The 71607-nt window shown below is 45.4% G+C and overlaps 1 protein-coding gene across 1 annotated transcript; it reads left to right on the top strand.

Moving 5' to 3' along the window:
- Nucleotides 1–29780: 29780 nt before the first annotated feature.
- On the top strand, nucleotides 29781–65926 carry PRKCQ (protein kinase C theta; the record flags this gene model as incomplete). The annotated part of the gene is made up of 18 exons (XM_084206134.1): nucleotides 29781–29871; nucleotides 31025–31150; nucleotides 35405–35604; nucleotides 36801–36861; nucleotides 38459–38621; nucleotides 39263–39294; nucleotides 39391–39476; nucleotides 40567–40696; nucleotides 41943–42052; nucleotides 42186–42303; nucleotides 43323–43498; nucleotides 46553–46726; nucleotides 56395–56486; nucleotides 57885–57947; nucleotides 61524–61662; nucleotides 64302–64490; nucleotides 65024–65152; nucleotides 65771–65926. The coding sequence occupies exons 2-18, from the start codon at nucleotides 31033–31035 to the stop codon at nucleotides 65924–65926; spliced, it is 2136 nt and encodes a 711-aa protein (XP_084062260.1). The 5' UTR covers nucleotides 29781–29871; nucleotides 31025–31032.
- Nucleotides 65927–71607: the final 5681 nt, after the last annotated feature.

Genomic DNA, 71607 nt, shown 5'->3' with positions numbered 1-71607 from the left:
CTTCAGCCCCACCTGTGTCATCATCTTCTGCCTGTTGCACTGCCCAGTGATCAGTTCCCCTTCCTCCCAAAAGCTCTTGCTGGTGAGCTCAGTACAGCATCCTGTTGAAAAGCAGGCGAACAAACCTGTGCAATAATCAAAGGGATGCCCCAGGGTTTGGGCTGGAGGAGGGAGGTCACATCCAGGCTGTGGCTGCTGAAAGGTGTGGCAGGGTAAGTCAGTGTCACAGCTCCTCCAGTGTGCAGGTGACAGCCCTCTCTTCAGTCAGCTGGAGGGACACTGCCACCTCTGCTGCAGGGAACCCAGAGAGCAGAGTGTGGAACAGAACTGCAGAGGGACTTTTGACAGGGGCTTGTAGTGATAGAACAGGGCACAATGGCTTCAAACTGAAAAAGGAGATATTTAGATTAGATATTAGGAAGAAATTCTTTCCTGTGAGGGTGGTGAGGCCCTGGAAAAGGGTGCCCAGAGAAGCTGGGGCTGCCCCTGGATCCCTGAAGTGTCCAAGGCCAGGATGGATGGGGCTTGGAGCACCCTGGGACAGTGGAAGGTGTCCCTGCCCATGGCAAGGGATTGGAACAGAATGGTGTTTAAGGTCCCTTCCAACCTAAACCATTCTATGTTTGGGGACACTTGGCCTGGTTAGACAGGAGTGGCCACCTTCCCCACAGCCCCACAGCCCTCAGCAGGAACAGCAAAAGCAAAATTACATCGCCCCTGTTCAAGTGGGAAGGAAATAGCTCTGCAACTCCAGCCTGGAATAGAGCCATAGTAGTTGATCCTCTTCACCTCCTGCTCCACATCTTCTAGGTTATCTCCTCAAAATCAGACTGTCACCTTCTGAAATGCCTCCTACATCGTCTCTAGCAGCACACAGCTGTGCCCATCTCTGCATTGTTTCTCATTTTCCCTTGTGTCCATCAGACTCCTCAGCTGAGGGACTGCAGCTGACTCAGAGCTGAGGCACTGGAGCAAGGACTGCAGGTTCAAGCACGGAAGAGTCAGTCCATCCACTTCCACAATTCTTTCATGTTAGAGAGGGGAAAATGTCTGCACGGGAATGAGAGCCTGGAACAGCTGCCCTGGCTCTGTGTCACTGCCAGGGCACAGCACATCCCCCCTGGCTTCCAATATCTGGGCAAATGCATCCAGAACATTTGCAAAATTAATAGTGAGACTGGTGGGGAATACAAATAAACACATGCATAAATACTCCCATGGGCAGATAGGACACAAGGCTGTTCTGTTCCTGTGATTCTCTTCTATCATCTGGGCATCTCTAACTTGTTGTCACCTCCTGCTTGCCCTGCTACTGCAGGTGACAAGGCTCTCTCCTTGGTTTGAGGTGTGGTCCTACCCTGAGGTGTCTGGGGGTGTACATCTGTATATTCTGTGTAGATTATGCCCCTGCTACATCCCTGGATGTAAACATTTCTGCAGAGTGCATATGGATGTGGCTTGGCAGTGTTAGGGTTACAGCTGGGCTTGATGATGATTTAAAAAGTGTTTCCCCAACCTAAGTGACTCCATGTATGAATATGGATTTGCATGCATAAATACCTTGGGGTTTGTTACTTGCATGCCTCCAGATTAATGCACAATGGTTTCAGCATTCAGTTTTCTGGCTTTTAAAAAGCATGTTTTTTACTCTTAAATTAAGCTCTTGACCTTAACTCTTAAATTAAGATCTCACTCTTGAATTAAGCTCTTAACTTGCTCTTCCAGCTCCTCAAATACAAACCAGTCCATGTAACTTTTTGTTTCAGCACATTCCTTCTGTCCCCAGACCGAAACACAGCAAACCCTTCCAGTGACACTGAAGTAAACTCATACAAGTATTCCTCTTGATCCAGACTTCTAAAATGATTGGAGATATTCATGCTGTGGTTTAAATGAGCACAAACCTCCCCATGTCAATGAACTTTTCCTGATTTGCTGCCTCTTTGACTTCACCTTCTTGACAAAATCAATCTGAATCTGACTGGCACTTCTTCATGGAAGGGAAATTCTACATGAATTTCAGAAGGAAAAGACATAATTCCTGGAGGGAACACATACTGCCTTAGCATCACAGTTATTATTTAGCATTTGTATTTCACCAGCACCTTAGTTAACCCTCCTGCTAGGGTGAGTCCAGACCTGTAGAAGTGAAAATTGCTGCCCCAAGGAGCTCAGAGATCCAAATTGAAAGAACTGGGTGAAGAAAGGCACACCACTGGAATGAAATTCCAAAAACAGATGCAGAGTCTTCATACCCAGTGCTAAGTGTAGTGACATTACCAGAAGTCAAGGCCCTGTGCACCTCATGACCTTCCAATTGCAGCACAGAGCTGATTCCCCATTACTGAACGTGCAAGGGCACAAGAAATAACAGGAATTAGGAGTTTGTGCAGTGACATTTTTAAACATTCACTGACTTTTAGGGAAAGCCCTCGATGAATATTAAACAAGCCCCTGCCTTTCCTAGGGCTGGTGGGTAAGACCTGACTTTCTCAGTTATGTGAGGTGACCTTTCAAAATCATTTTTGTCGCTGCACCATTCCCCTGTTCCCCTGGTTCTGCAGCCTTATACACTCGGGGACTTCAAAGAATTAAGTCTCTTTTGCTGTTAATAAATGGAGCCCTGCATTCCCTCACCTGGAAAAGGACTTTTGACAAATGCTACTGTGCACAGAAGAGTGCTCACAAATTATAAAAGCATTTGAGTAGAAAGCAGAGGTACCAATATAGAGAATTGCTGGTTTCAGGTGTTACATTTAGTGCTACAGCACCTTGATGCCTTACACAACACCCAGATTAAGTCCAAATCTGCCAGGCTGTACTGGAAGATAAAACACAAAGCCTTCTTATCACCAAAGTCCCACTTGAGCCTTCAAAATAGATTTCAGGTACAACTGGAGTGCTGCACTCAGCTCCTGTGTGGGGGACCCTCTATAATGCAGTCATTAAATTTCAGGGCATGTTTGAGCTTTTTCTTATGCATCCTGAAGGAAATCATAGGGTCAACCACTTGGGATCAGAAAGCAAGAAACAGATTGTAGTTTTGTTTTTGCTCTCCATCTTTTGTTTCTCCTCTCATTAGCAGGCATTGCCAAGCAGCCTTCCAGCCACCTAATCCTCTCTGAGAGCTCTCTCTAAGAATCAGACAAAGCTGGGGGTAAAAAATGATTCATACACGGATGTGTTTGTCATTGTCTGGAAAGCAAAATGTTCAAATCCACCAGAGACAAAACAGCCTGAGCTGACACTGTGATGACCTACTTTTAATAACAAATTAAAGCTTAGGACTTTGTGTTTGGGGTAAATGTGTGAGGCCCCTAGAGCCCAGCTAAGAGAGATCCTACAGGAAGGATGCTCTGGGATATTTTCACCCCTCAGGTCCCAACCTTCTCCAGAAAGAGAAGATAATGCAGCAATACCTTGGCTTTCACTTGTTACCAACACACAGCAGGAGCACTGAGGGACAGAGAATCATTAAACACCTCCAAGACCATCGAGCCCAACTCTCAGTGAAGCAGCCCAGGATTTGTTTCATGCCAGGGGTCCAGAGTCCCTGAAGCCAATTGTTAGGTTATCCCAAAGTTGCTTTTTCATGATTTTCATGGCTGTGGTGTCAAGGACAATACACAAAGATTGTGATGCAATGCACAGATACCAGTGATCACCCAGCCCTTCCTCCCCATCTGTGGTGTCACACAGCAGCTCCCTGAGCTGGTTTCAGCTGAGCTCAGGGATTTCTGCACTGCACTGAGGGCAGCAGCACGGGCATCCCCGAAACCACCCTGAGTGAGGTGACATCCTCTGTGTTCACAGTGTCCCCTGTGTGCTGCCCCAAACCCTCACCTCCTGACAGCAGCCCTGCCTGTGCCTCCCTCACAGCTCTCTGCTCTTCCCATGGCTTACACACGGTGCTGGAGGTCACCTACAGCAATAATCTCTCTTTAATTTCTTCCCCCTTTTTCTCCCCCTGGTCTCCTAGCAGGAGTGTGGAGGTTTCAGTGCTTCTGTTCCCCCTTGGCTACAGGGGACATGAGTGTCACACCAGGCTAGGTTTCAAAGGGATTGATGGAGTGGCCTTCAGCCATTTGTAGGAAAATAGCAACAGTGAGCACCACAGCCATTAAATGCCTGGAGACCTCCAGGTAATTTATTTTTACCTTTGCCAAAATCCCATTTTTACTGCAGTTAGCAATGCTGCAGACACTTGGGCACCCAGGTGGGTTGCAGTCTGCTGTGGACAGTGACAGAGTGAGAGGATCATGGCTTACTTTAACTACAGGTACCTTCCTAAAGCTGGAATTGCTCAGGACATTGCCCAGGTGTCTCCTCCTGAGCCTAACTGAGAACTCTGGAGCATCTACCCCTGAGGGCCAGCTCACCTGGCTGCCAGAGCTGGTCAGAGGGCACTTGGCTTTCAGAGGGAAGGTGACAACATTTGACACCATCTTATTTTGTTCTTTTCCATACTGCTGAAAATTGAGTCTGTGTTGTCTCTTTCTCCTGAGATCATTGATGGAAAAAGCATCCTGGACACCCAGTGTCTCCCAGGGAACTGAGGTTACTGTGGCAAGTCATCCTTTGGGGAATTTTATGGACATAATAGAAAGGATCACAGAATCACAGAATCACAGAACCACAGAACCACTTCGGTTGCAAAAGAACTCTGAGATCATCAAGTCCAACCTATGACCACCAGTCACCACTTGTCGGCAAAGAATCCCAGAAATAATTAATGCAGGGTCACAGAATCAATTAAAATGTGTGCCAACGATGTGACAACGGCTCCCTCAACCATTGTTCCCTGATGTGTTTCCACCAGCCAGCCCTGATGGTAAATGCTCTCACATCAGAAATTGTCACAGCACCGAGAAAACGTTTTGACCTTTCACCTTAACCACTAAGAAAAAGCAAGCCAGCAAACCCACTCCTCACCCAAAACATTCACCACACAGAGGTCAGGTCTGAAATGTTCCCGTCAGCAGCCTCTGCTCACCCTGACTTACATCAACCCTGCGGCAGAGGGGGAGGATTTCTGGGAAACTCAGGAGGAGCCTGCAGACAGCAGCACCCAGCTGAATAACTCATCATTAGCACGAGTTCACTGGCAAACAACAGTCTGGCAGCACCTTTGTTTCTCGTGAACAGGGCGCTTCACAAGAATGAATAAGTGAGCTCACATGAGAAACCAGAGAGGATTCGGAGAAATGGAAGGAGCACTCTCAGCTGCCCGTGGTGGGTCACAGAGGAGAGGTGAAGCTCACAGGAAGGGCTGGGCTGTGGCTGGCTGGTCCTAGCTGAGGGTGGCACTGGCCAAGCGAGCAGAGGGGACAGATCAAAGCTCATTTTGCAGCACACAGAGGGGGAGAGGGGTGGGAATGGAGTGAGGGGCTGCCCAGCAGCCTGTGCTGGGCTGGGGGAGCCAGAATGGGCTGAGTCAGGGTTAGCACCTTCCAAAGTCTGCATCAGCTCCAAGGACCCATTTCCTGAACTACTGATGACTTGTCTCAAAGCCTTTCTTGGAAGAAGCACTAGTGAGAGTGTGAAGGCCTCTAAAGCACCTGATGCCATTTTGGTGAAAGGGTCAGTTTGGTGCTGACATCTTCATCAGTGCTCTGTGCACAGCTACCACCTTCTGATGCATCTCCTCAAGCTTTTCCCTTGCTAAACCAGCTCTTCCTTTGCCTAAATATTCACCATCTGCAGCAGTTTCCATCATTCTTTAAGCAGAGGGTGGTGAGGCTCTGGAACAGGGTGCCCAGAGAAGCTGTGGCTGCCCCATCCCTGGAAGTGTCCAAGGCCAGGTAGGACAGGGCTTGGAGCAACCTGGGACAGTGGAAGGTGTCCCTGTCCATGGCAGAGGGGTTGGAAAGATCTTTAAGGTCCTTTCCAACCCAAACCATTCTGGGATTCTGTCATTAATTTATACCACACCTCAGAAAAGACTCTCCAGTGGGACCAGTCTGCACCTTTCTCCTGTCAGCCTGACTGTCAGTCCTCACCACGAGCCTTACAGATGTGTCCAAGTGCAAAAGACACCTGGAAATGAAATTTAGCAATATACAGCAAAAAATTCAGTGAAGTGTGGACAGAAGCACTGAAACCTCCATGCTCCTGTTAGGAGACCAGAGGGAGAAAAAAAGGAAAGAAAATAAGGACAGATTATTGTTGTATTTTTGCTAATTTTTTTTTTCCTGTATATTGCTAAATTTTATTTCCAGGTGTCTTTTGCATTTGGACACGTCTGTAAGGCATGTGGTGAGAACTGACAGTCAGGCTGACAGGAGAAAGGTGCAGACTGGTCCCACTGGAGAGTCTTTCCTGAGGTGTGGCATAAATTAATGACAGAATCCCAGAATGGTTTGGGTTGGAAAGGACCTTAAAGATCTTTCCAACCCCTCTGCCATGGACAGGGACACCTTCCACTGTCCCAGGGTGCTCCAAGCCCTGTCCCACCTGACCTTGGACACTTCCAGGGATGGGGCAGCTTCTCTGAGAGCTTGTGCCAGAGCCTCAGCACCCTCTGCTTAAAGAATGAGGGAAACTGCTGCAGATGGTGGAGATTTAGGCAAAAGAAGAGCTGATTTAGCAAGGGAAGAGCTTGGGGAGATGTATCAGGAGGTGGTAGCTGTGCACAGAGCACTGATGAAGATGTAAGCACCAAAGTGACCTCTTCACCAAATTGTGCTGTCAGTTCTCACCACAGGCTTTACAGATGTGTCCAAGTGCAAAAGACACCTGGAAATAAAAAGTCCTGGGATTTTTATGTAGTGTGCCTGATTACCCAAGAGCCAGACATTGCCCTTCTGTGTCCCAAGGCTTTGATCCCTTGACTAGAAAGGAGGGAAGGCTGATCCTTTTCAGGACCAGTGAGGATAAATGCATTAAAAACTAGGAGATAGTAATATAGTGCATGTGAAAGCTTTTGGTCCTGCCTTAAACATCTTTGTCTTTCTGGCTTTCCCCATCCAGATTATTTGTTGTTAGAAGCAAACAGCAACAGCAACAAAAATGTTCCTTTTAGGACCCAGCACAGGAGGTTTCTGTATTGGACATTCAGCATTTCCCAATTATGAGTGATAAACTGCTTTGATTTACTACAGTGCATAGCCCAGAATCAAAGTTATCAGGGAAAGCCTCCCACCTCCTCACCATTACATGAGGTGGGCAGGCATCTAAGATCCAAATTTGGTGTCTTACTGCTCTTTCTGGCAAACTATTTCATCCATGTGTCTGCTAAAATAGTAAAGGTTAAAAAAAAAAAATTGGATTCCTGGGAGGAGTTTTCAAGCCTGCTGTGAATGCACACTCATTACACCAAATGCAAGAGCCCTTAGTTTGAAGGAGGTGACTCCAAAAACCTCTGTCCCACCTCTGCAAGCATCAGCAGCCCCTTCCAACCATGATGTTCATTTCAGATTCCACTTATGCTGCAGATTCAATCTTGATACAGACCTCAGACAGGGGAGGACACAGTGGTGTGAGCTGTTGGCAGAAAGGAACAAAATTCAGACACCCAAATCTAAAACTGAAACATAAAAAAAAAAAAAAAACATCAGCCTCACAGTCATCTTGCCTTTAGAGTACCCTCTAGAGGGGTAAAAAGGATAACAAAGATAAATGCAAGCATACTGGAAATCTTGCTGATCTCAACCTCTGTGACCTCCCTGGGCAATGCCTTCTACTGATTCCAAACGAAACCAACCAAAAGGTCTTTTAATTGGCAAGACAGGGGATGTATAAATACACAACAAAAAGATCCCAATGTCATTCCAATGGATTCTCCATCCTTGGAAGCATTCAGAAGCTCCCTGGACATGGTCCTGGGCAGTCAGGTCTCTGTGGCCCTGCTTGAGCTGAGAGGTTGGACAAGGTGACTTCCAGAGGTGCCTTCCCAGCTCAGACATTCTGTGTCTCTGTGATTTCCCAGCTGATTTTTGGCTGTTGATTTTGCTCCAGGTTTCCCTGTGTTAGTAGCTAATGTCACCAAAAGAGACAGGAGTGGTCCTGCAGCCCTCCAGGACCCGGCACTCTGTCTCCAGTTGGGGTCAGGAATAATGCTTGGAGTGGCTTTCCATGGGGAATTGTTAGGGGTGGTGTCTCTGCAGGAGTCAGAGGGGGGATATTGTTGTCACACAAATCCTGGGACACTGTTCTCCAGGACAGGAGAGGAGCTCCCAATCACAAGTGAATCTGCATTTTTCCAGCAGCTCCCCTCTCATGCTGTGTCACCTGGAGTGCATGCTCACACACCATGAACCTTTTGTGGAGGTCTTCACCCACTCCCACCCCTCCACCTCTTTCCCCCCATCACTCTGGTTACTCAGTCCTTCACGTGGCCATTTCCTGTGAAAAGGATGCCTCTTACAGGCAAAGGGCAACCCTATTTTTTTGTTTGTTTTCTTTTCATTTGTTGGGTTGGGGTTTTTTTTTCTTTTCAGTTTTGCTTTGCTTGTGTTTCTTACATCCAGGCCGTTGTGCTGCTCTGGCTGAGAGCACTGAGGTGATGGGTTGAGTCAGCAGAGTGAGGAAACCATAGCCTGGAGGGGCAGGAGACAGGCAGAGTGTGGAAACCAGCAGGTGAAGGCGGGCAGAGGCTTTGCCTCCCTCAACCTGTGCTCTAAAAATGCATTTTATCCACCTCCTTAAATTGATTACCTTGAGTGTTGCTGACAAACCAGAGTACTGAGCCCAAAATGACAGATAAAAAGCTTTGAAACTTTATAAAATCAGAGATGAGCAAACCTGATGGGCTGGGAACACATTGAGCACCATAAGCTCAGCTGATCCTCGCAGGGAGACTTACAACCCGAAGGATTTTTAAGACCACAGTTGATTTATTTCTCTCTTTATAGCTTGAAAGGGACAACACATATCTCCAGTCAAGGAGTTCCAAGGAAGTCAAGTCAGGCTGGACCCTGTGGAAAGATTTACTCAACGTTTCCTGGTGCAGCCTGGCAGATGGGCATCGTCACACAGCATTTTGCAAGCGGTTTGATTTGCTCACTGCATTTCCTGTCCTCTTTGGGCAGCCCAGGGAACTCCCCAGCTGGAATTGTGTAACCTCTCATGGGAACAGGGGGTTTGGGAAGTGCTGCACCAGCTGTATGGTAAAAGGGATGAAGTGACCTCTATGCTCCTTTCTAAGCTAGAAGAGACTGAAATGTAAATTAAACTTCATGGTAACATGCAGTGCACTCTTGTGGAAGAAGTAGAAACCTTCGAGGGTGAAAAGAAAAAAAACCAAAAATATAAAAAACTCTGAAAATAACTTGACCTGCTATATCTTTTTCTTTATTTTTCAAGCACATTACTACATTCATTTCAATTAATTCAAAGCACAGACCAAGAAGAATATTATATCTGCTTTCACAGCAGTTATTAAATATGTTCCCTTGATATTTCCCCCCCCTCCTCCTCTAAATTAACAATAAATTACAAACTACTACCCTTAAAAAACAAACAACAGAGACCAAATATTTTGAGAATTAAACTCTTCAGAAAGGCCCACTGCCCAGATGAAACACTCAATCAGTTCTGGATACTTTTTTTTTTTTTCTTACTGAAAATGTGGGTGGTTTTCAAATACAGGAAAGAAAACACGATGCCTGTGGTGATATTTTCCACCAGAAAGATGCAGCTTTAAGGGCTTTTGGTTTCCAGATACCTCCACCCACAGGAGTGGCCTCGTCTGCCGTAGAAGGCGACACCTGATTAGTTGTAGAGTGGAGTTAAATGGCAATAACAATGCTCAGCAGTCGTTTGTGTGTTTCAGTGGAAGCTCTGTGTCAGCTAGGTAATTATCCTGAGTCTGGGTAATTAATATGGCAGCTGCCTCCCAGACCACAGAGCTTTTAAATCTGATAAAAACCTGCTGTGGAAGAAAAAAAAAAAAAGAAGTGGAAAGAAGTGGAGGATCTGTTCTCTCTCTGGTGGACAGGATGGAGTTGAAGATGTCCCTGCTGAATGATAAGTGGATTATCTGTTCTCTGATGGACAGGATGGAGTTGAAGATGTCCCTGCTTGTTGCAGGGGGTGTGGAGTTGACAGCCCTAAAAGATCCTTTCCAGTCCAACCCATGCTCTGGTTCTGTGATCCCATAACGAGAAATGGGCTTAAACCCCAGCAAGGAAGGTTTAGGTTACACATGAAGGGCAGTGAAGGACAGCTTTGGGACAGGCTGTGGCAGGCAGGTGTGGACCTCACCAGAGGTCTGGAGTGAAAAGATGGGTGAATGTCCCTTCAGAAAGGGCTCAAGTTGATTTATTTTCCCTTGCAGCAGGCATTGGAAACCTTGGCTTGTCTTGCCAACAATTTTCCCTGATCTGAGTGAGATCTTGTTGTTGCACAGTCAGATGTTTTGCTGGGGGAGGATGCAGGCTCAAACCTTCTGCCAGACTGGAGGTGAGTGGCCTGTCTTGTGTGTGATACATGGACAGTAACCCTGACCCTAAATATTTGCACATCTGCCAAGTTCCTCTAGGCAAAATGACCCTCACGGAGCCACCTGCTGTGCCATGCTCTGACCCCCAGATCACAGAATCCCAGGATGGTTTGGCTTGGAAAGGACCTTAAAAATCATCTCATTCCAACCCCCTGCCATGGTCAGGAACACCTTTCACTAGACCAGGTTATTCAGAGCCCCCTCCAACGTGGTCCTCAGCACTCCAGGGATGGGATGTGACCTATGTGAGTGAAGCAATGGGGTCAGGGAATGGGGGACAGACCATGGGGCTGCATCCCAGCTGGGGATGTGCCAGTACACACCCAAAGCTTGCCCCCAGCCCAAGTGCACGTAGATATGGCCCTCTAAACATCAGATTCCTGTGCAAATTTCAGCAACAGCATCAGCAACCAATAGAGCTGAAAACTGAAGCTTGGGATGGGAATATGAGGAGTTTTGCTTGTCTACAGCTCACCTTCAGCTGGGGTGAAAGAACCTATTCTGTATAGTTTTGGTATCAACAGCCCAGTGTAATGGACTCTGATGCAGACAAGAAGGAGGATGTGTAAGTTAATGGGGTGGGAGCAATTAAAATGCAAAATCATCTGCCTCGCTAAATACCTTTTCTCTCCTGCCAATGACAGGAATAGGCATTACAGACTAATTGTCTCAGAAAATGGGAAAGAACCACTCTCTGAAAACAACTGATTTCCAAAATCCCAGCAGCTTTTCCCTTTGCCTCCCTTTTCTTTATTTTAATGCAAAATTTACATTTCAGAGACCAGCATCAAGGGCAAAATAATCACAACAGTATTCAAAGGGCCATCCCAGCCCGCTTGAAGTGAACACTTACAGCCCCTAAAATTTCTTAGCACCTCATTTGGGAGATCTCAAACAAAACACCTTTCACAGAGCTGGCAGGCGTGGTGTTCTGTACATTGGCCTTTTAGACAAACACTATTTGAGATTCTTCACTGGAGCCTTTGGAGCCACAGAAGGTTGCTGAACGTGGTCTCAATTTCTGTAGGTACACCAGGGAGCTGAAGGATATCTTTAGGTCTCCTTGCTATAGCTGTGATCACGTTGATTTGTCTGCCAGCAAAGCCCACAGGTCTCACAGAGCTGGTGTGGCCCTGGAGGATGGGGGAATTTCCCACTGTCTCCTCCAGAATCCCTTGCCACCACATTTCTGGGCTTTCCTCACCTTCCCGTGGCTCCTCTGCCATGTTCCTGGGCCAGTTACCTGCTCCAGAGCCACCCATCCATGACAGCCAGCATCCCACCTTTGCCGACAGCACAGGAGGAAACCATGATTCCTGTGGAGCTGAGAAGGTCTCCTAGGGAACACCAAAACTCACTTTTGACACCCTCAGCCTCTGAAAGGGATGCACCAAACAGGTACCACCCAACAACCCGGTCTGAGGTTCCTAACATCTGTGTCCAAGCACATAACACAGTGGGAGAGATGAATGAGGAAAGGACTCCTCTGCAGACACTCCCTCTGCACCCCTGTGAAAAATGCCAATCGCTTGTTTTTAAAATTTTCTAATAGTAATAAAATGGTTATAAAAATAGCAATACAATCAGAGTAATAATAATTTGGACAATTTGAAATAGGACAATATGAGACAATAAAAACAAAGAGTTATGGACGTCTGGGTACCTTTTCTGGGCAGCACAAGCCGGAAAAAGGACCCACGTTAACAGAGATTAACCCTCAAAAACAACAGCCTGTTGCATATTTACCTCATCCATGATGCATAAACTCCATTCAAACTCAGGATTCTGGCTGAGCAGTGTCAGCTTCTTCCTCTGAATCCTGATGCCATCATCCTGCCCAAGTGAGATGGGAAGAAGTTTGTTTCTTCCTGATAATGGGGCAATAAATTCTCTTTCTCTGAAAGATTCAGGTGTCCTGTGGCTGCTCTCAGTGCGAGTCCTTTCTTTAGGAAAAAAAAAGTACCTTACCTAGCATAGTTTCTATTTTAACCTTATGTTATAACCTAAAACTATATTTACCACACTACTTAAGAGAATTAATACAGCATCACTTTCTAACACAACACATATAATATTCATTTTAATACTGCAAAAAGCCAAACATAAAATACACATTTTTCACAACCCCTCAGCCATGACATGCCACAACCTCACAACCTGCCAGCCACGACAACAACGCTTTGCAGCCTGAAGAAATAAGTCAGGTTGTCCTGTTTGATTATTCTGGGAGAGAGTTTCACTGCAGCCAGTTTCCCCTTCGGCAACAGGGACCCCAGCCCTGAGGCTCCTGGGCAGGACGGACGCGATGCTCCGCTCCCAGCACCGCCAGCCCCGGCTGGGATGTGCGGGGCAAACGGAGAGGACACCCGGGGGCGGGGAGGGGGTGGTGCCGAGGAGGAGGACGACGAGGAGGAGGAGGAGGAAAAAGAAGAAGAAGAAGAAGAAGGGCGGCGAGGGCAGCCCCGGTGGTGGCTGCGGACGGCCCGGAGAGCGCTGCTTCCTTGTGGGGGCGGCGGGAGCGCTGAGCCGGGCTGGGCTGGGCTGTGCCGGGCGGAGCTCAGCAGAGCCGGGCTGGGCTGTGCCCTGCCGAGCCGGGCCGTGCCGGGCGGAGCTCAGCATAGCTGAGTTTGTCTGTGCCGGGCTGTGGCGGGCAGGACTGGGCTCAAGCCAAGCCAAGCCAAGCCGAGCTGATCCGAGCCGAACAGGACTGATCCGAGCCGAGCCGCGCTGCGCGGGCAGCAGGTACCGCCGGCGGAGCGGAGCGGGATGCGCGGGGGATGCTGCGGGGATGCTGCGGGGATGCTGCGGGCAGGGCGGGCAGGGTGTCCCGCTGCAGGACGATGTGCCAGGGGCGAGTGGAACCTCCGAGGGAGAACCTGTGCAGCAGCACCGGGAAAGCTGAGGGCACCGCTCGGTGCATTTCAGTGTCACTTGCTCGGCCGCAGCCATCGGCGCTGCTGTTGCGGGGTTTTAAAGGTGATAACTTGGCATTTGTCCGGAGAGTTGTGTTTTATTTATCTTTTTAGCCTTAAATAAGAGTCTAAATTGCTTTCAGCTTCTCCACCTGATGTCTCTTGCGAGTGTTTGTGGTTTCGCCATCACATTTTCCTGCCTTTTAAAAGAGAACGTTGTTTTCTCCCGTGAATCTTCGTGTAACAGAGAAAAGGGGAAAGTGAGAAACATAATGAAACAACTACAATGAAACACCGGCTACAAACAGTTTTAGTCAACAGAGTGAACAAACTAGGGAAGATCTAGAGGGAAAACCCTTTCTCCTGCTGGGCTCTGTGATGATTTGTAGGTGTTTCATGGTTACAGCCGTGTGTGATAGGACAGACAGACGGAAAAGTAGTTTTAGAGGCTTTGCTGAATCTCAGCGGCTGGGTATGTATCACTTTGGGGTCGAGTTTGTAATGTTCTAGAAGGAAGAGCTGCGATAAGTTTGAGAGCAGATTTGGGCAGTTGAAGAGGAATGAACCCTCCATCCCTCCTCCGCTCCGTTTCCTTTCGGAGGAGGGGACTGAAACCCCGGCCCGGCTGAATTCTCTGCTGCACGTTGAACTCGAACACATTTAAACTCTTGGGTGTAATCAGATCCTTTCTACCAGGCAAGTAACCAACTTCTCAGCTGCACTTTAATCTCCAGGAGCGCGATATTTTCAGAGAGGAAGGCTTTTAACAAGTTGGTTTTGTTTTTTTTTTTTTTTTTTATTTGCACCGATGAAAGAACAGTAGCAAAAAAAAAATCGACTTCAGCGGCTGAAAGCCACTTAATTGAGTCATGCTAACAGCAGATTATTTAGTAGGGTTACTAGGGCAGGAAGAGATAAAGTTTCACTGAACTTGTTATTAAAAAAAAAACAAAGGCGGGGGGAGCAGCAGAACTATTTGCAGTGAAAAGGGCAATGTTCAAACTTTTGTATTCTTGAACAGCCAAGTCCTTGAGGCCCTGCACGTGTGGGGTTTTTTTTGTAGTTCTCTTTTTATCCTTCTTTTTTAATTGAAGAAAGGACTTCACATCCCTGTTGAGGCCACCAGGCATTGTGAGTTTCTGGGGAATGAGCTTTAGGAGCGGAGTTGAGGGACCAGCGAGGAGCAGCTGCTCCAAGGAGGTTCTTGTCCCACCTGGATGTGGTGGAGCAGGACTGCATCCAGCTGGAAGTACCAGACACCTCCTGGGATGCTGCTTTCCTGGAGTTCAGCAGGGAGCTGCCCTTGCCTGAACTCCTGACATCAGAATTGAATCTGAATCCCAGCGTTGTTGCCTCTGTCTCTTTTTTGCTGTCTCGGCTGGACATGAGATTTTGGTGTCTGCCAAGGCTCCCTCAGCCCTGCTGGACCCCTCATTTTCCTCACATGGCTCTTTAGCCAAGCCCTGTGTGGATATGAGGTGAATTAAGCAGGTGATGCTCAGCCTGTGCAGAAGTTTTGGCCTGGAAAGAATCCCTGCCCTAAGATGATGCCACAGTTGCACTGGCACAGGCAATGCAGAGGTTAGTTAGACTTTTCCCTCACTTTTACACGTATTTTATCATTTGTTTTTTAAGGCCCTACTGAAGATTCAGAGCTCCCTGCTGAACCTGTACCCTGCAGCTCAGGAGCCCCCTGTGCCCAGGCTGGTTTTGTGCTCATGTTGCTACACTGGAGAAACCTTTTCATTTTTTTTTCCACCCCAAGGAGAGCTGTGAGGGTGATTACACTGCCAGGGTGGAGCTAACTAAGCTCTTTTTCTCCTGCCTCAAGTGTGTTTCCTTTCAAAGAAAGTTACTTGGTTGACTCGCAGAGCTTCTCACAGAAGCAACATGTGCCTCAATATCCCATCAGAGGTGGAGACCTCAAAGGAAACAGGGAGAAGGAGGCATGGAGGGAACAAGAGAAGCAGCTTAGCTTTCCCAGCATGCCAAATTGTTATTTTCTTCCTTGGCATCTTTTGCAGGTTAGTCTCTGTTTCCACGTTGCTCTGGAGGAAGTGATGTGTGAATATAACTTCTGATGGCAACGTTTTGGTTTCTTCTCTTATTACCTGAGTTAAATTGCAGAGAGCTCTGCAGCAGCCTGGGAGGGAGGTGAAGTAGGAAGCACCTTCCAGGGCTCTGCCAGGAGAGCTGTTCTGCTCTTGGCTTTTTTAATGCATGTGTTTGTGGATCCAAGTGAAAACACTTGGCTGCAACTTCTGCTGTTGCTTCCCATTTTGCTGAAGCCAGGATTTGTGTAAACAGAGTGTTGTTCTTTGCCTAAGCTTTGAGAAAGTGACTCTTAAAATAGAAAAGGAAGAGAAAGTCAATACAGGAGTATGAACATCCAAAACCTGTGTGTGTGAAACCATGGAAAGGATTAATCAGAGCCTTGAGCCTGCAGTCACAGGTACCAGGAGCTTTGCACAGCTCCCTCCCAGGGTTGCTCATGTGCCTGTTCTCACACAGAAACCTTCCCCAGATCACTCTGCTGATTGACATTGGAAGCAGCCTGCAAACACTCACTGACAGTTTGTTTCCATCCCGTGCTGTTGTTCTCTCTTTGCCTCCTTGCCTTGCACCCAGCTCCTGGTTGGGAGGAAAACATTGGCAAAGGCAGCCCAAACTGCAAACCCTTCTCTGTAGCCAATTCTCTGTAGCACAGTGTTTCTGTTGTATCATGGCTTTTTTGTGTCAATTTTGTGATTTATCTGCATCGTTGCTTCCTTGTGTTAATATTGTTATTTATTGGGCCTGTTGGAGATTTTTCTTCTCTCACCACCAGCCAGATCTCACCCAGCAGCATTTATTATTTATTAACTGTGATGGTGAGAGTGGAAGGGACCCAAATTACTCTTCAAATCCCACCCAGCTGTCTTAGCAATGGATAATTCCTCTGGTTGCTCCCATACCTTTTAGTAACACCATTGCTTCTGAGTGGTTTTCTGGGGCAGAGTGGTGACATCCCTTTTGGGGGTATTCTTATTTCCACCTCTGCATAAGAACACGTGCTGTGTTTGCTCCTTTGGGGCAGAAATGCTGAGTGGAGTAAGTGTAGAGTTTTAAAGGATGTACCCAGGGTGAGATGAAAAGAAGCTGGTGCAGCCTTCACTAAACTGTGCCCATCTCTGTCACCACAGTGCCACAAGGGCTCAATTATCTCTCAAGTGAATTTCCTGATATTTATCTGAGCTGTAAAGACCCATGAGGTGTCCAGGGGATGATCTCAACATGATATCTTTCTGTTTTGTTTCTTTTTTAAATGGTCATTTCCACCTCACATTTGACCCATTTTGGGCTGGATTGTTTCTCAGTAATCAGCTACCTCAATTGTTACAGCATTTAATTTGCTGGGCATTCATTGTGAAGCAGTGCATCCTCCTTTCCTGATCATCCCACTTATCTGCAGGAAATAAAAATAGCCAGAGCATTTGCATAGGAAATACCAATGCTAAAAGCCAAAAAAGTTTCTGGGTGATAAACAAGTGAGGAGAGGGAGGTGATGAATCTTGGGCCCATCCATGGATGATATTCAGCCTGATTCTGTTGAATCATAGATCATAGAATGGTTTGGGTCAGAAGGGACCTTAAAGATCATCCAGTTCCACCCCCTGCCATGGGCAGGGATACCTCCCACCAGACCAGGTTGTTCCAAGCCCTGCTCAACCTGGCCTCAGACATTTCTGGGGTTCTTAATGAGAAATCTGCATTCATTTACCAAAATATCACCTCCTGACATAGACAGGGAACCCACAGTCATGAAAAAGATCTGTTTTCATCCAAGGTTACCTGACCATGGAGAGTTAAAAGAAAGTGTTTGATGTGATATCTAGAGGAGAAAGTTAGAACATCTTCTGTGATACTTAAAGAAATCCAAAAACGGCATTAAAAAGTTTTTTGTACTTATCACATGATAATTATCAACAAATTTGTCAGTGGGAGGACTGTTCCCATAATTAAAACTGCCCTGACAAGAGAGGGGGATGAGACTGCCCATGAATCCATGAAAATAATTAATTCTATATACATATTTATTCTTACCTACAATGTGTATGAGTGAAAGCAAACTTAGCACAGTAGCACAGATAATGGTACATAAGGAAGTAGAAAATGTGAAAGAAGGAGATGGGAACAAGGGGGAGGTGCTGCAGCCTTGTGTGCAGCCAAATTCCAGCTCTTCCTGAGCACACTGACCAGCTCACTGGTGGAATGTTACAGCAGCAGGATCTAAGCTGGAAGCATCAGGGTTTACAGACTCAGATGGCTTTGGAGAACAAGAGAAATGGAGGAGTTTTCCTTTCCAAAACACAGAAACACAGAAGATGGTCAGTTTTGGTTTGTTTTTTTAAGTTTTTTAATTGAAAATATTTTGGTCCACAACAAAGTTTTGATTCTGAACTGTTATTGTGTCTTGTAGGAATTTAGTTAAAGATGATCCATGCATTTCTATTCAGTTGTTTCCTTCCAAAGTGCAACATGACGTCTTCATGGGGTGCAGAGAGGTGTTGGCTCTGTCTCCAGTGTCCATGGCAATAGTGACCAGGGAAGATGTGGATCTGTGGATAAATCTGGTTGGCAGAAAGAATGAGGATATGTGGGAACCTTATGGATGAGTCATTATGATTAATTTCCTTTATCAAAATATTTCAGACCCTACAGCAAAACCCATCACTTTGCTTCAGAAAATACCCATATTATTTAGTTGGAAAAAAGGGGTTCTTTATGCTAACCAGAATTTTCTGTGGCAACAAAAAGCACTTCTCACCACCTGTTTCCCATGGGTTTCACCATTTAGAAAGGCAGGAAAATGATGTTTGAGACTGGTTTGAAAAGGTGATCCCAGACATTGATAGTAACATGAGAGAGGGTGAGTGTGCCTGCAGAAGTGGACCCTGAGCTGAGGAGGTGGGCTAGACCTCAAACTCATCAAACTCATCAGGACTGCAATCTGAGGCAGGAAAACACCTGAGTGGTAAAAAAAAAACAATAAAAAAGAGAAAAAGATGCTGGTCAGAAGGTGGGTATAAGATAAGTCTGTGGTGAGAGGAGTGTGTGGGGCTGGAACACCTCATGCAGGCCTCCCTCCTGCAGAAGGAGGAAGGTTTAAGGTACAGATTCAGCTGTGTTTAGGTCTGGCACGTGTGACTGAAGGGCTTTGGTGGTGAAGGTGTGGCTGATGAAGCAGTGGGGGATCAGTGCAATGAACAGGAGCAGCCTGCTCCAGTTCAAAGTGTCCCTGCCCATGGCAAGTGATCTTCAAGACTTTTTCCAACCCAAACTATTCAGTGATTCTGTGATGTATGAAGCATTTGGGAGATTCAGGAAGAGTACAGCAGATGGCTTAAACCCTGAAGAACAGCTCTAAGTCAAGCCCAGATTCCTCCTCTGTCATCACACTGGGGTGTTTTATTGCAGAGCAGCCACCCACCCAGGCCAGGAAGTGCAATTCCTGCCTCAAATGTCATTGCACCACATAATTCTGGACAAGCAAATAAGGCCAGTCCATCCCAGCAAGCAGCAGGGCTGTCCCACCACTGTGAATGCACCCATCTGCTGAGAGTGAGGATTTGGTGTAGCTCATCTCAGGGATGCAGGGATGGAGCATGGAAGAGGATTCTCAAAGCAGGCTGGCCCTAGGGCTCTGGCTGAGCTGTTTTGTGAAGTTATTCTGAGTTTTTTTTGTGAGTAAGGAACCCTTCTGACAAATGTACTCCCAGCTCTGGGCTGACAGCAAGGTTTTTCTTGGGTTTAGCAGGGGGATGTTTTATCTCTGTCTGTCCTCATTGATGCAATAACTCATCACTTTGTACCCAGTTCTTTCCTTGGGATCAAACACACAACAGCAGCTGCCTCACTTGGGCTAAATGACTGTTGGAGAGGCACTAATCTCTACAAACTACCCAGATGTGTGGCCTTAATTTTATTTTTTAACCCCCCAAAAAAACCCTTGAAAAAGTTAAAACAGAGAGAACTACCAGAGGGTGGAAGCAGAATTGTGTAGAACCATTGAGTCACAGACTGGTGTGGGTGGGTAGGCTTCTTAAAGACTGCTCCAACCTCCTGCCATGGTCAAGGACACCTTCCACTGGAGCAGGCTGCTCAGATCCTGGCCTGGAACCCCTCCAGGGATGGGGAAGGAGATCACACTCTCACACAGAGCTGGAGGGACATTCCTGGACCATGCAGCTGTGTCACAGCTTTGCCTTGGTACAGGTGAAGCCCTGATTCAGCTGGGTCCTTTAATGACCTTTTTCATGATTTTGTAAACAGCAGGTAGCAATCCCCAGGGATACTCAGGGACAGCAGCAGGATGGCTGTCACCTTCCCATTGGGGCCAAAATTTGGGATCACCCAGTGCCAAAAATCCCAGGAACCTGACTCCAGATAGTGCTGGGAGCAGAAGCTTAATTTTTACTTCTACTATTTCACTTGGATCTGAACATTTTCTTCCTAGGAGGTTTTTGATGTGGCCATTTCACTTTGCTGTGCAGTCTGTGTGTGCTGGTGAAGCTGCTCCTCTTTCTCACCTAAATCAGCAGCAAAATCAGGGGCAGCTGAGGGGGGAGGAGAGCCTGAGTGAGAGGGGAGGCATTTTGGGGCTGATATGTCAGGAACAGAAAGAGCAGCTGAGGCTTGTGGAGATCTGCTCTGACTTGTGAAGGGGATTTGGAAAAGGTTATCCACGGAAAACAGGGAGATAAACAAAGTTGTGGGAGTCACTGCTGCTTGTCTTGAAGGACTGTGCATGTGCTGAGGGCTGAATTTACCCAGGTTTTCCCCTCCCACCCTTACAGTAATACTTGCTATTTATGTTTTGATTTACAACATGGGTGAAATAGTTTAAAAAGTGCATCCTCCAGCTTCCCTTTTCAGCTCCCCTGTCCCTCCTCCCCCTCACACCAGGGGAGGGTGTCAGGACAACTACAGACAATGTTATTTAAACAATTCAAACATTGGTTAAGTAAATAAAAACTCCTGAGAACAGCCCTTTTTCTCCCTGTCCCCCCACCCCCATTAAAATGAGGTGATTCTCTGCAGTGTATCTTGTAGTGAAATTGGAAAGGATGGTGCTTTTACCAAATATCTTCATGAGAAAATTCAATTATACAGCTTCTGTCAGTTTTCCCAGTTCCTAGCCATTAGCATTGTCCTCTGCCTTATTTATAGACCAGATTCAAACCCCATGGAAAGCAAATAAAGGTTTCAGTGCGTTTTGACTCAGTCTGTTGCACTTAGGGAGAGCTGCAAACCATCAAACCATCCTGTCCTCAGCTTCTTTTTTTTTTTGTCTCTGCAATACCCCTGTTAGCTCCTGGGGGTTTCAGTGCAGAAAAAACACCCATGAGCTGATCTCTGCATTAACTGAGCTCCTGGCAGGTGAGAGCCACCCCCTCTGGTGTCAGAAGCAGGTGAGGACACACACCTCCACCTGGACCAGGCATCCCTCGGCCCTGGGGGAAGGAGGCATTCGAGGTCACCAGGCATTTGACCCATTTCAGTCAGCGAGATGGAGAGAATGGAAACTGAAAACCCAGCAGATCTCTTTCTTTCTGCTCTTTGTGAAGGGGCCTGGGGTGAGCAGTCCACATGCCAATGGGTATGGAGGAGGCAGGGGAGTGACTGTCCAAAGCTGGGGGTCAGGAATTGGTTGGTTTGGGTGAAGAAGGAAGGGGCCTTCAGTGTGTCCCAGTTTGGGATTTTGTGAGTGTGAAAAATGTGTATTTTATGATTGGCTTTTTGCAATATTAAAATGAATATTATATGTGTTGTGTTGTGTTGTGTTGTGTTAGAAAGTGATGCTGTATTAATTCTCTTAAGTGATGTTAAATATAGCTTTAGGTTATAATAAAATGTTGAAATAGAAACTATGATGTGTAGGATACTTTTTTAAAGAAAGGACTTGCCCTGAGATAGCACCACAGGACACCTGAATCTTTCAGAGAAAGAGAATTTATTGCCCCATTATCAGAAGAAACGAACTGTCAGGATTCAGAGGAAGAGGCTGACACTGCCCAGCCAGAATCCTGAGTTTGAATGGAATTTATGCATCATGGATGAGGTGTATGAATATGCAACAGGCTGTTGTTTTTAAGGGTTAATCCTCTGTTAACATGGGTGCTTTTTCAGGCTTGTGCTGCCCAGAAAAGGTACCTGGACATCCCTAACTCTTTGTTTCTATTGTCTCATATTGTCTTAATTCAAAATGTCCAAATTATTATTACTCTAATGGTATCACTATTTTTATAACCATTTTATTACTATTAAACCTTTAAAATTTTAAAAACAAGTGACTGGCATTTTTCACAGTGAGTGCACCTGGATGTCTGGGTCTGTGACTGAGCTTTTCTGTGGCCAGTGGTCAGTGAGGAGGAGCAGCAGATTCCCTGTGCTCTGCACTGCTCAGGTGAAGCAGATATTGTCTGCATGTTCATGATTTCCCTCTTCTCACAGTGTGAAGATGAACTCATGAAGGTTTGCTTAAGCAGCCATATGGTGATATAAAAAAAACAAAACAAAAACCCCAGAAACTAAATTAGAAACTAAAACAACAACAAAAAAACATCCCAAAAACCTGATTCTCACCACTTTGGTCTAAAATTAATTTTCTCTGTGTTTTCTATTTCATTCTTCATCCCACTGTGTGTGCTATATCCCTCCCAGTCAGGGAGATAGCTAAGGGCAGAAGCAGAGAAAGAAACTGGTGGAGAAATGATAAAGTTGATGTGAGTTAAATGGTGAGTGGGGTGGGAAGATATGGAGAGCTGGAAAGTCTCCCAGGAACTGATCTGGAGCTCTGACACTGAGAACAGGACACCAGACTATAAATGGGAAGAGGACTTTCAGCATAACTGGAGCCAGAGCTTCTTTATTTAAGTAGAAGTGCAGTTTTAAATTTAAATTGAGTTTGGCTAAAGAAGAGGAAATGATATATCAGGCTTTATTTAAGGGGGTGGCTGGAGTCCAGAGGCTTTGGGAGTGGGAAGGACACAGAAGGTGGAGTTGAGATGGCACAGATGTGGCACCTGAAACTGATGGCAGCAACAACCACAACCACAAATTAGGGGTGATTGAGGTGAAGCCATGGCAGCAACAATTGATGGAGCAGAGAATGAAGGCAGAAACTGCAGATCTGCCAACGTCTGCTGTGCAAAAGAAAGATTTCTGATTCTGATATATATTTATTTAATTATATTTAGCAGGACAAACATGAAGTTTCAAAGGTGTGGAAAAGGCTGGATTACCTGGGTCACCCCTGGTGCTGTTTGTTGTAAAATGTGAGCTGTGCCAGGGGCTCACAGGAGCAGAGGCCACTGCAGACTTCCTGGGAGGATTTCAGGCAAGGGCAGGCAGCTGAGGGCTGGGGACCAGAGCTGGGCACCAGAGTTGGGGTGCCTAAAATGAATTATCTGGATGGTCTTTTGGTCTTTTTGCAGTTCCTATCTGCTGAGCTTGATAAAAAAAACATCCAGTGCTGCAGAGGAGTGAGGAGGAAACAGTGATTCTCTTTAAATAATGGTGAAAGCTCTGGAGAAAGATGGGACAATCCTAGATCAAAATTAGTTTCCTAAAATACATACAATCATAGAATGGTTTGGGTTGGGAGGGACTTTAAAGATCATCTCATTCCAAGCCATGGGCAAGGACACCTTCCACCATCCCAGGGTGCTCCAAGCCCCATCCAGCCTGGCCTACATCTCCAAATTCCATTTTGTCACACAGAAATCAGGTGTGCATGGTGGACTCCAGTTAAGATCTGAGTCTCCTGTGACAAATTTGCCCATGTTTTGAGGAGTGTGTGGTGACACCAAGCCCAGGGGAAGCTCCACTGCTGACAGATGGCCAGACAGATACCTCGAGGATGAGGTAGATCCAGTCTGCTGGGGGGCAGAGGGGGGAGTGAAATGCTCTTTTCCCACCCAACATTTCTGTAATCCAGGGTCCAAATACCCTGAGCAGATTTCTGGATTAAACAAAGACTTTAAATACCCCCATTTCTGAGTTAGGTTCATCACAGCATGAAACTGTGCCTGCACAAGGAAGGATGTTCATAAGTCTGTACCCCTCTTTGGGATTTTTTTTCTTTTCTTTTAAGAGAAAGAAAATAAAAAATAGGTGCAGATGCTGGCACTGGCAGGAAGTCAGTGCATTAAAAAACATCCTGGTACAAGATGGTGAAGTATTTAAGGAACACTCCACCTGTGTCATTAAAAAAAGCACCAAAAAAAAAAAACCAAAAGGCCAGAGCAAGAAATCTGTGAACCAGTACCAAAATCATGCAGAAATAGAGAAATTGCTGTGCTAATGAACAAGAGGAGCAAAAGGAAAGGACATATTGTAGCTACATCTCAGTTTGGGATGTTTTTATTTCCCTCATTACATTGAAAAGCTCTTGAAAGAATTTTGTGTTCAGTGTTTTTTAAACAGTGCTCTGTCACTTCTGGTTTGGTCAGTGTTTGTTATCAGACAACTAAAACCTGAAAATATAGTATTAAAAAATATAGATACGTACAATAGGGATCATAACTTTGAAAACATTTCTTTTGAGCTTGTGTGGTCCAGGTGTTGCAGAAATGAAGTGATACAGGAAAATAAATTAGCCATAAGTTTTCCAGGAAAATAAGAGCAACTTGTCAATTTTGCTTCCTTAATACACTGGACCCCAAAAATGCACCAAAAAAAAGAGAATAGTTTTACAAAGGAGAGTAAACTGAATGGTTGGGCGTTTTTCCAACAGTACAAGTGAGAAAGATTGCTTTGTTTCAGGACCACATGTGACAAAAATTCATTAAATGTGAAGAAAAAAAAGAGATCTGACCTGGCTTGAGGGACAGGACCTGGAGGGATTTAATCCAAATAAAGATTTGGTGGGTCTGCTCTGCTTCTCTTTCCAAATTGCACAAATAACAAGAGTTTCAGCTTTAAAAACCCTGCCAAGGCAGACAAATTCACATTGTCTGCTGGAAAACAACAGGCATGTCTGAGAGAGGTTCTCCTGGTGTAAGAATTTGTATCCTCTATGAGCAAATTAAAAAGTGCTGAGGGCTGTTCCTGTGCATTGAACTCTTTTCCCATTTCTAAGCACGTTGCAGAGTGGATGGTTTTGGTGTGGGGTCCTCCCCCAGATGTTTTTCACTGTCTCTCCAAGCTGTCAGACAGGAATGCATCTGCTCCTGCAGCAAACCCTAAAATCTGGGTCCTGTTTCACTGGGCAGCTGAACACCAGTGCTGGGACTGACCTTGGCCATCTTTGTGTAATCATGGGGCAGAAACAGCAGCTCCAGGATGGGCTTGGCTTTGTTTGAAATACCCTCTTTAGGAGGGCAAGATGCACCCCTCCAGAGGTTTATATCTCTGTCCTGGGTGCTCTGGGAGCTGGGCTGGCAGCCCATGTGTGCAGTGCAGTTGTCTCTGTACAACCTTGTGAATCCACCCTTAATCTCTTCACAGGCAGCCAAATGTTGCTGCACACCATCCCCCCACACATCATCATCATCATCATCATCATCATCATCATCACCACTCCTGCTTAGGACAGGCTCCACATCCCTGCAGGGTCAGTCAGAACAGGGAGTGGATGCAGCTGCACACTTGCTGGTCAAGCAGAGAAAAGAGAGGTTACTTTCAGAGAAATCTGCTCTAAGGAGACCTCAGGCTGTGCTGGAGGAGACTGGGGAGCTGCAGCATGACAGGGGGGTAAAAAGCTGAGCAAAATCCTTGGGCACAGCCTGTGTTTAGGTCAGGCTGAAGGAATTGTTTTGTGGAGACCCAAGGGGGTAGCAAAGCACAAATTCCCTGGTTTTAAGGCCCAGCTATACATGTGTCCCTAGAAAGGTTGAGGATTCCATCCTAGAGTCCATGGGTGAATGCAGTGACCACTGGCATTCCTGCAATTCCCCAGTGGGACTGACACCAAGCCTTCTACAGCTGTAAATCTGTTCACACATGTTAACTCCACTGTGGTTTCATCATGCTTGAGATCTGAAGATAGACTTGAGGTTCCATTCTTGCCTTCTGCACCACAAATGCAACAAAAGAAAACCCCTGAGCTCAGCAGACTGCAGACAGAATTTGTAGGGTTTATACAGGAGATAGATCCTGTTACCAGTACACACCACTCCCTCCAAACACAGCTCCACAAGGCATCCCAGAGGGTTTTTAGGAGAAATGTCCTTCCCTGTGCCTGCTCCTAGAAAAGCCTGCAAGCTTCATTTCCAGAGGGGAAGGAAATGTTCTGCCCAGGTCTTCTGCATCTGCAAGTGATGGGAGAGGGTTTGTGTGGGGAGCATCACCTCTGTTTTGAAATCAAGCGGTTCCAGGAAGTTTTGGGAAGTTTGGGAGTCTGATATTGTGCCAGTCCCATCAGAGACTGCTGGTCCTGGCTTGCCTCACTCTCTCCCTCCTCTGCCTTTGTGAGATGTTGAAGATGGGGTGGCTGAGAACAGAGAGAGGGAAAATCAAAGGGCTCTGCAGCTTTCCCTCCTTTCCCTCCTCTGATCCACATCCTTGTCAAAGGAAAGTGTGAGAAATGTTGGATGGGGTTCTGAACTTCCTCCTTCATGAGCAGGCTGGTGTTATCTCCTTTGAAATTACAGCTGATAGGGGCACCCAAAATGAGTCACCAAGGGGAGTTTTTTAGATCCCCATTCCCTCCTGTTTGGTCTGTGGGATATGAGGAGTCAGGGGATGGAGAAAGGGACTTCAGCCATCCCTGCTGGTGTTCAGGGTCGCTCTTGAAATCTGCAGGAAGGCCTTGAGGTGTGTAATGCTCATGTGCAGGTCTCCACCAGCCTTACACACAGATCTCTGCAGGGTCAGGACCTGCCTTTGTTGCTGGGAGATGCCTTGGAAAGGGGGTGAAAGAAAGTTCATACCCTCCAGCTATAGCTCCTGGATCCTTTCCCTCACAGTGATGCTGATCTGGAGATTATGAACTCATTTTGCAAGCAGTTTTGCCTCAAAAAAAAAAAAGCAGAGAGAGCTGGAAAAGTTCCCTCTGACCTTGAGAAATGAGAGTTTGATGACATTAGGAAAGCAGCATCTCAAATCCAGAAATATTTCCCTTTTCAGTTGGCCCTTGTTGAGTAAATTGCCATCCTTACTGTGTCATACATGCATCCATTTTCAGTCAGTGAAAGGCAAAAGCACAAATCCCATCACAGGCAGCTGTCCTCCATCCAGATCTGCTGTGTGGGAGCAGGAACTCATTTCTTCCTCTCTACTTAGCCACCATTTATTAAGGATATTAAGGAGTTTATTGCTTCCTAATATCATCTGGGAATGGTTTCCATATGTTGCATTATTCTCCAGAGCGGGCAGAGCTCCCCTGTGCCAGCAAGGTGGGGTGCAGCACTGCTGAACCCCAATTTCTGGGGTTTCACTGTAGGGGAGGTTGCAGGTGGCCTCTTACAGAAAGCTGCATTCCATCCTTGCTTTCCAGCTACCTCACAGCATCCTTTCCACTGGGAAATTAAGCAGACACTCTCCATATCCAGTGCAGCTGTTTGTGGTGTTAAATTAAACTGCTGCTGTTACAGCGAGCCGTGCTGGAGCTGTGCTGTTGATAATTATTTATGGCCATGGATGCCAGCCAAGCAGCAGTCCTGTAGTGGCAAACACTGGAAATCTGACCTGGAAAACAGATGTTTGGGCCAAAGCCAAGGTGGTTTCAGGAAAGACAGTGGGAGAGAAGAGAGAAAAGCAGGAAACCAGTTATCTGTCTGATTTATTGGGCAGGGTAAAGAAATCCACCCCGAGCAGAGTGCTCACACGAGGCTGGTACAGCAGTAAACTCTGGTTTTAGCAAGCTTGAGCCAGCCTTTGCAAGGCTTGGGAGGGCAGCTGTTGGTTTATCAGGGCTGACTCTTGCTGTGCCAAACCCACTGTTTGCTTTGCAGCTGGTGGAAAGTTCTCACCTGTTTGCTGGAGGCTGCAGAGCATCTCCTGCAATAAACTGGTTTATGTGGAGTCCCAGAACAAGTCTCCCAGGTTTGATACATTGAAGGGATCCGTTGAAATTTTAGTGGTTTGAGGAATCTGATCAACTCCACATCTTGCAGTGAAGGTGCTTCATGTGAACAAATCATCCCCAGGTATTCACACTTGCTCTCAAGGGAGGGAAATCTCACACTGGTGGTTCCAGCTCAGGTCTGAGGGTGCCAATTTCCCCCTGTTCCTCTCTCAGCAGCCCAGCCTGACATGGGGCTGCAGACAGCTGGGTCTTGGTGAGATCTATCCCCCTGTGGCTTCACAGAACCACAGGCTGTTTGGGTTTTGAAGTGACCTCTTCTTGTCCCCCTCTCCTGCCCAAGCAGGGACACTCGGAGCTGCTCTGGATCATGGCCAGATGGCTTTTGAATATTTCAAGAGTGAAGATTCCACAACATCTTTGGGATACCTGATCAGGAGGTGCTTGATTGCACAGAGCCAAAATGAAGAGTTGCACTGGAGGGGAGGGAGGGAACATCCAGCATTTTAGATGAAGGAGAGTTTTAAATGCCACTGCTCAGGGAGCTGATCCACAGACCTGAGCAGGTGTCTTGTAGCACATCCAAGCAGTGATTTTTGGAGCAGTGACAGGAGCATTTAGCAGGACAAGAGCTTTCACAGTTCTACCTATGTTGTGAATACATTGATTTAATTGAAGTGTGATGAATTACAGCTCAGAAGTTCAGTCCTAATTTTATTTCTTTAGCACCTGAGTCAATAGTGTCACCACATTTTATTGCTGAGGAGCCATCAAAAGATCTTTGGATTCCTGTTCTTAGATGCCCAACACACTGACTAATAATTCTGACTGCCACCCTGGGCTTTTAAAGGGGAATTTGGAAAGTCCTGGTAAGGGAATCTTCAACCCCTTGCACTTCCTCCTGCTCCTGCTTGTGGAACAACAGGTTCCTAAAGCCAGAGGTGTAGGAATTAGTGATTTGGAAGAGGACCATAATTTTTCTTGCCCAGGAGTGACCAGAATTGGTGGAGTGTGGTAGAGGCAGAGAGGACATTTCTGTTCACACACAGAGGTTCAGTGAGGATATTTGGGCTGTTGGTTTTAGACTTTGGCCATCTTTAGCTTTCCACACTGTTGTACAGAATTTACAGCTCCTTGGATTTCACCTCTGCTGCCAGAGACCCTTTGATTTGCTTTTCCTTCTGTCTTTAGACTTCATAGGCTTCTTGTTTTTTGAAACAGAGGAAATGTCTAAATAATAAAAAAATGTCTGCATCGCACAGAGAAGGGAAAATATGTATATATTAAATATATATATATATCTATTTCTTTCCACTGAAGAGATTTTTTTCCTTCTTAATTTGATCAGGTTTTTTTGCTTTTGACAGTTGAGGCAGAACTTTTAGCCTTTTCTTGCCAGGGAGCACTCAAAAGCACTCACTGTACTTCTCTGCAGTGCCACAGGTCTGGCTGTGCTTGAGGATCTACCTAAATGCAAGTGCCACTCCAAAGCAGTTTCATCAGGCACTTGGCTAATGTGAAACCTCCTTCAGAGGTGCTGCCCTCATCCAGAGGAGAACAGGATTGTCCTGATTGCCTGTGTCCAGCCCCACCTGGTGTTTTGCCTTTCCCACCAGCTTCTGGGACTTTGCAGAAGCTCTGATGTTTTCCTAGTCCAGGGCAATGCCACGTGCAGAGATCCATGACCTCTGCATTCCTAGAGATGCACAACAGACGGGAGTCACAGGACATTTTTCTCTTTCTCTGCCCCATTCTCTCTTCCCTAGACACCTGATGGTTTTCTTCTCTCTTAAGTGCAGTATCCAGGAGAGTTTGTGACTTTTTTGCTGTTTTCCTGAAAACTCAGCCTGCTTGTTGGCTAACACAGCCAGGAGCTCAAATGGGAACGAGAGTCTTCAGATGCTGTTTATTGTATAAATTGGCCTGATGTAGAGTAGTAAATTTAGGGAAACCTTCTGGGAAGGCAAATTCTTTGTCAGAGAGCAGGGACAGTTGGCTTCATGAGCCATCTGTGTCGGGAAAATGTTGGAATGCGAGTGCTCAGTGCTTGTGAACACTCAGCCAGAAGATTTGGTGTTCCAGTCCCAGCAATAACTGCAGCAGTTTGTCTTTGTTTTATAAAACAGGAGGAAGATCTCATGAGATCCAGGATACAAGTGGAGTAACAACCTGCAACCTTGCCATGTGCTGACGAAAAGTTGTTCTGGGTTTTGTAGCAGCCCCAGACTTTTGTACGAGGGGCTGATGGAAACTCATCATTCCACACTGCTGGGGAAGAGGGAAGACACTCAAGCAAAGGGCTACATCTTGGTTCCTCAAGTTCTCCTCTCTCCTTGATGGTCTTGCCTCCTGTGTCCTTGAACAGAGAGGCAGGTTTTGAAGTCAGCCTGGCCAGAGAAGCAGATATTCATTCAGCTGGAAAAAACCTTTCCATGTTGTCCACAACAGTGATGAAAAGAGAAGCCCCTCTCAGAGACTGAACTTGTCTGTCAGGAAAATACCATTTGCAGGTAAGAAACTGCTATTCCCAGCAAAAAAACCTGGAACTTCTTCCATGTGGGGCTAGAGAAGCTTCCCTTCAGAAAGATCATTTTTGTGTGTAAAATGCAGAAGAGACTTGGCTGCATCCCACACCACGAGTCATTCATCCTTTTGCTGTTGTGCTTGAACAATGTGTCCTTGTCAATATATTTGACAGATAACAGCTGCTGATAGCTCTGATGGCTTTTAACTCTGGTGGTCCAAGACAGACATCTGCAGCTGAGCTCAAAGTGCCTCTGGCTCCCCATTGACTGGAAGGGAAGCCAGGAATGACAAGCTCAGATGATGAGACAAAAGTTGGGTGGTAAATCCCAGTTTGGGGCCCAGATGGTAAAATGATGGGCACTGGCTACAGCAGTTAATAATTTCTGGTTTCACTAAATCTTCTCTCTGAAGGCTTTGAAAGACCTTGCAGAGAAAGTTTTGTAGTGTTCCAACCCAAAGGTTTGGTAGTGTTTCCTGGCACCTTGATTGTATTTGTTTCTGTTTTCAGCTGCTTAAAATAAATCCTGAGGTGCTGTTTTTTTCTGGTGGTGTATTTTGTTTCACTGTCTATACAGTGTGGTTCATATGAGCTGAACTTTCTCTTTATAGCTTCACTTGTGAATACAGTTCAGCACCCAGGAATGCCTGAGCTCCTTCCCATGCCATATATAAATAGTGCACAGCTATTTCACAGTTTCACATTCAGCTTGCAGGCTTCCAACAGAGTACTCCCAAACCCCTCTCTGTTCCCATAGCATTCAGGTTCTTGATGTGACTCAACATCAATTACAGCAGAGGTTCATCCCAGGCCAAGCAAGCTCTGATTTGTGACTCCTGCGCGTTGTCATCCTCATTCCCGGCGGTCGGCGTGAAGTCAGCAGTGCTCCGGGCTGCTCCTGTGGGTTTTCCCAGCCCTGTGATGAGTTCAGCTCTGTGGTTAAGCCAAGAGCTGAGTTCCAGTACCTTGGGCACGTCCAGCAGTGCTGGCTCAGTCCGTGGAAGGAAGTCAGAGAGGCTCCAGCTGGATGGATAACTAGCGGCCGGCATCCCACTGCCCAACGGAGATAAGGGGCTGGTCAAAACCAGGGGAAGTTTTCGACTCTCTCCCAAGTGCTGCCTGTCTCTTGTTTGGCACAGGACTTGTCATGTCTCCCTTCCTGAGGATTGGTTTGTCCAACTATGACAGTGGCCCTTACCTGCCGTCCCAGGGGGAGGTGATTAACCCCTACTGCGCCGTGATGGTTAAAGAAGCCGTGGAGTCAGGTAAGTGGGGAGGGGTTGAGCGTGGATGGGGGCTTCTCTAAGTCGTGTCTGTGCTTTTCCTGTGTGTGGGTAACTAGAATGACCCATAAAATAGGTTACCTCAAAGATCATCCATTTCCAGCCTCACTTTATAAAGATTTGTGAAGCCCTTTGTGTGTCCCAGCACAGCTCAAGTTTGGGTTTGGCACGGTCTGCAAGGCAATCTGATTTTAAAGTGGTGCCAAACAAATCTGTATCTCCAATTTGAGGATATTATCAGCTGCACTACAAGCCCCAGCATGTGACAGAGCAGATGAGCTGAGCTGTATTTGGTTTCACCCTTCCAAGACCAGTTGTTGGTTTGTCAGTGGGACTCCAGACAGGTGAAATCTGAGCAACATAAAATATTCTGGCAGTTAATGACTTTTTTGGGAGAAACTGACAGAGCCAGCCACTTCCATAATTAAAAAAAAAAAAAAAAATAAAAAAGGTACTCAAACAGCCCAGTCTCTGCAGAAACAGTTAACTTATCTGTGTAATTGCTGTGCTGTGTAAAATGTTTGAAAATTAAACCTCCCAAGAAGCTATTTCCTGTGTCTGGATCTATGGATTGTTGCACATTTATCCTGATTGAACAACACCGATGAGTCCTCCTTCATAAAACATTCATTATATATCTTATGCATGAAAATAATTCCAGTAAAAGGATGAAAAGTTCTCCACTTGTGCTTTCCAAGGATCATGAAGAGCAAGACCTTCAGTGTTAGGCAGTTACTCATATTGGCTGATATTTAGCTTAAATCTTTGATAAATTTCTAATTTGACTGCTGTGATTATTTGAAAAATAAAATCCACTCAGAAATCCCTGTTTATTGAGAATCCCCAAGACTGTAAGGTCCAGAGGATGTTAAAGTAGTTTAAAAAAAATAGAATTTTAAAATAGTTCAGTATTTCTCTGGGGTTCATTTTTTGTTTAAGAGTCAGCATTTATCACATTGAACTTTGTCTTGCCTTCACTGATACTTGAAATAATAATGGAAGATTTGGTGAATAGTAAATTCAAAAGGAAAGAAAATACTGCATGACAAGATATCCCTAAGATCTCACTTTTATCAGAAAATGAATTCTATTTTAGCTCTGTGCAGAGCTTGGCTGTTTGCTTTAATGAGGCTTTTGAAAGCCATAACTCAAATTGAAATCTGTGTCAGTTCAAAAGTGAATAAAATTAACTTGGTCAGAACAGTCCTGTATTTATTTGTCTAACACAGAGCTGAAAGTGTTTTCTGGTGTCCAACAAACACAAAAGTATCTTCTAAGGGACATAATTTTAATGCTCCTCAGAGTCAGTAATCATTATACTAATTATATTTATTTTTCATTATTATTGTAATAATTATAATTTTATTATTATTATAATAAATTCTCTACCAACAAGAAGTAAAAAATTGTGTTTGAGGGAACTTTTCTCCATCAGTGAGGGCTGAGCATAGGAAAGTGACTTTCTGCTATTAGGAGATTTCTGTTTGCCGGGATGAAATTTCATCTGGTGATGGCTCAGAGCATGGTGTGACAGCCAGAGGCACTCATCTCCTCTGGGAACCTCCTGGGGCTGATCCACCTCACACTCCCCTCCTGGGAGAGGGGCTGAAGCACCTGTGGGAGGTGCTCATCTGCTGGAGGGTGTTTAAATGTGTGGATGGACACCTTTGCCTTAGGGGCACTGAGGAAAGTGAGCCCACCACAGAATCCATCCACCCTGTAATTCCAGGTACTGATGTGTGAGCAATCCCAGCCTGAGGAACACATCCATGAGGAGTGTGGTGATTCACACCCTGGAAAAGCTCCCCCTGACCAGACAGACCACTCAGAGGTCTCTGGCTGACGTGCAGGGAGCTGAGCCTGACTCCAAATTCCAGGAATGCTCTCCGTCACCATCCCAAGGAGCTGTCATGCTCTAACAGGCTTCAAGAAGGCAAAAGGTCTCCAGACAACCATTAGCCAAATATATTTGAGGTAGAATCATGGAATCATTTAGATTGGGAAAGACCTCCAATAACGTCAAGTCCAGCTGTTAATCCAAGGCTACCAGTTCCACCACTAAACTGTGTCTTATCCCTGCTTCATGATCATTTTTCTTTTGGTCATAATTTGCTCTCCAGCTCCCTGGTTTAACAAAGCAATTGTGACTCAGTTGTAATAGGTTAAAAAAAAATATATATATATATACACATACATATATATATATACATATATATATATATATATATATATATATATGCCTGATATACAAATTTTGGCTAAAATTTTGGCTTGACCAAGGAGTAGGAGTGGACCAGCTGCACAGCTGGTGAGAGATGCAAATCATCCTGGCCTTGTGCACTGATACTTGGCCATGAAGAAGTTTTTCAGAGCAGAAATGACAGCTGAGCAGGGCAGGACGTGCCTACGTGTTCAAGGTTGGACATGATTTGGAGCAACCTGGTCTAGTGGAAGTTGTCCCTGCCCATGGCAGGGGGATGGAACTGGGTGATTTTTAAGGTCCCTTCCAACCTAAACCATTCTGTGGTTCTATGTTTAGCACTGGCAAAGTGTGGGGTTTTTTGGTTTTGTTTTTGTTTGGTTGGTTGGCTGGGTTTTTGCAAACAGAACAGTGGTAGATGATAAGTGTGTTTCCAAAATCAGGGAGTTTGACTTTGGGTTCATGCCAAAGGCTGTCCCTTGTCAACCAGCCAGAACAAAAAGGTCATTGGTCCCCAGGGATCTGGGAGTGATGAACATCCTCTGGGACACAGGGATGTCACAGCAAGACCACAGTGAAAAATTTCAGAAGTTCTGGATAGATCTTGGGCAGCCTTTTACATTCTTCCACTTGCTTATTTTGTAAAAGGAACCTTGTCACATTATAATGCAACCTGAAAAAAAAACCAAAAACAAAAACCAACAGCCAAAGAAAACCTGAAAACCAAACCACACCTCCGTACAGTTGGAGGTGTTACAGCAATTTATAACTGATGACAAAATATTTCAGAAATTATATGTGCTCTGAGATATAAAAAGAGTCTGCCCTTTCAAAGTGGCTTCTGTCTTCACAAGCCACCTGGCCGGGTGCCATTTTGCCACCTGCCTTGGTGACATTTGCTTCATGAAGGCTCCTGCTCCGTGTTTGAACTCAGCAAATCCTCCAGGAAAAGCTCTCCCAGACACAGTGGAAGCTGCTCCCCGGGAAAGACAGTTGCAATTTCATTTTTCAGGAGCCTGGGGTTAGATTAATCCCTGGCAGAATTCCACAGCCGTCAGCAGGACGCACCAGGGGTGACTGTCTGATCCCGTATATTGGGCAGTTCATTCACATTCCAGGGCTTGTTTATTTAAGCCTGGTGTCCTGGAGTGCAACACAAATGAAAGCACTTGTTTTGCAAGTGCTGTGTTTCACATCTGTGGCTTTTTCACTGATGCAGCAAAGAAATGATGGTCCTTTACTGAGATTTCTCTTTTCCGGGATGCTGGAAAGTTTATGTCTCATTTTTGTCTTGGATTTTTTGTGAATTAGTCCTCTCATTTAGGGAAAAATTTTCATCAGCAGGTGTTATCTTCCAGCTGCATGTTCTTTTCCATCTAGGATTACTGGAAAGAGCAGCAGGGCCTTTACACAGGGGTCACAGTCTGCTGCTTTTTTTCTCTTATTCCTTCAGTTTCAGCATTTGATGGGTTGAACGTTTGTGAAGGGTAATTGTGATATAGAATTTACCTTGTGTAAGCATCCAAGACTTTTACAGGGCTGTATGAAGTAAAACTGTTTCTGAGAGAAATAAATCTGCGATTCTTTTCAGAGAGACCCAGTTAGAGAGAAACCTCTGCAAACCTCAGAGATGTCTGTATTTTTACCCATCATCATATTAAGATGCTGTGAAGGAAGAGGAATTAAAGCATTGGGGAAAGTTTGTTTCATTGAAAACTCCAATCCCTGTGGGATAGTTACAGGTTCATGTTTTAACATCCCTTAGTTGGCTGCTTGTCTGGACATTAATCCCAAGGTGCACCCAGCTTTTGGGGGTTTGAAGCAAACCTGTCTCATTTTGTAGTTTCTTGGGACAGATGATAAACAAGGTAGTTGTGTGGGATAGGATTAGAAATGGGTATTTATGGTGCTGAAGCCAGCATTAGAGATCTCCTCAACAGAACTTGGAGTGAAAATTACCTTTTTTAGGGTAGAAATCTGCTTTTGGTCTCATAAACTGCCCTCACTGCACAGATTTGTGTTTTCTCTCTCAACAGAGAATGGCCAAGTGTATGTGCAGAAGAAGCCCACCATGTACCCACCCTGGAACAGCACTTTTGATGCCCACATCAACAATGGCCGGGTCATGCACATTGTGGTCAAGGACAAAAGTGCTGAAATGGTCTCAGAGACCACAGTGGAGCTGAAGGTGCTGGCAGAGAGGTGCAAAAAGAGCAATGGGAAGACAGAGATATGGGTGAGCATCACTCCCTTTTGCAGGATGTGCTGGGGAGGTGCTCCAGGGTCAGGGGGTGTCCTTGTGTCCATGCCAGGCTGTGGCTGTCACCAGCAGCACAGTGGGGACTGGCTGGAATAATGTTTTGAGACTATTTGGGGGTGACTTGAGGGAGAGACTTGTCAAAAGAGAAGAGCTTGGCACTTTTATTTTAATTGAAACCTGTCCTGTGCTAGTGAGGATCCTGCTTCAGATGAGCTGTGCTGAGGAAACCCACAGGGAACAAATGTTAGTATGACTGGCTGAACATGAGTTATTTTATGTTCTCTGGGGAAACAGCTTTAAAAATTTTATCTGATATCAAGTAGCTGATTCACAGCTGCCTGAGTTCAGAGTTATGTCAGAGCAACTCCTTAAAAATCACTGAAGTTATGGTGGCGTAAATTTGAACAGTCTTCACAAGAATGCTGAATGTAAGGTTGTGTTCCCTGCTAGTCCAAGCAAGAAAGATCCTGGCAGAAATCTTTAAAATGCCATATCCAGCTTACACATGGTCCAGTGGATTCAGAGTTCCAAAGGCACTTATGGATGATGAGTTAGGTTGGTGGGAATTGCCAAGTCCAGAGGGGAGGCCCCAAAAAATGCCTGAATCCCACAAAATTACTGGGTTGGAAGAGACCTTCAGGATCATTGAGTTCAACCCAGCCCCAACACCTCACCTGGACCATGGCACTACAATAATAAATTTGCAACATCCCTAAGGTTGACTGTAAAAAAGTTAGACTTGCAGAACTGAGTGCCCAAAAGATTTCAGCATCACCTGTCTGAAGCTGGCTGGGTTTTTTGAACTGCTTCCACTTTCTCCTTGCAGGATCCATTGGGAACAAGTTTTCTCTATAGATAGTGGTGCTCCTAATTTGGTGTCTAAAAAACTGCCTACATCTACAGGCAGGTGGATCTGTGGTTTAATCTCATTCATGTCTCCTGTCATGCTGCTGAGTGTTTGATATGTGATCAACCCTCCTCTCTCTGTAGTTGCTCCTACCCTATCTTGTTGCCTCACATGGGTATGAGCAACCTGAAAATTAGCATTCATTGCTATTCATCAGTTCCCACTGGGAGAAGGAGATGGCTTGAAAATCATCTGAAAAGATTTTCCCTTCTCTGAATGACTGTTTAATGGACTTCTTGTCTTGTTTTTCACTTATCTCAACCAGCTAGAACTGAAGCCTCAAGGGCGAATGCTGATGAATGCAAGATACTTCCTGGAAATTAGTGGCAAGTGATTCTGTTTTTTAATTTATAGCTGTGATTTCTGGGCTGTGGGGCAGGCATGGTGTCTTCACTAAAAGCAGTGCCTATGTTATTACTGGCTGATCCATAACAACAAACATAACTGCTTGAAATGAAACCTCCAGAAAAGTGATTTTTATTGTGTGGTGACTATTCTTCTGTGATTTGCAAGGCAGATTTTTTGGCTGTTTTACCACTAAATGGCAGATATTGCCATTATGCTAAACAAGACAGAACAGATACATAAGGAGGCAGCTCCCTCTGAAATAATTCTGCTTTTTGTACTGCAAGAAATTCATGGAGGGGCTGGAGCATGTCCGGAGAAGGGAATGGAGCTGAGGAAAGGTGTGGAGCACCAGGAGGGCTGAGGGAGCTGGGGAAGGGGCTCAGCCTGGAGAAAAGGAGGCTCAGGGGGGACTTTGTGGCTCTGCACAACTCCCTGCCAGGAGGGGACAGCCAGGGAGGTTGGGCTCTGCTCCAGGACAGGAGGAGAGGGAACAGCCTCAGGGAACAGCCTCAGGTTGGCTATTAGGGAAAATTTCTTGTAGAAAGGGCTGCATTCTGCTTTGTTGAAGGAAATGGGTTTGATTCAAATGCTTGGTCTTATTCTCCCATCTTTGTTGCCAGAGTTCTCATATCCTCAGGTGTAGGATGTAGCTGTGAGGTGCAGATATCTGGAAGGTTCTTCCATTTATAGAAGCAGAGAAGCACTGAAAGCAGCCACAGCCATACTGATATTTTCTTAACCATCCCTACCTTTAAGGTAGACTGGACTGCTGTTTGTGTGTTAAAAGGTGTTAGGGAGGCCAAAGAAGAGAAAATGTGAGTTGTGCTTCTATAACAAATATCAAGATCAGCATCAGATCACACAGGGAGCCAGTTCCTACAGGTTACCTGAGTGACTCTGTTTAGTGAAACTAAACAGAGATCGATTTTCTCTCTGAATGTAAGATTTGTAGGCACAAGCACATGTAGAAGAACACGTGAAGTCAGAATTGTTTTGTTTGCTGTCCCAAAAAGTTTAAATAACTGTGAGTAACAGCAAGGGCACAGCAAACAGCAAGGCAAGTGCTTTGGCATGGAAAAAATAACAAGAATATCCTGGGACATAAATATCTGCTTACTGACACATGTATATGCACACAGAAAGGATTCTGTGAAATACCCATAAATATATATACACACACACATACACATGTGTGTTTGTGTCCATATATCAGTAATTATGAATTTTTATGTAATTTCATCCTTTTTAGGGTGGGCTTCTTCAGTGCCATACAAAGTCAGAATTTTATGTTTAAATTACCTCTCCTTGGGAATTTTTGTTCTAGGTTTCAAGAGCAATGTTATGAATAGTGAAGAGAGCTCAGTGTCCCAAGTCTAAAGTAATTTTTTGGTAGGAATGGTGGATAAAAACCATCCAAATGAGACTTTTCATAAAATGGGTTTCATCAAATGGTATTTCTTTGATTTACCATGAGTAAATCATCAGCTTCAGTCATGTAGTATTTGGGCAATTTGCATTTTCTGAAGGCACCTGACCAGGACAGGGTACACTTAAATACCTTTCCTCTCCTCCCAGATGCAAAGGACCTGGCTGACTGTGAGACTGAAAGCTTCTTCTCCTTGCACCAGCGCAGGGGAGCCATCAAACAGGCCAAAATCCACAATGTCAAGTGCCACGAGTTCACAGCCACCTTCTTTCCCCAGCCCACCTTCTGCTCTGTGTGCCACGAGTTTGTATGGTAAATGGAAAAGCATCTGGGCTTCTTCTCCTTTTCACCCCAGGAGCCAGTTCTGGGGTCACTGTGGCACTTGGGAACGTGGCTTGGTGTTGGACATGGAAATTTGGGTCAATTTGGGAAACATGGGCGAGATCTGGATTCATGGTTGGACTGGGTGATTTTAAAGGTCTTTTCTGGATGATTTTAAAGGCCTTTCCCAACCTAAAAGGTTCCATGATTCCCTGTTAAATATTTGTGCCCCTCCTGTAAGACCCTTGGCCTCTCATGTGTAGAGTTATTGCATCACATTAAGGATGTGGTTTGCAGTTGTAATTCCAACTGTGAAAAATTCCCCTTACTTTTTAATTTATTTTTTACAAATATTTTGGGTTTGGCGAGATGCACAGGTATTTCTCATCGGTCCAGTTTGCTGTTGGGCCATCATGAAATTCAGGATGTGAATGTGTGCTGAAAAGGCTGTGAGAACCACAGAGAATCACTCCACCATTAGATTAAATGAGGATAAGGAAATTAAATAATCTCTACAAAGAGTGATAAAAAGCAAAGCCATTTTGTTCTCCTTCTTTGATAATTATTGCTCTCCTTTCTTCTACTGAGGCTTTCAGACAACTCAGGATTAACCACTGCTCTGTTCATTTCAGGGGTCTGAATAAACAAGGCTATCAATGCAGACGTAAGAAACTTTCTTTTGTTTTCTTATTGTCATTATTTACTTAATCTTTTCTTAAGGAATTTCTTTATTAACACCATGACACCTTTGCTGTTGCAGAATGTAACGCTGCCATTCATAAGAAGTGCATTGATAAAGTGATAGCCAAGTGTACAGGATCAGCAATCAATAGCAGAGAAACAATGGTAGGTTGTATTACTATTATTATTGTTGTTGTTGCTGTTGTTATTATTTTATTTTATTTTATTTTATTTTATTTTATTTTATTTTATTTTATTTTTCTGATTCCCTTTAAAATATCTTGAGATCTCTCCTAAACCACTGCAAAGCAACTTCTGATGAAGCAAAAGGACCTACTGAGCTAAGGACTCTGTGACCTGATCTGTGCCCTTTGCTTTTTATGTTCCCAGTGATTTCATCACCTCTTACTTAAGATTTACTCAAATGCAGCTGCAGGATAAGCAGTTGCTGAATCAAAACTGACATTTTTCTAATGCATAAAGTAAAACTCAGAGGGAAGTCATGGACACGAGGTAGAGATTTCCTGGAGAAAGCTCTTCACTATCCACTGTTACGCTGGACATGAGGGTGAATTTTCAGATTTGTGCCTGAGCAAATCTGTGCTTGTGTTATCTGAAACAGTCAGTGGGAGATCTGATATCTCCACTGTTATTTGCTTTATTTTTCTCATGTCAGTCAATTCTAAAATTTTCTTTTTGGTAGGCAAAAAACAGATCTTAAACTCCTGATAGGACTATTCCCTTCACCTTATGTCCTACAACTTATGTTTACTCTCAGTCCCACCCTGGCTCCTGTTGTCCTTCTACAATTTTTATAGATGAGATTGCTCTCCCTTCTCTCCTGACACCTCCAGGGTAGATGTAACCAACTTTGTCATCACCTTTCATACTAAAAGAATTACAACAGGCTCTTCCAAGGAGTGATTCATGGCAACAAATGTAGGCATCCATTGCAGAATGAGGTCAATGATTTTTAAAAGTACCAGTGTTTTCCCACTGAGCATCAGGGGCGCCTGGGTATGTTAATGAGCCACAAGCTGTCCTTTGGTCAAGGCCAGGGATGGAATGACCCAATTCCCTCTGAATTGCAGTCACTATGTATCAAAATTTGGGTTCATGTGCCTGATAATTTCTGCTTGGCAGTCAAGGATACTCAAGGATAAAAGAACAGTAGAGAAGCCAACTTCCGTGGCACACGTTTGGCTTTCCACACCGAGCCGAGGAGTGGATTTTCAGCCTGGCTTTTGTCTTGCAGTTCCACAAGGAGAGGTTCAAGATCGACATGCCCCACCGCTTCAAGGTGTACAACTACAAGAGCCCCACCTTCTGTGAGCACTGTGGCACCCTCCTCTGGGGGCTGGCACGGCAGGGGCTGAAGTGTGACGGTGAGTCTGGCCCGGGTGGCACCAGCTGAGCATGGGAGGGGTCGTGGTCTTTGGAGGGTGGCAATGTGAAAATCCAAATCTCATTTATCGCCCTTCTCTGCAAAAGCAGTACGAGGTGGCACCAGGAGGGTTTCTGTGGGGGAGATGACCCCAAGGTATTAAAAGTCTTTTTTCCCAGCCTTGCGGCCAAAGAAGAAGCCGATATTCGTCAGTTCTGCATTTCAAGGTTGTTTATTTTCTCTTATCTGTTCCATTCTTTCTCTGACCCACTGAGGTCTGTCCAGCAGGTTGGGTTGTGGCACAGTCCCTGCCCTTGGGTTGGTGTTGGCTTTTTATACTGACAACTATATGTGCTTTATTTACAATAATTTTCCAGTACCCATCACCTATGTTAGACAGTCTGGCTCTAAACCAATCCAGAAGTGTCACCATCCCAGCAGAAGATGGAGGACAAGACGAAGAAGGACAGAACACACCCTGATTCCTCCATCTTGCCTCTTGAACTCCCATTCTAAATCCCCAAAATTCTGCTTTTTCACCCTGTGACATATTCATTATCATTCTACTCAAACCCTTGTGGTTTGTAACTCTTCACACAAAGTTGGTAATTGTTTCCATGGCTAAAATCAAAGGCACAGGTGTTTGTGACTCCCTGCCAAGGTCTCTGAGCCCCCTGCCAGGGTCTCAAGTCCTCCAGGGCAGCCAGAGCAATGTCCTGGGTCCTGACAGCACCCAGGAGAGTGAAGGAGTGGTCAACAGGACTGTCCTTCAAGGAGGATCTTTCTTCAAGAATGAGGACAACTGTCCATGTGCTGAGACATATTTGATCCAGAAGGATGATGAGTTTCTTCCCAAAGGGACAAAGAACATCACAGTGACACTGATCTTCTCCCCAAATCACCCCCACTATGAACTTGCAAGCTCAAGTTCCACTGTAGACCCAAGACATTTCACTGTCTTCATCATTCCAAACCAATGGGAGGATTCTCTTCTGTGATTACAGTTTATCTCTGAGAAAATGGCTCGTAGTTTTAGTAGCTTGTACCTGCAGAGGCTGATGGGTGTGGAAATGCAACCTCTGGCCAGAAGAAAATACAAAAAATAGTCTCCATAGGGAACCAAAAAACTAGCTGAGGGCCATCTCAAGAACTCTTCAGGTGGCAGATCTCTGCTCCTGCCCAACACTTGCTCCTGCCCAACCCTTTACAGACTTCATTGTCCTGACACCTCGTGTTCTCTCTTTCAGCATGTGGCATGAACGTGCACCACAAGTGCCAGGCAAAAGTAGCAAATCTTTGTGGAGTGAACCAGAAACTGATGGCTGAAGCTCTGGCAATGATAGAGAGCACTCAGCAGGTAAATAGTTTAAGCATTTTTAGATGCTCTTCTAGATTTTGGCTTTTGTGAGTCACTCTCAAGAAGTCACAGTGTTGTTCGTAAGCTTGGCACGTGATTTTGTCTCAAAAATTTGCTGGTTTCTGTGTCCCAGGCTCGCTGCCAGCGGGACAGTGAACAGATCTCCAGGGATGGACCTCTGGAAATCGGCTTCCCTGTTCCTGTGAAGGATGTGACACCACTTCAGGCCTTGCCAGCATCAGGAAAAAAAGGTAATTCCTCCTGATGACACAGGGGAGAGCTTTGTTGTTTTTGGTTGGTACCTGGTGAGTTGGAGGTGACACGAGTGGGGAATTTATTGCCAAGCTCTAAACAGGATATTTGGAATCCTTCTGATCACCATGGCCAATTTTCTTTCTGATTTCATATTTTTGGGTGGAGGTTGAATTCCAGTAGCTTTGAAAACCACTGATAGACCTCACTTCACTCACTAGGAGCTGATCTAGGTGTCACAGCTCTCTGTGGTACAAGAGCAGATGTTTGGGAGGGTAAATGAGAGACTGTGCCCTTTGGACCCCAAGGAGAAATAAATGATGTCCCCATCTGTGTTTATTTGTGTTCTGTTCTACAAGTAGAACTGGCTGTGCTGATGTGAAACAGTAAAGCCTCAGGTGGTTTCACATCTGTTTCACATGTGGGTCAGTTTTTCTGCTGAGTAGTGTTCAGCATTTTAGAGCAGTTGCAGCAACAGGATAAATCCAGTGAGGGACAAAATCTCTTACAAGTTTTTATAAATCCAGGTTAGTGGAGTATTGAAAAAACTCAGAGTGATTCCTCTCCAGGCTGGCTGGAATGGCTCATCTGGAATGCTTCACATCCAGAGCAGGAGCACAGTATGAAAATGCCATCCCACCTTTTCACCTAGCTTTGCCTAGGGTTTTGAAAATACCTTGAAAAATGAAGCTGCATCATAATGGCAAGCAGCACAATGGAGCAGACAGGTGGTCAGAAATTAAGGATTTGGTGCCATAAAACAGAAAGACAGATGAAGGAGTTTGTAAAGTAGTTTGTAAATTTAAAAAAAAGCAAATGAACAAGAAGCAGTTTCCACTGGAGTAAAGTTTCCTCTGGAAACAGAGTGGGAGAAGAGCCAATCTACTCAGAGATGGCCACCACACTTCCATTAGTCTAAAATACCCTTTTAAGCCTCTAAGCAGAATACCTGTGAGCATTCTGGGGATTTTCTGTTCCTGTCCAGGGGTTTATTTGAATGCTTTGGTGTGTGTTGCAGAGCCACAAGGCATCTCCTGGGAGACTCCAGTGGAGGGCACAGTGAAAGGGGAGCCTCTCATAGAGTCAGACTTGGGAGAGCAGTCCCAGGAACAGCAGGAGCACCAAGTGCAGTTAAAACTGACCATTGAAGATTTTGTCCTGCACAAGATGCTGGGGAAGGGCAGTTTTGGCAAGGTAAGCATTGGGACTGGGACACCACTGTGTGCATTTGCACGGCGATTTGTGAGGCACTAAATAACATCTGGTTGGAAGGGACACTCGGGGAAAAACATGGAATGGAATCACTTGGTTGGAATGAATGGAATCATTTAGGTTGGAAAAGACCTCCAAGGTTAGCTGCTAACCTGGCACTGCCAAGTCCACCACTAACTGTGTCCCAAGGACTACATCCACGTGTTTTTTGATCACTTTCAGGGATGGTGACTCCACCACTTCCTTGGGCAGCCCCTTCCAATGTCTGAAGAAATTTTTTCCAATATCCCATCTCAACCTCCCCTGGAACAACTTGAGGCAGTTTCCTCTGGTCCTGTCCCTGTTCCCTGGGAGCAGAGCCTGACCTCCCCCAGCTGTCCCCTCCAGTCAGGAGTTGTGCAGAGCCACAAGGTCCCCCCTGAGCCTCCTCTTCTCCAGGCTGAGCCCCTTCCCAGCTCCCTCAGCCCCTTCTATGCTCCAGAGCCTTCCCCAGCTCCATTCCCTTCTCTGGACACGCTCCAGCTCCTCAGTGTCTCCCTTGTAGGGATGGACCCAGAACTGAATACAGGATTTGAGGTGTGGCCTCACCAGTGCCCAGTCCAGGTCACTGCCCTGGTCCTGCTGCCACACGATGGATAAATCTCCAAGTCCTCAAAGAATCCTTGCTCTGGCATGGCTGAATCCTGAGCTCCATCTCCTCCCTGCCACATTAGTTGCTTTCTCATGACAGGACAGGAATGCCCAGGTAGGGTTTCAGCTTCCCCTTCTGTGCAGGTTGATGGATCCAGGATATCCCCAGAGAGCTGGTGGGAAAGGTCTCTGTGCTCTCCCTCTTCACAGGGAGGTGGAAGCATGAGCTGAGAAGCTGAGTGTGGATCAGCTCTGCCCTCCAGAGCAGCAGGTCCCAGCTGGGAGCACTAACTGCTCTTTCTTTCCAGCTCTGATCTCTGCTGGAGCCCAAAGCAAATTTTGCAGCAGCCAAGAATTTGTGCTTTTGAAACAAGAGCCACCTGTTTTCAGTGGATTCATTAATCCTGGTGAATTGTGGATTGTTCTTCCCCATTGCAGATATCCCCTGGGAGGGGACTCGTGTTACTGAGTGCCAGCACAAAGCTGAGAGAAGCAATTTCAGAGGGACTCCCCATTGTGTTTTCACAGCCAATAAGGAGAAGGAGTATGGATCCCATTGCCCACATCCCACATCTTTCCAAGGGGGAACCTGGGCCTTGACAAAGGGCTGCTTTTTGCCTGCTAGATGATCCGGAGCAATTGCTGCAGCCAGTTCCTCAACTGGTGAAATATTTCCTGTGTTGGCCTTTCATACTAGAAAGAAATAAACTCATGGAATGGTTTGGGTTGAAAGGGACCTTAAAGACCATCTAGTGCCAACTCAATGGACAGGGAAATTTTCCACTAGAAAGTGTTGTGTCTGCTTGTCATGTCCACAGTTTGCATGGGAACCAGAGCTCAGGCATCTCCCAGCTAAACCAGAGTATCCCAAACCAGCCTTCCAGACTAACCTAAAATCAAGAGCATGGATATAATAGAAACATTTTTATTGGAAGGAAAGGATCTCTGGAGGTCTTCTTATCTAAACCCTTCCTCAAGAAAGGTCTCGTGAGATGAGGTTGTTCAGGTGTTCACCTACTCAAGTCCTGAATGCCTCCATTGAAGCACATTCTGTACCTTGTTTTAACCCTCATGCTGACATGGACTCCAAAGCCTGCAAGCTTCTGCATCTCTCTGAAGTGCACACTGTGGGTGTGGAGAGGATGGGCCATTTCATGCCTTTCTGCAACAAAAACTCACCCACGAGTTTCCTGTGCTGGCGTCGCTCCTGGTGCCCTCATTTGCTTGGAGAGAGATTCACTTCCCCATAGAGGGGACAGGCTGTGCACATCTCAGTGCCTGAGGGGTCTCTCCAGCTATGTGTGATCCTGGCAGGCTGAGGGGCAGATCCATGAGGATATCACCCACCACCACCTCTGGATGTGGTCTGGCACTGCCTCCCTGCTCCTTGGAAGCCACAGCACAGGTCACCAATGCAGCACATTTGTTCCCCAGCTTCCCCAGGAGAGCAGTGCCCAGCACAAACACGAGGGTAAAAAGGGTGCCTGCAGCATCAGCACTGTGAGCATTTCTGGTCATTCAGTGCAGAGACAGGGCGAGGCTCTAGGCTCTACTCTCTGTCTGGTGCTACAAAGTGAAATGCAGCAGTAGCCAAAAGGGTAAATAAAACTTTTGTCAGGGCTAAAACGTGTCTGAGCTTACTCAGTAAATAGTGTCTGGCAGAGAACTTCAAAGACCTCTTTGATGAATCTTACACATTTATTCAGTCTATAGAAACAGGGTCAGCAGGCTGTGGGTGTGAAGATCAGGATTGGCACTGCCTTCCAGGAGAGACTTCTTTGCTCTCTGGTCTCTAGAAAACCCTTCTCTGCTGCTCTGGGTTTCATTTTCCCTGCCTATAAAAATAGACAGAGGTTGTAACTCCTCTGGGAAGTGTTTTCCCATTCTCAGGGAAGAACTCCTGCAAAAGCATGGGGGACCCAGCCTGTGTGCTCAGACCTGAAAACTGAGAGGAAGGAGAGAAAGACATCTGATATAAAACCAGTCCAACTGCTGGTGGGCATCATTTTCCACCTGCTGAAGATCTGGTGCAGGGTATTTGCATTTCAAATGATGACAAAGCAAAATTCTGTGTTTTATTATTTGAAATCAGAAAACAGGAAATGTATCTCAGGAGCATTTGCATGAGGATGGTTTCTGTTATCAGAGGTGTTTGGCTCTCTGGCATGTCCTGTCCATCCATCCTGCTCCTCTAATTGCCAAGAACTTCACATCCTCCTCCAGGGCTCAACTTCATGAAACTATTCCGGGTGTGGGGAGCAAACTCAAAGTCCTTAATGGCAGAATGGGGACGTAAGCATCATTTTAGGTGTCCCCCAGTGAATTCCCAGGAGCTCAGGTCCCACCCTCACATGGCTGTTCTGAGAGGAGATAACCCCTCTTTCTGAGCAGCTGTTTCCATTTCAGGTGTTCCTGGCCGAGCTGAAGAGCACAGACCAGTATTTTGCTGTGAAAGCCCTGAAGAAGGACGTGGTGCTGATGGATGACGACGTTGAGTGCACGATGGTGGAGAAGAGAGTCCTCTCCTTGGCCTGGGAGCACCCCTTCCTCACTCATGTCTTCTGCACGTTCCAGACCAAGGTAAGACAACATCTGCCACCTTCTTCCACGGGCTGAGAATGCTTTACTGAAATACAGATGCTTGGTGAAGGGCTTCAGCCTGCTGGGGTCCACCTGGGATAACAAGTGGTGCTCAGGGAAGGGATCTGCAGATTAAGCGCTGGGGAAACGGCCCCAGAAATTGAATCTACTTTCCCCCCATCAGTCTGGGGCTGGGATGATGTATTTGAGGGTTATGGCATCCAAGGGTCATTGAGGTCAAATCTGCTGTTAAAATCTGCATCCTGGTACCCTGGGCCAAGGATGTGCCAGGGTCACACCCACAACCAGGGTAAGGATGTGCCCGTGCTGATGAGTTACCTGAACCTCTTGGCCCATGGAGCTTTGTCCTGCAGCTAGCCTGGATCAAAGCCAGCTCAAGAAACCCTGGCTTGGGAGGGTAAACATGCTGTCATTCACTTCTTTGCCCCTGTTGCTGTTAAATGCCAGCAGACACTGGTGGTACTGCAGTTCAGAGCTCCTGAAATCTCGCTTGTGCCTCCAAACCAAAACTGAAGTGACATTTAAGTAATACACATATTTTCATGGTCCTACATGCCAGCAACTGCTCAGCTTCCCAGAGCCACAACCAATAGCCTTAACACCAAAGTGCACACTAGAAAGAAACCATGGAAGTTTTAGAGTTTATCTTCTCTGTCCAACCTACTCTAACCATTCCTGAGAGATGGTTGGTAACTCTTATCTCAAATTCAGAGCAGCACTGCCTCATGGCTGCTTGCTCAGGGTTTTGTTTGGATGCTCCCAGTCCCTGCTCTGCCCCAGGGTTTGGTGGCACAAGGCACTGCTCAGTGTAAGGTTAGGACCTGCCCAGTGGGGGGTTCTTCTGTAGGGTCAGGAGAAACAAATACAACCTCTGTGGTACATCCCAATCATCTGTGGGATGTGGCACCTGTTTAAAGACAGGTTAAAGTGATAACAGGCAACATCTGGGAACTGCTGTAGGTGAGGTGACACTGAGCCCAGGCATTCATGTTTAACCCCTTTGGGACTGGCAGTGGGGATAATGTGTGCTGGGAATGAATCCTTGCCTGGCAAGGAAAGGAATTAACTCCCTACCTGAGGAGGGCTGGTTTTCAGAGGAAAATCTAAATGCCACAACTCCAAAAGCAAGTAAGATCAAGATTTAATTGAAGAGATAAAATCTTGACAGCAGTCACAGCTCTGTGAGGGAGCTTTTACTCCAGGGAATGCTGCCTGATGCTGACTGGAGCCAGCAGCAAACCATGTTGTCTGTGCTCCAGCCTGGTCTGGGAGCTGCAGGTCAGGGTCAGGAAGGTGCAGCAGGGACAGTCTGGAGCCCTGGGTTCAGGCAGGGCAGGCATGCAAGCGTCCCCTTCCCTCATGAGACCACAGCAAAAAGAGGAGAGACCAAATGGAGTCATGTCAGGATCCAGGTGGGATTTACTGACTGTTTGAGGGGGTGCTTCCAGCCCCTGAAAGGAAAACCTGAAGGATGAAAAGCGATGAAGGATGGAAAAGCAATGAGCACCTGGAAAATTCCTGGGTGCCAGGCTCAAAAAGCCAGATGAATTTTTTTCAACACTTCAGGGCAGCAGCACAGAATTGCCCTGCTGTCATGGAGAAGGAATGCCCATCCAGTCTCATCCCAAGCCATCGCTGCCTCTTTACAGCTGTGTGACCTCCCCATCCTGGCTCACAGAGAGAGGAGCTGGGATGGGGCTCAGGCCAAAGCTGCTCTGGGCTCTGGTTGATTTTCTCCCCTGGCTTTTCTCCCCTGGCCTTTGCAAGCCAGCACTGATCACTCAGGGCAGGAAAGTCACCCAGGGCTGGCAGCTGTGACAGCCTTGGGTGGTCTTCCAGGGCTCACAGCACTGTGGTTGTCAGAATGTCTCTTATGGCAATCATTTTAGGATCATGGGGTGGTTTGGGTTGGAAAGGGCCCTAAAGGTCACCTATTTCCCACCCCCCAGCCATGGGCAGAAGCCACAGCACCTCTGTGTAGAGTCCTTCCATTTTAATATTGAAAATATGACTTTTTTTGTTTGTTTCTTGAAGTTTCACTGGATAGATAAGTAGTTTCAAACTGAAACATATGTGCCAATGCCTTTCTGAACCCCTCATGCTTTGGCTTACCTGAGCTGCTCCAGGTGCTGAGTGTCTCTGCAAAAGACAGTAAAAACAGGAATATTCCTACAGCAAAGCAAGGGCCTCAACAGTCCACATGTTTCCAGAGGGGGAAAAAAGTCCTTTAATCTGTTGGCAGCTCTCTGGGATGAGTTTCTTCCTCACCTCCACCCAGGTAATGAGTGGCTGCTCAATTATATAAATCTGGATGGCTCTTCAGACAGGTTTTAGTTGGCACCAGGCACTTGATGCCCCTCTCTGTCCTGGTGGAGTCTGAATGATCAGTGCTTGCAAAACTCAGAATATACTTTTCTTGTTTTATTGCATGAGAATAAATGCAAGCCCACAGTGTTTGGGGGTTTTTTGTCCAATATCTTTTTGAATTTTTTTCTGTTTTATTTTACTGCAGTCATCTTTGTATCCAGATATTCAGCTGTCATAATTACATACTCTGAATTTTAACAATAAGCTCAAAGAGCCATTCTGCTATACTGCTGTATTAGATTTAAAGGGATGCTGTTATGTTAAAGAGGAGGAAAAATATGTTTATAATTCTGTGAAAGCCCAAAATCAGTAATGCCAAAAGAGTGACTAGCATCCCAGAGCTTATGTTTTATTCTTTTTTGCATTTCACTGATCTTCTGCCATAAAAATAGGCTTCCCCTTTTTGAAAGTCACTTTTATTTCTGTTTCTTTACTTCATTGACCAAGTTTTATTAACACCCTTTACCTAAATGCAAATTAAATCTTGAGGCATTTTGACTTGCAGCACGAAATAGCAACAGAGATTATCTCAACCCAAAAGAGAAGTAATCGTTACTGCAATTTTAAACAAAATATTACAGAAATGTTTATTTTCTGCTTTACTGTTGTATTATATGTTTTCTCCTGGTGGTGAGCCTTTTTCACACCCTCTGTTGCCCTTGTGTGCTTAATACTGACTGAAAAATCTCTTACACCGGCAGGAAGGAGAAAAGAATCACAAAACAGGAGTGCGCTCCTAATTTGGAAATTCTTTGTCTCTGTTTTCCACGAGTATTTTCATATTTCCCATTAAAATATCTCCTCAGAGGTTACTTCAATTCCTGAATTATTTTTTTTCCATGCATGATTTCAGTTTTCTTTTCTCTGTTACTGGATCTTGAGGGGCAGGGCTGATTTCTTTGCCCTGGATCAGAGCACGGGGTTGGCTCGTGGGCATTTCCCACCCTTTGGACGTTCAGCTCCTCTCCCTGCTGGTGCCAAGGACCTCCTGAACAGCCCTAGCTCCTTCCTCCTACTTTTTATTGGGGTGAAACACCAGCTTGGAAACATCTGTGCATCCCTGTAGTATTCAGAGTACTTTGAGCTTGGAAAAAATCTGATTCAAGGCCAAATTTGAAGCAGCTGATGGGAAATTTTTGGAAAGCTTTGAGGATTTTTGCCTCTTGCAACCAACAGGCAGGAAAAACTGGCAAGGTCTTGTTGGATCCTGGCCAAAATTTCAACGTGGTTTAGCAGAAATAGCAACACCTCAGCAGAGCTTTGGGATTCCTACAAGGTTGTGCCAGAGAAGGTGTGAGCAGCTGTAATTATAACATCAAATATGTGAAGCTTTTGTAAGACACTTGTAGGTGATGTCAGCCCACGTGGTGTGAACTGGGGGAAGGCATTGGCCAGGAAAATAGGAGGAGAGCTCACCAGTGGGGATTTTGAAGTAAAAGATAATTGCTATTTTCAATACACATATTGTCATTGCCCCCCCATTGTCCAGCCTGAGGGAAATCTGCCCAAAATGCATTCAGCTTTGCCTGAGATCTCTAAAAACCTGCAGTCAAGCTGCACTTTATCCTGAAAGAAAAAAATTACTCCTAAAATAAAAACATTTAATTTTTTTCTGTTTTTCAGCTGCTAAAATATTTACTTTTCACGGATTTCATGGATTTGGCTACTTTTTGTTTCATTTTTGGTCTGGTGCATTTTTTTTTTTTTTTAATCCACAAAACTTTAGACAAATCTTTCTCTAGCCTTGAGAAAATCAGTCTCTCTCCAAGATTCTGCTGGACACTGATAGGGAAAATCACTTCCTCTTGCCAGACCTGGGCTGATAGTGCCCCAGTTTATCAGTGAGTGATGGACTCTGTCTGCTCTGAGTGTGAGTAAAGGGCTTGGGATCTCAGAGCTCAAGTGGAAACCAAGTCTGCACCTTCCTCTCTGCAAATGTGTTTTATTTATGTGTATAAATGTGTTTTATTTATGTGTATAAATACATCCCTGTGCTTTGTACCAAGCAGATGGGCACACCATGCTGAGCATCCCAAACACACAGCTAGGAATGCTGGCAGTGCAAGGATTAGAACAAGGAATAAGCACTGAGAGCAGGGGCTGGGCTGCATTATTGGGCAGCTGTAAGAAATGCTGCCATCTCTGGAAGACAGGCTGATATTACACAAGAGAGGGGGGGAAAATATTTAAACCAGAGAACAGAATTAAAGCTTGGATTGCTCTGGTGCAAATTCCAGTGGAAGGAGGAACCCTGTGTTAACTGTTCCTCCTGGCAGTGGACACAGTGAGGACTGCATTGCCCTCTTTCCCACTGGATGGGATGCTCTGATGGGATTACAGCCCTGAGTGATGTGGTGGAAAAGGATTGAGAGGCTTTTGGCTGCCAGCTATCCCATGAAATAAAATAGATCCAAAGTGTGGATCAGCACCCAGACTGTGCTGAGCTGCATGAAAAGGTGAGACCAGAGCCAGCTGCAGGAATTGCATCATGTTCAGCTTTTCTCCTGGCCAGGGACAGCCTAGTTCAATGGGAATGCAGGATTAGGTCACTAGATGTGGAGTTTGTGTTAGGGTAACTGATCTAAACACAGGTAAAGCCACACTATCCTGCAGCATTAATTATTCTGACATTCATCCTCCTGGAAACCCTGGGAAGAAGAATTTTTGCTCCTCAGTAAACGGTGTTAAATTGTATTTGTATGTATGCGAGTGCTTTCAAAATGCAAAGAAAACAAAATCTGAAAATCTCTGCAGAAAAGTGCTCTGGAGGGCTTCCAGCTGGTTAAAGGATTTTAAGAGCCTGTTAGAGGATGTACCTTCAAAAGATCAATTTAAATGCTGCCTGCTTTATACTCGTTGTTTATAAAGTTGAAAGCATCTCTGATAGCGCCTATTCATTCTCCCAGCAGTGGCAGCAGAGCAGGAGCAGGTTGGTTTAACTCCATCCCTGCCGTGTCCTGGAGAGCAGAGGGAGCAGGTGGCTCTGTGGGGAGGAGCTCAGCACAGGCACTGAGGGATTGAAAGGGAAGGAAAGTGAGATCCTGCAGTAATCCAGGCTCTCAGCACCTGGGAGCTGGGGAACAGTTTTATTTTGTGTGCAGGGCACTGCTGCTGTGTCTCTGTGTTGAACAACCTCGTGTTTTAGGGCTCTGCTGTAGGAGCAGCACTTCACCCTCCCACAAAAGGGTTTGTGCTGCTCCCAGTGCTGTAATGGAGAAAGCCCCTGGGAGATGGTCTAGAAGCAGGGAATGGCTGATACATGGATATTTGTTGTCATCTCATTGCAGGGGTTCCATGCTGTTGTCTCCTCATCACAAAAGTTTCACACCTTGGTGTTTCTGGTGGGCAGCTCCTCAGAGCACTGACTCTGTTCTTCCCAAAGCAGCCAGCTGACTGCAGTTCCCCTCTCACCAGCCACCCCACTCTCTTACAGCACTCTTCTTCTCACTGGGCACAGCTGTGCCTGGTAAAGTCAGGCCTGTTCCTGATCTTTGCTACTTGGCCCAGCTGCAGCTCCTTAGGGGTGAGAATACTTTCTACACCATCTTTATTTTCTTATATTCTATCCCCCTACAGATATTCTTAAGACAACTGGTATTAAATACATCAGGAAGAGTTTGGACAAAGCTCCCAGGCACATGGTGTGATTCTCAGGGGTGTGCAGGGCCAGGAGCTGGACTTTGATGATCCTTGTTGGTCCCTTCCAGCTCAGAATTTCTATGATTTTATAACTACCCTGCTGCAGTGTCCATCCCTGAGTGCAGGAAGGTCCTTTACAATCCTCCTTGAGCTCAGTGGCCACAAAAGATGGTCCTGAGGTCTGCCATGAGACCAAACTTTTTCTGTTGTGCGAGTCCAGAACCATGACCCAAAATTTTGGCTTCAGCATTTGCTCCCCAGGGATGTCCCAGAGGCGGTCACCAAGCTGTCTGTGCCCTGCCTGCAGGGCAGAGGGGCAGGGCACTCTTTCCAAGCCTCCTGCAGAGCTGTGCAGGTCTCACCACTCAGGGACAGCATTCCTGCTTGTTTGCTCAACATCCACAGGCAGGACTGTTGAATTTGCAGGCAACTCCAGCGTGGGAAGAGGCAAAAATTTTTCCATGTTTCAGAAGGCTGGTTTATTATTTTATGATATATAGTACGTTAAAAGAAAATTATATATTAAAACTATGCTAAAAGAATAGAGGAAAGGATTTAATCAGAAAGCTAGAAAGGAATGGGATGGGATGGGATGGAATGGAATGGGTTGGAATGGAATGGAATGATAATAAAATCTTGTGACTGACCGGAGAGTCTGAGACAGCTGGACTGGGATTGGCCATTAATTAAAAACAACCACATGAGACTAATCAAAGATGCACCTGTTGCATTCCACAGCAGCAGATAATTATTGTTTACATTTTGTTCCTGAGGCCTCTCAGCTTCTCAGGAGAAAGGATTTTTCATAAAATGTGTCTGTGACACAGGAGCACTGCAGGGGATAAGGGCACGGCAGAGCCTTTGGGAATCAGAGAATGGTTTGGGTTAGAAAGGACCTTTAAAGGTCACCTAGTCCAGCTGCCTGCAGTGAGCAGGGACATTTTCAACCAGATAAAACCCCCTTGCCTGCTCCAAGTGCTGGCAGGCCCCAGAGCCTCCCAGCAGCAGGCAGGAGCCATCAGCTAGCTTTCCCAGGGCAAGGGGAAGTGAAGCTGGAGCCTGTGTGCAAGAACGTCCCCTGCGCCGCTCCAACCCTTTGACCTCCAGCACCCCCCTTGAATTTTCGGTGGTTTCAAGATTGGGTTTTGCCACTTCCCAAATCTGATGTGTTCTGTGGCTCTGTAGATCTCAGACCTAGGAAGCTGACTCCAGTAAGTTGTTGCACTTTGCCTTTCTTGGTTACACCTCACCACTCGTAATGACGTAGGGCTGATCTCAACCAGTTCTCCTCCACGAGCTGTTCCAGGAATCTGCACTTCTCAAGAAGCAAGGGGAACTTCCAAGCCCCTTCCAAGAGCAGGAAAGTCAGAGTGATTCCTGTCTGTCTTTCCAACAGGGTTTATGCACCACTCTATAGCACCTGATATATCATAAGTTTCAGTACTAAACATTCCTAAGTTTGTGTTCTCCTGCTCCATGGCTTAAGGCAGTTGAGCTACATGGTTTGTATATATGGATGTAAATTAATCTGAGGGGTTGCTCCCCCTTTTCTTCTCTCAAGGATGCTGCCAGAGTCCCCAGTTTCAAGTCAGAGTCCCTGGGTGCAGTGAAACAGGTACATCAGAGGGTTGCTCAAGTCCATGAACAGGCAGAGCATGACTGCTCCTTCTACTGGATAAACAAGGATTTCAGGTTACAGTCAGAGATGTGTGATGAGGTGTAGCCAAAATCAGTGGACTTTACAGGACAACTGAGGGGTTTTCTCCTTCCCAGCCCACTAAAGCTGAGTCTGGCCCATTTCAAGAACCCCTGAGGTTTCTTCAGTCCCAGCAGGACACACGTGGTTGCTGGTGGGTTGTTGGCTGAACCCCATCACCTCCCTGTGTACCTTCCCAAAGAGCATCTGTTCAAGTATTTTCCTGAATGGGCTCCTGAGCTCACGTTGCTTCCAAGATTTATACATTTCTTCACTAAATTTCCCACCTTCCTTTGGCCTTTTTTACTTGCTGAAACTCATTTATGTGCACAGCCCCCTGCAGGTGCAAGAAACACTGAAAACCTGCACCCATTTGGTTTTGTGATGGAATTTGTATTCTTTCCCCAGGAGGCCAGATCTGCCTTTGAGCTTGTTGGATGACAGGTGGGGTTTCCAGTGAGTCCATTTAAATAAGAGTGCTGTAATTAAGAGGATCTGGCTAAAGAAATTGCACAAATTAGAGCAGACAGCTGTTGTTTGAAAGGAACAAGCACTTGTGTGGTTTTTTAACATAGCCAGCTCTTGGCTTGCTTCCAGAGATACTTACATTAGATCTTATGGATAAAAACCTTCAACTGTTGAAAATATATGTGAAAATAACTATATCCCCCCCGGAAAAAATGTAATGGGCAATAGGCAACACAAGGAAGATATTCATAAACTTTATAGCATAGCCTAGAGATGACTGACTTCAGGTGTGTACAGAACAGAGAGAGGCTTTTGAGGGGGTAAAAATACCACATCCTTTTTTTTTTATTCCTGCATTTATGCACAAAAGGTGAGATCCCCAAAACAGAAGCTTAAACTGGGACCATAACTCGGTGTGCAGATCCTTTTCCTTCAGAAAAAGGTGTCCTTTCTGCTTTGTAGGGACAGTCAGTGTGGAAGGGATCAATCCATGCCAGCTTCTGCAGGGTTCTGGTGGTGAGTTCTGGCTCTTGAAGCTGTGAGAGGATCAGTGTCATGGACATGAGCAACCTGGTCTAGTGGGAGGTGTCCCTGCCCTGGCAGGGCGTTGGAAATTTAGGGGTCTTTAAGGTCCCTTCCCACCCAAACCATGCAGTCATTCCATGATTTTGTATCAAGGATTGGAGAAGAAACCTCAGTGATCAATTTTGCTCATAATATATAGAGAGATTCCATCATTTCTGTGTGCCAGGAGGAGAGTTTTTCACTGCCCTGGTCGAACAACTGATGGTTGCTTGCAATGGGGACAAGAACTTGACTTTTTCCAGGCTTCTCTGACATGCAGGTGCTCAGTGGGTATGTAGAAATATGATTAATTCATTTCTTTCCCCACCAGCAAGTTACATAGAGCAGCTTTCAGGCTTAAAATCAAGCATGTGCTTGAAACAAATTGCTGTTTCTGGCTGGTGTCTCTGATGACTTGACAAAGCCAGGCCCAGGTGGCTCCACAGAAGCTGTGCAGGAATGCAGGTGACACCAGCTTGAAGTCACTCCACTGGATGGGCACTGTACTGGGATGGGGACCAGAGGAGAGCTGGGAGGGATTTCTGCCTTTTTCAGTAGAAGCTTGTCCGTCTGTCCTGCTGTACAGGCGCTGTAAAGTCAATGACCCCTTTCTGTGAGCCTGGAGCTCTGCTGGTAAAAATCCACAGCCCCAGCTGGTTATGAAGTGGCTTTGCAGTGTTTGCTAGTGGTGTTTATAGAAATCAGAGCAGGGAGTGTGAGTATGGGCTTAGGGAACCAAGAGGAGAAATGAGGAATCTAAAAAGGAGCTGCATTCTTTCCAAAACCCTTGCAGTAATACTTTCCTTCCTCTTTTTGAGCTCTTTCTGTGCGGCTTGATTATTTTTAAAATATTTAAACTTTCACCTTGCTCTTCACCACCCCTTATTTCTTCTCACCTTGTCTCCTTCTCCAGGAAAACCTCTTTTTTGTGATGGAATACCTCAATGGAGGAGACCTCATGTTCCACATCCAGAGCTGCCACAAGTTCGACCTTCCCAGAGCAACGTAAGACATTTACCATTGCCTTTGGGCCCGACCTGATTTGATTCCCAGCTCTGCCACTGCCCTGTAGAGGAGATCTTGGGCAGATTATTTGACCTCTCTTCACCTTGCCCAGCTGAAAAGTGGGGATGATGCTTGTGCTCTATCCCAGCTGCCTCCAAACTCAACAAAACCATACAGGACATGCTCCCAGCCCAGTGAGGGACTGGAGTGAGTCACTTCCCATCCTCTCTTCCCTCCCACAGAAGACTTTTAGACTCCATCCACACAGTTGGCTTCACTCAGACATGACCTTGCTTCTTTACAACACCCTGTAGCCAAGCTGCAGGACCTGCTTAAGCTGAGGTTCCCAGCCCAGTGGTCAGAGGTGAAGCTGTTGTTTGTTAGAAGTAATGGGATTTTCCCTTTTTTCGCCTTAAAGTTCAGTGGGGTGGGGTGAAAACCTATCAAAAGCACAAAAGGTAAATTTAAACAAAAAATTAATATACCAGCAGAGAATTAAATATGTATTTAGCTTTGATTAAAGTAAACAGAAGAATTAGAATAAATGAAAGGTGCTTTTGATCCTTCTGCAAGCAAAAGGTATTTTGAAAGTCAATATTGAAACCACTATAGGAATTACTTTTATTTAATAATTTAATAATATAAAACCCACACCGTCTTTTAAATCAGTGTTTGATGATATTTTTCAAATGCATTTGAATGTCCAGAATTAAGGGCCAGTGCATTGAAGACTGAAGGAGCAGAGCTGTGCCACACTGGAGGGGGATATGATCCTGTGCTTTCATTCCCTTCTGGGACAGCACTTTCACACTGATTCTGCCTCTTTGCAGCAGGATGTGGTGCTGTCCTTGGGGTCAAAATGTGCTGAGAACAAGGACTTCAAGCTCAAAAAACCTCCAGAAAAAGGCCACCAACCAGCCTGCTGGGTAGCCCATTTTATGGATAAGCTTTCAAAATCAGAAAAAAATTTCTTCACTGAAAATGTGGTCAGTCATTGGAACAGGATGTCCAGGGAAGTGGTGGGATCACTGTCCCTGGAAGTGTTCAAGAAATGTGGATGTGGTTTAGTGGTGGTTTTGGCAGTGCTGGGTTAATGGTTGGACTCGATGCTTAGAAGGGTTTTCCAGCCTAAATAATTCCAGAATTCCAGGATTCTTTGAAATGCAGGTCATAAATCCGGGCAGGGAGTCTGTCTGTGCTCCCCATCCCAGATCCCTCCCTGCTTTTGGGAATCTCACATCACCCATCAGTAAAACACAATCACCTGGAGACACTCCAAACCTTCTGGGAACCTAATGAAATTTTGGCTCTTGTGGGCACAAGGTTTCCATCTTTTTGGGTCTAGTTGGAAAAACCTTTGGGAAGCTCCTGTTCTGACCTGTGCCTTCTGTCATTCAGGTTTTATGCTGCTGAAATAATTTGTGGGCTCCAGTTCCTCCATTCCAAGGGCATCATATACAGGTAATTTTACTCTTTAGTGTAATATGCTAAATGCTAAACCTTTTCTGCTTTTCCCTGCAAGCACCAATGGCACCAGAGAGGCTCTTTCTTGGCTGTGCTTACTGGCATTGCAATTCCCTGCAGATTTCCCTTCTACATAGTTTGGGTGTTTTATTTTGAAGAAAGAGAGTAGAAAAGGCAGTTTTGATCTTTCTTTCAGAACCCAGTTCTGTTTCAGTTAACAGTAAAACAAATGGATTTATTTGGATTTATTTTTTTTACATTTTGCATTTACACAGAGCCATTCACACAGCACCCAGTGTAGGCACCTTGTTTAAGCTTCCCACATATCAAGGTAAATTAAGGTCAAGTCAGACACAAGAAATTTGGTACATCTGCTGCTCTGGTTACCTTGGGAAAGTACGGACAAGCTCAATTCAAGTAACAAAAGCAGGGAGACGATATATCCTAATTTTGGATTAATTTTGTGCACAGTGGGGAGATGGGATTCATCTCACCATCAGGAATCTGAGTTGTCTGCTAAGTTCTTCTTGTAGTAAGCAGAGAGCAGAGGGCATCTTTAGGTTCATCAAGCCTGGGTTAAAGTGTCTATGGGAAGTGCCCAGTTCTACCAGAAATTAGGCCACAGTCTGATTTCCCTTGGCCAAAAGGAGGAACTGAATTTCTGGGGAGCTCTGGTTAAGGTCAATTTCATGGCCAAATTCAGTTACTACATTACAGCCTTCTTTAAAAGCAGAAAACAAATAACTTGTCACAAATAAATGAGAACGCTCCCTACAGCAATGATGTTTGCTGAACCCAAAATGAGTTTATTTCGGTGTTTGTCATGTAGCATGAACATTAGAGCAAGTGCTGAAAGTGGATGACTTGCTCACAATCCATTCTCCCTTTAAAACACGAGTTTTGATTTTTATTATTACTCATGTGGGAGCCATTTATAGTCTTTATTGACCAGTGATGGTGATTGCATAAACATGAGATCAATATCAGTGGCATTAAGCTAAGATGATCTCTGGGGCCTCAGCAACTTTTCTGGCTCTAATTATTATTCTCCATGAGTGAAGGGAAAAATTTTCTGAAGTGCACAAATCACTTCGCCATGTCTGTTGATTTTAGCCAGTCTTCTCAGAAAATCTGAATAAAAATATCTGCAGGACATGGTGACTTTATGGCAGAGCTCCTAATGCTGGCATTTTATTTATAATCCACATTTTTACTTGGAATCACTGTGCCAGTGCTGTGTTGGGATTTGGGACCCATTTCCTCCTGAAAGGAGAGGGGTGCTTAGAGTCTGGAGCCTTGGGAATTGAGGGAAAATTGGGACACCTGGGTAGCATGTGGATAGGAAGAAATATCTCATTCCCAGGAGCTTTGGGTGATATTGCTTTGGGTATCCAAAGGTTTTACCAGTTCTTCTGTCTTCCCTTTTTCACTGAAGACAATGACAACGAGGTCAGCTGAGAACACAGAGTCATCAGTACCTCTGTCAGAGCCAGCTAAGCACTTAGGACAGTGAATAGAAATAATTTTTGAAGCTACATCTCTTGTGATGCCGTAAGAATAATGAATCCAGCCGTTCTGTCTCATGCACCCACGTTTGGAAACATTGGCTTAAATTTTAACGAATGAGCCAAGGTGTTTTTTTGGCATTAACTCCCATCCCTGGAGCCAATGAGTTTGAGACTCATCAAAATAATGAAAGGGAACTGTAGGTGATGGGTTTCTTTGTTTTGCTTCGATCTACTGGGTGAATAAAAGCAGCACTGGCAGCCCGAGATTGATCTCAACACTGTAACTAAAATAAGTCATTCCAGCTGGAAATTGTGACAACATGAGTGTCTGCCACTTGGAAGGCAAATATCTTGGTTTGCTCTGTATTTCTCTTTGATTGATGACTCCCATTTTGTCTGGGGCCATATTCTTGCAGCAGAGAACAATTGCCCCGTGACAACAATTTAATGTGTGAACACCACAACGTCCCCTGCCCTGATGGGGACCTGGCCCTAGCAGGACAAGGAGCTTTGCACAGAGGGATTCTGAAGAATCATCTTCCCTGCAATTGCAGGCCATTATCCCAGGAGCATCAAGCAGTAGAAATTGCCTTCTTTGAGGAACATTTCTGATAAAAACCCACATTGTAAAGCAGCTGTCAGAGGGAGGGTGTGCCTGCAGTAGCCTCGTTGTTAGGCCTCTTCCCTGAGATGTGGAAAATCACAGAATCACACATTCACAGAGTGGATTGGGTTGGAAGGAACCCTAAAGATCACCAGCCCCCTTGCCATCCACAGGCAGGGATGCCATCCACAGGATCAGGCCCCATCCAACTTGGCCTTTTGGCCAAAATATGTGTAGGCCATGAATTAGTGTGAAAAATAACAATTACACCCTCAGCTGTGGGCAGGAGCAAATGTGCCTGGGTGCTTTGGGAGCCCTGAGAAGGAGCAGTGATTGCTGGCACAAACCAGGCAGTGCAGGAATGTCTGTGCTCACAGACAGGTGACCCAAATTCTACCCACATCCCCAGTTAAGTGCAGCATCACTGATCCATGCATTTTACCTGGGACATTATATCAAATAAAAACAACACCTTTCGGAAAGATTTAGGAAAATTAACATAGAAACCATGACTTTCTTTCTGCCTTTTCTACTTTACAAGCTTTTCTGTCCTTTCAGAGTTAGTTCCCACTTGAGAACCTCTTTGTTCACCACTGGTCATGATTCATCAGCTTGTTTGCTTTTATTTCCTTCTCTGTCCATTCCTGTTTTCTTCCTTTCTCTGGGCTCTTCCAGAGTAGCTCAGAGCCTGAAAACTCAGCAGCCTGGCAGCTGAGTGTGAAAGGCTTTGTAAATCCCAGGGTTCAGATGGCGCAGCCCAGCAGTGGTGGGGGCTCTGAGATTATTCTGGAATTATTCTGAGATTATTCTGAGATTATTCTGGAATTATTCTGAGATTATTCTGACCCTCTGCAGGGCTTGTGGAGTCCTCACCTCTTGTGGCATTTGTAGAGTCTGCACTACAAGGGAGATCTGGCAGCAGCTTCAGAGAGAATACTGAGATTCCCAGGGGAGGAGAGAGGGAGAATTACCTGCTCTCATTCTCCAGGCTGTGTTAGGGCAGAAGCAGCAGCTGGCACAAAGCCCCTCTTAGCTTCACTACTCTGCATCCTTGAAGGAAACAGCTTTTAGAAGATGTCTTGGGTGATGTGATCCCTGGAAGTGTCCAAGGCCAGGCTGGATGGGGTTTGGAGCAACCTGGTCTGGTGGGAGTGTCCCTGCCCATGGCAGGGGATTGGAACTGGGGGATCTTTAAGGTCCTTTCCAACTCAAACCATTCCGTGATTCCATGATTCTGTGTCCTCTCCAGCAGATAAATCAGTGCTGGGAGCAGAGAAATGCAGAAAAGGGATGCTGAAGCCCAAGAGAGCAGTTCCTCATTTATCCCTCAGCCTTCCTTTGTATTTCCAGCATGGAGGCACGACACAGAGGCAGAGAACAAATGTAAAAAGTGTAACCTGCTAAAATAACTTGGTGTGCTTTGCACTTTGAAGAACAGGGTTTTCTCCTCTTGCTCCACAGAGACTTGAAGCTGGACAATGTCCTCCTGGACAACGAGGGGCACATCAAAATTGCTGACTTTGGGATGTGCAAGGAGAACATGTTTGGAGATGCAAAGACAAGCACTTTCTGTGGGACTCCTGACTATATTGCCCCTGAGGTAGGTGTGGGGCACAGGGAGTGCTGTGGGACAGGGAACACATCTCCAGACACGACTGGGGGAGGCTGCAAAGAGCAATAACCTGGTTTGGAGCAGTTCCAGGCCAGAAACTGGATTACATCATGGCTCAGAGTCTGTGTGACTGTTTGGCATTGTTTGTTTTTGTGGCTAGTTCATTCTTTGGTGCAAGTTGAACTTGGCTTAAATCAAAAAAGAGAATGCTTAATGGAAATTCTTTCTGGGGCTGGGCAGAAGAAGCTCCAAGAGGTCCTGCAATCGAGGGACAGACACAGCCTGAGGAATGCTGACTGTGCCCTTTCCCTTATTTCTTTCAATTTTTAACCAGACAGAACCTTATTATTTTTTCTTTTTTCTCCTAGAAAATTTAGGTGTTTTGAACTAGATCTCTCCAGAAAAGAGAAAGTTTCCTTAACCTGATGACTTCTCACAATGATAGATCTTACCATGGAGAGGCTTTGACTAATTAGGTGGCCAAAGAAAATATTCTTTAGCTCAGAGAAAAACCTACAAGTCATCCATGCATCATGTCTGACATCAGTCTGAAATCCATTTATTTACCTTTCAAGATCCCATTTTGTAATTGTAGTGTTTTCATGATGGATATTGGTGTTTTCCAAAGAGTTGTCACAGCCTTTAGGGTTTTTCTCCCTCTGCTATAATTCATTGATCCTTTACTGTGCACTAAGGGCTCGAGTCTGGCTGAGGTTACATCACTGCTGGCTCAAGGGTCTCTTCAAATCAATTGGATTTCTATTGCCTAAGAATGGGTGTAAGTGTGCTCTGCAATCAAGCTGCAATTGTCTTTTATTCCACTTCAGTATGCCTTTATTTAAGGAAAAAAAAAATATTTTTTGCTCCTAAAAAAGAAAATAGCCAAGAGTTGATCCATTATCTCTGATTTTATTTTATAGAAAAGAGAAAAACTGAAATAGCTCAGAGTTTTATTCCTACACCATGTTTATTTTAGGGATTCAATGAGTGCATATAAAACATTTTATCTCTAAATTGGAAGCACTTCTGGAGTTTATGGATCATCTCTCCTGCCACAGGCAGGAGCACTGGACTCTGTCAGTATTTCACTGCAGCTGCTGCCACTGTAATTTTTTACAGACCCAGCACCTTGGCCACAGCCATGCAATAAGGGGAATATGGGTCAGTAGACAAGCAAATTTTTTTTCATTTCAAAAAAATCTGACCAGAAAAAAGACAGCCTGAAATTAAATTAATGAGTTTATTTTTGTCCCAGAGAATTTCAAACAAAATAAACCTTTTTATTTATTTATTTTATTTCTGCCAAAAAACACTTCCATTTCAATTTCCAGATAATATAGACTTTTAAAGATCAAGCCTTATAAAAATAATTTCTCTTTTTAGAAGGAAAGGTTGGGATGATTTTGTTTGTAACTGATCCAGAAAAAATATATTAAAGTGTGTTGCTGATTTTTATTTTTTTTTGGCTCTGAGTGGAATTGTAAATATTGCAGCATATTGCATATATTATAGCTCATTGTATATATTACAGCACAGATTCAAATCTAATTTTTGTCCTTTTGGCATCTCCTCTTTTGGAGGCAGATGGAAAATAGAGCATCCCATTGCAACCAAGATGTGGGCTCAAGAGTAAAGATTGTGCCTCAAAAATAAATTTTCCCCTGTACAGCTCTAAAATTCTGCTAAGAATCCTACACACCACAGTCAACCTTTAGATATCTCCAATGTAAAAATCTATATATGAGCAAGTTTTTGAGGCTCTTTGAGAACCAAAGAAGACAAACAGAGGTTGTATTTTACAGCAGGTGGATATTTAATTAGATGTTTAAAACCGGGTGAAATCCCTTCCTTGGCTCTAAAAGGAGCTAGTGATAAGTGGTCCAGCTCTAGATATCTCCACAACAGATATCTAAAGGCAGGTGAGATTAATTTTGCTTCTACAGAGAGGAAGTTTGAGAACTTGGTGATGGTCCTTTAGACCCTGGGACAGTCATTATTCCAGCTGGATGTCACTTTATTGGTGACACTGAAAGGCACAAACCAAGGGACTGACTGAGGACAAATTCCCATTCCTCCATCTAAAACCCAGCTGGGCTCTCAGGAGGACAGATCAGCAACCCCTCTCATGTTTTCCCTGGGGAAGATTTTCCTGGGGTAGAGTCACAGCCTTTTAAGTGACTGATAGTCCTGAACTACCTTTAAGCTGCCACATTTGTAATTTTAAAACTCAGCTTGTGTGGCTGGAATCAACCCCAAGATGCTGATTCCTGACCATTTGTCTTCTTGGACTTCACAGGCCTGATCTGAACCCTTGGAGAGCAGGCTTAAAATGACTTGTCTCATCTTTTATATTTGAGATCTGTCTGGCAGCCAAGGATTTGCTCAAGTAATGCAAGAATTGCATGCAGCCTGCTGTCTCTAGTGCCAGGGGCTGTTTGGGCACCCAGGTGTGGCTGTGCCTCGTGGCTCAGATTTCCACTGGCAGAATTCTGGCTCCTGCTGCAGGCAGGGGGAAGCAGCTCTGGTAGAGCAGCTGTTGCAAGGCCACGGTCTGGCCACCCTCCTGAAGCTGAAAAACTCACATCAGACATTTTACTTCTGCCTTTGTGGCTCCTCTTTCTGGGCAGATACTGCTGGGGCAGAAGTACAACACCTCTGTGGACTGGTGGTCCTTTGGTGTCCTCCTCTATGAGATGCTCATTGGTCAATCCCCTTTCCATGGCCAAGATGAGGAGGAGCTTTTCCAGTCCATCCGTATGGACAACCCCTTCTACCCTCGCTGGCTGGACAAGGATGCCAAGGACATTTTGGTGAAGGTAAGAATCAGCACCCATCAAATGAAAATCCTGCTGCCAGAATTACTGTCTTCAATTTTATCTTCAGCTGTTGTAGAGAGGAACAGATGTAGTTTAGGCACTGTCTTGCCTGTTCCACACCTCTCCCATAAGGAAATTTGGTGTATTCCTTCTCCTGATTTGTGATGGTGGCTCCTCACAGACCCCAGCAGAGATCAGTTTATTTGCAGAGCACTCCCTAAGGTGCAAAGCTCATTAACTCCTGGAAAATATACTTCAAACTAAGGCTTACATCAGACTGAGATGTTGACCATCTCTTTTTAGTGCACATGCTGCCATCTTTCTGCCCAAACACCCTGTACTTCTGTCAGGATTAGAGGTAGCAATCATCTTAATACAAATCAGTAAACTTCCTTGTTTAGGAAAAAAAAATCCCAACATTTTCTCCATTAGGGCCTCTTCTCATTGCACTGACTCTGGATAATTACACATTCCCCTTTGCTTTATGCCTGTATTACCATCAGAGAATTTAACCTATGGGATCAACATTCCAGCTTTTTGTAAGAGAGCCTGAGAGGAGACTGGGGGCGAGAGGGAACATCCGCCAGCACGCCTTCTTCCGGGAAATCAACTGGGAAGCTTTGGAAGAGAGAAGGATGGAGCCTCCTTTCAAACCAAGAGTGGTAAGGATGCATCTTCTTTCACTTCCACCCATCTCAGGTCTTCTAGACTGTGCATTCTGCTGGATGCCTGACCTGATCCTCACAGTACTGCAAGCCCAGGTCTGGCACGCCCACACCTGGGAGACCATAAATTACTCACTGCTTTCCCAGTTACTGCAGCAGGGTAACACCTTCCCTTCACCTCAGAACTGCTGCCCATTCTGAAGGGATTATCTTTCATTGCCCTGCAGAAGGTAAAGCAGCTCAGGAACCAAGTGTTTAGCTACATCAGAATAATTCTGACTATTAATAAGAGTCTTGTTAAATTATTAAAGTCCTGTTAATTACAGTAATAGAATTTAATTTGACAAGCACATCATACTTTAATTTTACAGTCTTCCACAACTGTTATCCTATTGGGGAGTTCAGTCTGCCATGTTACAAAGCTGTAACATCCCTGCCTGGCAGAATTCCTGGATTACAGGCTCAGTGCCTCCTTTATAATATTTACATTTACTGGCTCCCAGCTGAAGGTTGTGCTGAGCCCATAGGAAGCAGCCTGATAGGGCCAGTACCATGGTAATAAAGATCTGACTATTAGTGGTTTGACATCAATTTTTTTTTTTCCTTTTCTTGAAGAAATCTCCAAGTGACTGTAGCAACTTCGACAAGGAATTCCTGAATGAAAAACCCAGACTGTCCTGTGCTGACAGAGCACTGATTAACAGCATGGACCAAAATATGTTCAGCAACTTCTCTTTTGTGAACCCTAAAATGGAGAAAATATTTTCCTGAGATCTGCCTTGCTGAAGGAGTTCTCTGTAATGATTTGAGTAGCACTTTGTCAACTGAAGACTGTGCATGGTTGTTTTTATCAAGAACCCTCCAGAAAGAAAGCATCTCATGAAAGTTTGTACCATGCCTGGAGGCTTCTGACTTTTTCCAGTCCATAGCAGGTGCCAGCCCACTCTTCATTGATGATAAAATTTCTTTGTGGTATCTTTTGGTCTCTCTTCTCTCTCTTCCCAATGTTCTTGAAATTGAAAGCATCTGAAAATGAGGAGGTGCCAAAACCTGCTCCCCACTATTGTACACACAGACAACAGGTTTCTCTGTAAGGAAAAATAAGTATATTTGAACTTCTGGTGATGTCAGTGCCCATTTCTGCAACTCTGACCCAGACCCACCTTCCTCTGAAGGAAAAATGGTTTGCTCAAGGCCTGAGGGTATCAGGGAAGACTCAGGCTGGATGCTTTGGTAACCTCCACTTGTACATGTGCAAAATTGCCAAAGTGTACACAGCTTTGAAGAAAGAAATTTGCTCCCTACACCCTTTAAAAATGCTGTTCACAGGTGTTAGGACTCAATTTTTCTCCATGGGACAAAGAGACTTTTTTCAGGTGCCCATTCCACCATCTGCACATCTCAATGGATTGTTACCAAAGGGAATGCCAAGACTGGTACAGAAAACCAGAGGTTTACACTTAGTGCCTGAGCAGGAAGGATGGGAATTTGCAGAATGTTTCAAGAACCCTGTTCTAAAGCTTTAAGTGTCTTCTGACACACCAGACTCAGGGCAAGACCCCAATAGGGCTTTCTGACATTTTACCCTAAAACCACGTGAGAAAAGTTCAACATGTTTCCTCAAACCATTGTTTAAGCATTGTAAAAGTGGCCTTCCAGTCACAGAATTGGGGTATTTCACTTGAAAGGTGCTAATTGGTCCTGCAAAGGCTGGTTTACTTTCTGTTTCTCTAAATGATGTCCCAGCTCTTGGGCACAGGTCAAGGAGCTGCACACCATGGTCACAGGGCAGGAGGCACATCAGGTGAGGGTGGCCCTCAGCCCCACCTTGTGACATTTTGCTGTGTGTTCTGTCCCTTTGCAGCCTGTGGGAATGTGAGTGGGTTTAAAACAAAAAGTCTTCTCCGTGATCCTTTCATCATAGGATCCTTTAAAACAAAGGTGCTCTGTTTTCTGAGGTTGGAGATGTGTGAAACCACTTGTCACAGAGATACCCGTGCAAAGCTGGGTCAAAATCAAGTCAGAGCCTAAAAAGAAGATTTTGTAACAACTTAGACTTAGGCAGTCACTCGAGCTAGTGCTGGGATCTATTTAAAGAATGCACATTTGCAGCTTTGTTGCATCAGCCTCCAGTAACTGGAGAAGAAAAGCTCCAGCAGGTGAGTTATCCCAAAATCAGGTTCCCTTCAGAGGTGCCTTCCTGGTTCTTCTGGTCCAGGCTGTCAATTTGGACCTCCCAACAGGATGAATGCAGCCTTGCAGGCAGTGCTGGGATATCACTGGCAGTGACTGCAGGCACAGAATCCAGCAGGAGCAATGGCTGATGTGCCTGAAGTCAACAAGAAGAGCAGAACACCCTGAGGAAGGTTTCAGTCCAGTGACTCTGATGAAATCCTTGTTTGTGCTGTATGAAATGCAGGAGGGGGCAGCTGTGCTCACAGGTTGTGGAGGTGGTCATCATGTTTAATTAGAATGGTTAACATGAATTTTTTTAATGCCAGTGCTGTTTGTACAGTTTAATAAAATGTTGTGTATAATTGGCAAACGGACATTGAAGTGATTCAATAGGGATAAAGAAGGGAGGTGCTTAGAAAAGCCATTAAAATGGCTCTGTGCTGTCTGGGGAACATTCCCCAGGGGAATTTTGACCCAGAAATACCCAGCAGCAGCAAGCACTTGAACAACTACTACTCCACAGGGCAATATCTAAACCAGGATTTGGTGCTGTGCCAAGGCACCCAGGAAGAGAGTGAAATGTTCCTTTTCACTACCAGAAGGTGACACAGCTCTGAATGGGGTCTGGTATCTCTGAGGGGTTGCAGAGGAGATGTGCAGAGGTTTTTATTAAAAGAAGGTGACTTAGGACATCTTCCTTTGCCAGCCAAAGGAGGGTCAGCCAAGTCCTGTGAGGGCCTGAGTGTGTCCATGACTCTGATGGAGTCTGGCCAGCCTCAGCCAGACTAGAGTTTGCATTTCTGAGCGTTTGAAGACTGGCAGCATCCCTGGAGGACTGTTGGGGATGTTCTCTTTGCTGCAGCACAGCATCTTGGTCTTGACACCAATGCAGGGACAACCCAAGAGCACAGACTAAGGGAGGAGGGTGCTGGTTCACCTCCTGTGGTTAAGTGACTGAAGAGAAGCAGGTTTTAACACCTCTCTGATCAGAAGGAGGGCTCTCTGCACTCCAGCTGCGGTCCCACAGAACCACAAGCATGACTTGTGAAGGAACTGGTTGAGTAACTGCTAGAGCAGGCACAGCATCAGGATTACTGTGAAGCTTTTGATGCAAACCACAAGAAGCAGCACCCGCTTCTCTCTGCGAGGCACCTCCAGCTTGAAAACCCCTTAAACCCACGGAGGGTGGGGGCAGGGAGAGGGGGAGGTGGGTACAATCCACCACAAACGTGCTCAGTGTGTGTCCCAGCTGTGCTCCAGGGTGTGAAGAGTGACGTGGGAAGCAGCAAACGCTTTCCTGTGGTGACAGTGATTGAGAGATATCAGCCCGGGAGGGCTGAAAGCACCCACGCAGAAATGAGCAGGTACCCACAGAGATGCTCCTCTGCCCCAGCTGAACATGGCACCTCCATTCCCACCTGATTTCTCTTTCCTTCTCTCCCCTCCTCCATAAAATATTCATTTTATGGCATCCTAGACAGGGCTTGACAGGTTTGGGGATTTGTTTGCTGAAGGCTCAACCCTGTTCTGGATCCCCATGGGATCACAGCACTACTGCAGGACCACGGCACCAGCAAACATCAGGGTCTGACCTCCAGCACCACCTGCTTCAACTCAAGTTTTGGGAGTCCCCAGCACCCAAGTGCTTCTTTCTCAGTCTTGCTGCCTCACCTGACGGATGTGTGGATTCCTGCTTGTTGGCATCCACCAAATCAGGATGAGTGGGAGTCACCTGTAAGTGACAGCCCTGATTTCAGCACTCCTGCAAAGACTTCCAAGAGGAGCTGGGTTGGTCTCACAGCTCCCCAGCATCCAGAAGAGAAGACCAAGCTCTGTTCTGCACCCCACCACTCTCTTTGCAGCCTGTGCTGAAAGGAAAAACAACTTTGCCCAGCTGTTACAAGGCACTCTTGCAGGACAGAGATGTCACCAAAAGTCCCTGTCTGACAACACAACTCCAAAGAGTAGGTCCTGGCAGTTGAAATGCTCCTCCCTGTGTAATTATATTTGTACCTTGGACATCTAAAACCCACAGTAGAGATCCCATCTGAGACCTCACTCCAGGGATGCCACATCCCCTGCAGCCACCAGATCATCATCAGAGTGTGGCTCAAAGTGTGCCTTGTGGTGTGAAGCCAGCAGAGGTCTCAGCTCAGAGCTCAGGAAGCTTTTCTACCTTCCTTGCTTACACAGAAATTTTATCTCTGGTCCATCACAGCACAAGCAGAGCTGGTGAAATACAGGAAGTAAATGTATTTTTAGCTCTTCTGTAACTGGCACTGGGTGCAGCCCAGACTGTACCCCCTGTAGTGGGGTCCATTCCACTGTTGGTAACAGGAACTTTGGAGTCCTTTATCTTCTACAGCACCTCAATATTTATGCACACAAAGAGAGAATTGGAAAATAGATGAGATGTGAAACAAAGGAAAAAACAGCACGGAGTTGTGGAAGGCGAAGCAAGAGCAGAAAAGACAAGTAAGGAAGGAAAGGGATGTAGGTTGGTGTGATGTTATGTAACACTTCCCTTCATCCATTGGTCTCAATTAGAGCTCTGCTGTTTTCCTTCAAAGCCATCAGTACCATCCTAGAGTTGCTTGTGTAGCCAAAGCACAAAACTTTTGGAGATTTCAGAGGGTGGGACAGCCTGAGACAAGAATGGCTCTGATCTGGCCTCCCAGGCAGCACAGAGCTGCCACTCCTGCTCTGACATCTCCCCTAAAAATCCAAATATTTCTGCTTTGAATCTGGATTCAGGTCTCAATTCAGGTATTTTAATTAGGCTGTCTATAGGAGAGGAATGCAGTTTAACTGCTTGCTTTTAGTCAGGTAGCACCCCTGAGAACCCTGGGTTATCTGGGGGACTTTCACTAAATATGGGTCTGCCCTACAACCTGTGGCTTACCCCCAAATACCCCCAAAAGCTGTGGACACCTCTCTGTAAGCAGAGGAGCCAGGCCTGGATTTCACTCTCCAGCAGGCACCTGCACTCAACCAGCCAAGTCTTGTCAGAAGAAACATCAAAAATTAGTTATCAACATGTTTCCTGCAGTTGCCAAAGAAACTTCATGAAGGAAATCCTCCATCCTCCTGGTACATCCTCATTAAGGGGGACCAGAGGGCACTGCATTCCCATTTTCACTGGCAAGCATATTCCCTTCTCCCACACTAAAGCAGTGATAATGAGAGACACACCAAGCTCAGTAGTTCTGGTGTTTTGAGAACTGTCTTTGCTCTTGAAGGGAAACACTTCTAAGCTCAAATAAGGTAGGTTTGGATCAAATGCTAAGAAAATTTAATTTTTTTTAACTCAGACAGTAGTGAGGCCCTGGCACAGGGTGCCCAGAGAAGCTGTGGCTGCCCCTGGATCCCTGGAAGTGTCCAAGGCCAGGCTGGATGTGACTTGGAGCACCCTGGGATAGTGGAAGGTGTCCCTGCCCATGGCAGGGGATGGAATGAAATGGGCTTTAAGGTCCCTCCCAACCCAAACCATTCTGTGATTCAATCACAGGAGACACATCACAGGAGATGCTCAGTTACAATTAAGCTCGAGGGCATCAGCTCTTTCTCATTCTGCATTTTCACATGTTGAATTTAAATAAAAACAACCCTGAATTTCTATTCCAAGAGTCACCTGGATTCTGCCTGTCTGGGACCCAGCAGTCTCCCAACTCATGCTGCTCCTCTGCCTAAACAAAAACCTGCCAGTGCACAGCAGCTGGGGAGGTGAATCATTATTTTAATAATCACCTAGAGGAAAACATGCTGCCTGAGTGGAGAGAAAATAAAAATTAAGTATCACATTTAATTTATGATGTGGCCTTTTATTTTAAAGGAACATAAACTGAAAATATTCAGACATCAAAGAAAGAATCTCAGCTTCCACTTCTAAATTCTATTTTATTATTGCTGTTAGCCTCCCAGTAACAAAGGAAATGAGTTCTTTGGTAATCATTTCCATTTAATTTTCAGCTCCCTTCAGTTGATAGCATCGTGTGTAACCTTTTTTCTAACAGTTACTTTAAATTGTGTATTTTGATATTCCATTCAGCTGGTGGAGAAAGAAAAATCAGTTCTAAAAAAGCCATTTTATCTCTGCTGTACATGAGCTCAGCAGGATAATGTGATATCTCAGTGAGCATATTTATTTTAAGTTATTGGTATTTTCCACCAGGGTGAAATTGTTCAAGATATAACCTCTCATTGCCTCCCCTCTTCCTGCCCAAAAAATGTCATGGGGCCAAAGCGGTGGAGAAAAAGGAACAAAATAGCAACGCTCA

This window comes from Fringilla coelebs, assembly GCF_963513975.1.
Source record: "Fringilla coelebs genome assembly, chromosome: 5".
Lineage (NCBI taxonomy): Eukaryota > Metazoa > Chordata > Aves > Passeriformes > Fringillidae > Fringilla > Fringilla coelebs.
Note: the sequence above shows the minus strand (reverse complement) of the source record. Positions and strands in the feature narration are given on the sequence as shown.